General features: G+C 38.2%; 1 protein-coding gene across 1 annotated transcript; it reads left to right on the top strand.

The window, feature by feature from the left end:
- The first annotated feature begins 36,260 nt into the window (after nucleotides 1-36,260).
- NRIP1 (nuclear receptor interacting protein 1) lies at nucleotides 36,261-43,534 on the top strand. Its single transcript, XM_065913520.1, has one exon. The coding sequence runs from the start codon at nucleotides 36,261-36,263 to the stop codon at nucleotides 39,729-39,731; it is 3,471 nt and encodes a 1,156-aa protein (XP_065769592.1). The 3' UTR covers nucleotides 39,732-43,534.
- The last annotated feature ends 28,555 nt before the right edge of the window (nucleotides 43,535-72,089 follow it).

The raw sequence follows: 72,089 nt of genomic DNA, 5'->3' as shown, positions 1-72,089 counted from the left end.
AGCACAAAGCTGATAGAATGTCGGGGACTTTTTATTTTTTAATTCTGTGTCCTAAACATAGTAAGCAGTCAGTAAACGTCTGCTAAGTTAATTTTATTTTCATTAGTGTTGATGAAACTCTGAGCTCCAGCAATGACTTTATGGTTTAAGCCAGGCCTGTCTCCCTTATTGGAGAAGGAAACGGCAACCCCCTCCGGGATTCTTGCCTGGGAAATCCATGGACAGGGGAGGGAGCCTGGCAGGCTATAGTCCATAGGGTCACAAAGAGTCAGACATGGCTGAGTGACTGACCATGCACATCTCTCCCGGTAGCCAAGGGAACTCTGCCATCACACTCTTCTGAAAAAGTACATGTTGCTGCCTTATAAGCAAAATCCTTACATGATACTTAGTGAGGAATGCTATTTGAAATATACAAACTTCAAATCTCCAAGAGAATCTGATTCTGACTCTTTGTTAAATACCTTTAGTTTTCTTGTAAATTCATACATCATATTGCCACGTATTCTACAAACCTCATGATTTGTAGATTATTTTCTTTTTTTTACTTAATGAACTTGTATTAAAAATACCCTATTTTGTAACACCGTTTATGTTAGATATATTGCTATCCAAATATTTAAACCAGGCTTCATTGTTTTTCAGAGTTGTCTTTTTCTTTAACTCTCCTGCTCCAGCCTTATTTTGACTTTCTTCTCCGGACTAATTTGTCTCAGTTTCTTTCCCCTCCAAGCCATCAGCAGCTCTACAACTCTTTGTTTTTGTTTTTGTGTTCTGACATTCGTTTAGTCACACCATTGCCTGTAAACCTCCTACTGCTCACCAGATAAATGCCAACTCCTTGACATGACCTTGATTCAGAGTCCTTGGCCCCAACTGTGTTTTCAGCCTAATCTCTAGTCACATTGGACCACTGCTTCCTGTAGCCCACTAAACAGTTCCCTGCCTTGAGTGCTGGTTTTGAACCTAGAGTGACTGCCATTCTCTTTGCCTCCTCATTTTTTTAACCATCATTGATCACCACCTTGGGCATAGCACCGCCCACTGTGTTCTACTGGACTTCTTACAAACTTCAGCCTTAGCCTTTAGCACATATAACCTGTCTCCTTTTGCATAGTCACTAAAGGAAACTTCACATGTACTGTTCACTCTCGTGTTATATACTTACTAGGTATACTTTACCCTTTTCCTGCCCCATTTGGGAAACTGTATCTCAGTGGTCCCCAAACTCTCTGGCATCAAGGACAGGTTTCATGGAAGACAGTTTTTCCATGAACTGGGGGAAGGGGCGGAGGATGGCTTCTCCGCCATAACATTTATATATGCATTTATCATGCACTTTATTTCTATTATTATTATTATGCACATATCATGTGCATAATATTTATCATGCACATAACGTTTATCATGCACTTTATTTCTATTATTATTACATTGTGATATATATTGAAATAATTATACAACTCACCATAATGCAGAATTAATGGAAGCCCTGAGTTTGTTCTCCAACTAGGTGGTCCCATCTTAGGGTAATGGGAGAGCGACGAGGAGCAGCTGTAAATACAGATGAAGGTTCACTCACTTGTCTGTTGCCGACCTCCTGCAATTAGGCCTGGTTCCTAACAGGCCACTGACTGGTACTGGTCCGTGACCTGGTTGTTGGGGACCCCTGGCATATCTACATTCAAGTGAGTTAGTTTGGTTGCCACTCAGGATAAACTTGAACTCAAGCCTATTTTTTCAGACAGGTATAATTTGCAGTAACGCAGGAGGAGAAGGGGACAACAGAGGATGAGATGGTTGGATGGCATCACCTACTCGATGGACATGGGCTTGGGTGGACTCCAGGAGTTGGTGATGGGCAGGGAATCCTGGCGTGCTGTGGTTCATGGGCTCACAAAGAGTCAGACACGACTGAGCAGCTGAACTGAACTGAACTGATTGGATCTTAATACATTTTATACCTTGTACTAAATACTCTTTACAACTAATTATGGCATATCTTACATATGATGAGAAACTGACATGTCACAGGTTACACTGATTTTAGGTTATTGCATTTTAAGTATTATAGCTCTTTTTTCATGTAGATTATTTCCTGAGAGCTGTAGCTACTAAATTAAATTTTAAGGGTCCTGCAGAGAAGACGCACACCCTCTGCTGGCATTAATACCTTCTTTTTTGGCCTACTTTGGAAATGCTATAACATTACAATAAAAAAAGATGTCTTGCTGATTTATAACAAGGCTAAGACTGCCTTATCTTATGTAAAACACTATTCTGATATCTTCCCCCTCTTACCAGTGTATTCATCGTGTTAGGAATAAGAACTTTAATAAACATATCATGCAATTTTTTTACTTATTTTAATTTTAGTAAGCTGTATGCAACATGCATGAAGTTTATGACTTAACCAGCTAAAACTCATTCTTTAAAAATAAATTGAAATTGAGAGATTAATTTCAATGAAAATACTTCCTTAGTCTTAACGTATCACTTGCAGCAATTCTAAAATATAAACAAATAGAATTTAAGTTTTATATGCTCCACACTACAATATGATCTAGAAAAAAAAAAAATCCCACCCAAAATCTTTGATCGCAATGGGAGGGTTTCGTTTTAAGGACTAATAGCTGCCTCATCCTTTGTGATTGCTTGCTTCCATAATTTGTTATGAAGAAAGGCTTCTAGGTAAACTGTCCCCCGAATGCTTGTGATTTGTTCTGTTCTGCTTGGGAAGGGTTAAGAGGAGACAACATCCTGTCAAAGACCTTGTTTTTAATTTTGCTTTGCACACTGGCACAGATCCTGCTAAGAGCAGCCCAGATTAGTTCGGAAAACCTTTGAAGAGATTTAAGATGTCCTTCAGCCAGTTTGAAGGTTTTTGTCTTGCAAATCCAGTACAAGGACGCCTGCAGGCATCTCGACCCTTGCTGTGCTGCTGATGCGGCTCAAGGTCACACTAACCCGCCCTGTGACATTCAACAACAACAAAAAATTATGCGGTGAAACTGCTTCAGCATTCAACCAACCAACAACTTCCTTTAGTGAGGAACTGAGGAAGAAGTCTATTTTTTCTACCTCTTTTTCTTGTTTTTGGGGGGGCTCTGTGAATTTTTTCTGTAGGAAATAATCCTGGATTTCTGGTGTGTGTGATGACAAGGTCATTTCTTAATTAGAACACATGTAAAGAACAAAGCTAAATGGCTTCAAAACAGCTTTGTAGTTGATGGAGAGGATTTAAATTATTTAAAGAGATAGTCACCCATGTATGATGGAAGCTGAATTCTAAAGGCATTAACTCCTTCATTCCTGTCTCTTTGCCATTACTTTGAATTCCTTTAGAAGATTGCAATGTAAACTTAAGAATGTACAAATGCCTTTTTTTTTTTTTTAAGGAAGAAACATAATTTATAAATAAAATTTTTGGACAAACTTTATAGGAGAAGTTTTCTCCCCATGCCATTCACCTCTTGGAAATTTTGTCAGGTGGCTTGACTGAGGAAGTAGGAATTAGAAACTTTTTCTGCTGTTAACTGATGTTTTTTTAATTGGTTGGGGAGGGTTGGAAAAAGTACTTCTTTATTACCTCACCTTCTCTTCTTCGCTTTTACACATGTGACTCGGAATTTTAGTAAATCAATTTACCTTGAAAGTAAAAGTTGCTCTGTCGTGTCCGACTCTTTGCAACCCCATGGATTGTAGCCCACCAGGCCCCTCTGTCCATGGGATTCTCCTGGCAAGAATACTGGAGTAGGTAGCCATTCTTGAGTCTTTAGAGAATATAGCACCTATCATTCAGTTTCTCAGTTTTCAGAGAATTGGTATAAAAAGACACATGTGTTTTTCCTCAGGAAGGAGAAAAGCAATTTTAGTTTCAAATAGCCTCCAGGAAAGTTGTTTGTCAACATACGGACTTTTTTCAGGCACAATGAAACCGTGTGCATAAACACTTACCAGCCATACTGGCTTCCCTCTCTTCTGTGGGACTGTTCCTCCTCTGTTGCCTGTGAGTGCTAACTACAGGACATCAGTTGGAAAGAGTCCAAATAAACTGGCTTTCTAAGCTTGAGACTTAATGCGTATCACCTCTGTAGGATTAGAGCCAAATAATCTAAGAAATTTTTACAGTTGATACTTTTTTGGGTAGATCAGGTACAGAACTTGAAGTTATGTCTTTATACACAAAATCATGTCTCTAGAGAAACTTCAATTCAACATTATAATATTAACATAAAGCTTTCTTGGCATTTGGTTGTTTCTTTCTTAAAGAAGATGCTGCTTGTAAGTGTAACTAAAGTAGAACCAGGGCACATACTTCTGGAAGGTGGACATAACATACTGGGCCCACAGACAACGAAGCTTCCCGGGATGACGTGGTGAATGGTGTTAGAAGAACAGTTTAGAACTGTCTAGACTTCTTATTCTGGACCATTTTCCTCCTGTCAAGAAGCCGTATCTTTGGGTCCTCCCAGGAAAGTAAAAAGGTATATACACTTTTAGGTTATGGCAGTTTGAGAGGATTTTAGGTTTGCCAAAAGCAAAGCCTGGAGGGGAATCTATCTGCAAGGAAATGGCAGTGTGATTCTGTGCGTCCCTGCCCTTGCCTGGAGTCTGGTGTGCCCTTCTGGCATGTATGACCCACGCTCACCTGCTATTCATTTCTAATTTACTGTCCTAATTCATCGATTTGTTATCACTAATTGTTCTTCATTTACTTCTGTGTAGTTTCCAGTACCTAAAGGGTTGAAAGGTTGCTGTAATTGGCACCCGCAGCTGCTCTTTCTTTTGACAGGGGATAATTTCGCAGCCTATGCTTTGTGTGACAGCTGCCTAATTGGGCATTCTCCCCTTGTAGCAAGCCTGCCTCCTCCAGCCTCCCTGCTGACAAATGGTGGTGGATTATAGATGAGGACACGCTGACCCATTCGACCTTGCTGAGACAGCGGGGAGGGGCCTCCTGCTACTTGAGGGAAGCTTTAGGTCATTTAGAGGACAAGGTCACCAGCCAGGTGGGGAAATGACATGATATCACATGTCAGTGGCTGATGACATGGTCACTGTGTCAAGGACGAAGGCATCAGTATCGGTTAAACATTATTGCAGGACTTCATTGAAGGCCTGGTATTTCTTAATTGTTCTGCTGTTTTGTTTTGTTTTTGTTTTTAAGAAAAAGGAAGAGTGCAAAATAAGACATGTATTTCAGCAGTGTTAAGGCAAGTGTGTACATGAAAACAGAGCTGGTTTAGAAAGCTTCCTCATAAGTTTCTCCAGTCATCTAGAATGTTTTGTTCTTAATTCTTATTTAGTTTGTAACCCCTTGACTATCAGAACTTTTCAAGACTTATTTGAAAATTAAGGCAGACAAATGAAAATGAGGTATTGTATATTGGTAAACATTTAACAACTTCCTTTATCATGCTAACTCAGTGATTGGCACACATTTTCATATTTTGAATAAAAGGAGAATAAACCAAGTGAAAATGCTTAATTGAAAGGAACCTCAAAACTCTAGACTTAGGAGATCAAAAATAGCACCACAGCATAAGTATAAAATTTTAAAGATTTTTTTAAGTAATTTTTGAGACCCGAAAATATTTTTTAATACCTTGGGATTATATTTAATGTAAGAGCAAAAAACTAAATGAATATCTTTTAGATATCTTTTCTTTGTTGGTAATACACAAGCTTTTCTTGGATAAGTAGATTTGAACTATATAATACCCTTTTTAAAGTGTAAAATCTTAAGGATTCCTGCTGTTAACCCTATGTTAATACTTGAGAGAGTAAGTCAATATAAACTGTATTGGATAGTGCAAATCTTGTTTCAAAAAAAAAAGGACAGTTTAATGCAAAAAATACTGATCATGATTCTCATTTTCTGGGAAAAACAAAAAACTAATTATTGTTAGGTACTGTTGAATCTAAACCCTCACTTCAACAGGAGCTAATTTCATACCCCTGAGGTAAAAACTATCAGTGGTAAAAGTGTGATGAATTAGTTCACTGAAGTAGACACATCTGTATTTTTGTGGCTCGTGCGTGGTGTATGAGTGTGTGTGTGTTTAATTTTGACCGTGCTGTGCATGTGTTTCGCTGCTCTCAAACCCTGACTCAAGCTTGGTGGAGGTTTAATCCTGTGCCCTTGTACACGTAGACTTGATTAGTAGTTGTGGTTATCTCAGCAGAAGACATACCGCCCTCCTCCTTGTATTGGTCGGGACCTGGGCATTGGAGAGTCAAGGCAAAGGAGAAAGAAAAGAGATTTTACATTAGTATTCTATGAAAGCCTTACTGTCTGCAGAACAAATTGATTGCTCCGTGTACCTGTGCTTGGCACCACTGCTGTGAAAGAAAGGTAGGGTTGTAATCTGTTTTATTGTATTACATATTGTGACACTCCAGGAATATTTAACATGCTCTCTTTCTGTTGCACGTGCTGAAAGTCTAAGTTTAAAAAAAAAAAGGAAATAAATGAGTGGGAAGTATGGAAGAGGAGGGGGCTATAGCTTTGTTTACTTCAGTCCATGAGAGTTCATTCGAATAAGATAATTCTGCTGAAAGCATCACTGGGAACATAACCTGATTGATAACGAAACCCTATAAAGTGTTCTGAGGCACTAATCTGTTTCACTGCTTGAAATGTGTCAGGCAGAGATGAAATTCGAGCTAATATTATAAGATTATAAGCATAAGATGAATGGGAGAAACCAGGGAGGTGGTTCCGAACCTAATTAGTTTAGGAAATGATTTTTAATTATTTTCCAGTACATTGTATTGTTAAAGGTCCTACATTACCTGATGAAGAGAATAGGAAAGAGATTTTCATTAAAAGAAAAAGTAGCCACTCTACCACCTTAAACTATATTAAGAAAATTAAGAAATGTAATTTTTACTTTACTCTTTTACTAGATTCATTGTATAAACATTATACTGTTGGATTCTGCTGTGGGAAAGGAAATTGAAATGTTTCTCCTAGTTTTTTTTAATTATTATTAATTCTGAGGAATGTTTTTCAGATAGAGACTTATGGTGTAAAATTTGGGATTTCTAAATATGAATTGAACAAATGTTTTAATATTTCACAAAATGATTGAAATCCCTGTGATTGGGATCCAGGCATTCATGAGCTGTTGCCGGAGCCACACGCTTCAGGTTATGTGAAAATCTGTACCATGAGGGGAGCGGTGAAATTCCTCTTGTCCAAGTCTCTTGCCACATGTGAGCTGCAGGTGCCCTTTGCCTCCTCTGTCCCTGTCGTGTTCCTTTGATTATAATCAGAGCCCTTGATTTAGGGGAGAGAGGAAGCAAAAGCAGTTCACAGGTGGATTAAAGTTGTTTTCTGTTGTTTACTTTTATGTTCTTAAGGTCAGTATATAGCTTAATATTTTTTTGATTACACTTTCCCCCCATTTAAATATGTGAATAATTGTTCTGTATGTACTACTTATACATTGTACAAACATTCTGATACTGAAGATTGATGAAATCAGAGACCACAGACATTGGTCTCAACTTATTCCCAAATACTTTTAGAGAAAAATGTGTGAATGGAGAAACATTTTTAAGCATTTGCTTTTTCTGTTTTTATTCAACAAGTTCTTTAATTTTACCAATAATTTTGAGAAATAAGGAATGAATGTAACTATTTTCATAGTAAAGATGAAAACCATGAAATTAATTAAATTTCCAAGTGATTGTCTAGACAACTTGCAAGATTATAAGCATTTGTTAAACAACAAATACAATACCAAATTCTGATATAAATCATTGATTAACATTAATTGTTTGAGGTCATTTTATCTATTAAGGAAAGAAGATATTTTCAAAGAACTTCTTTAATTCAGTGGCAAAATTGACTACTAAATATTTTTTTTCAGTGAAATATCAGCCATCAAAATTATTGGTACTGCATTCATTCTTACACTCTGAGTTTTATAGGAGGTTTTTTTTTTTGTCTTTGAAAAAATGTGAATTGAGAAAATGTAGAGAACCATAGAACGAAGACTCAACATTTTATTTTCCAGAATAAAACATGTTCTAAACTCTTTCTCATTCAAATTTTAGTTTTTAATTAAAAAAATGTTTAGTTTTCAATTTGTAATTACCTTAAAAATTTTGAAGCATTTGTTATCTTTTACCCTTAAAAAAGAAGAGCATGGAATGTGTATATTTAATGTATAACCAGCTCAGAATGGAAAGATAATGAAGGAAGTAGCAAGTAGAATGAATTTATATTTAAACTCTCTTTTCTTGTGGTGGTGGTTGTAGTTCTTTTGATGGAGTAGGAGATTGTTTTTTTTACAGACAAAAGCTGTGTTCTATGTTTACTAAAATAGACACGATGCTTAGCACTCTACTTGGGATCTAGTATCCACTCAATAAATACTTGTTAGTCAAACGAATAAAGAACACTCAACTGGTCTATCCAGCTACCCTACACACTTGGTTTTTATACCTTTTCTGTTTACACTTTCAGCTGTTCTCATTGTAGTAGTTTTCAGCATCTGCTTCTGTTCCGAAAGCATTCTAGGTATTGAAGGAACTAGAATTTGGTGTTTCAGAACCAGGGTAGAAACTGTTTTTGCAGAATTGTTTTTCACTCAGAGTAGTTCAGGTACCGAACTGTGTCTTAAATTGTTTCCTCTCAACACAGACAAGCACGGATAGACGATCATACTTAGGATTTTTCTTCACCTCACATTGCCTCCATCCTTTTCCCTCCTATGCTGGTCTGCTGTGATGTTAAATTTTTCAAGCACTGAAGTCTGTGTCTTCTTAGATGCATTCTATGAGTCTAGGTCTGTTATGCTTACATCAACAAATTATTTTGAACATCCAAGAAAACTGTATTATAACTTTAGTCAGAGAGATTTAAATCTATGGAGAAAACAAACATTTGACTTATCATTATGACTATGACTTGAAGGCATGAGATGAAAGTCATTCATGAGGACAACTTTGAATATGTGGGTGATACTTCCCTCAACTCAGTTAATGAGCGTATTTTTTATTGTTAAGTTTTCAACATTAGCTAGGCTTAGACCAGAGTTTTTGAGTGGTAGAACCTTACAGATCGGTTAATATAAAGGTACATTTAACAGATGATAAAACTAAGCTTTAGACAGGTTGATACATGGTCACTGTTATAAAACTATTTAGTAGCTGAGTCAAAGCAAAAATACAAATTGCTAGCTTTATAAAAAGTGATCACTTTTTCACATGATGTTAACTCTTTACCTGATATTATTCTCCTAAAATAATAATTATGTTGATACTAGCCAACAGTAGTTATACCTGTAGCCACAGTAATTTTAATTCATAACTAAATGAGCTATAAATTTAAGCAAATGGATGTTGTCATTATATATACTTATACATATCATTATACATATTTATAATGATACAGTTTCAGTTTGCTTTAGTTTACAATCTGGTAATGAGTTATACACACACACAGAATTACTGGTTCAGTTCAGTCGCTCAGTCATGTCCGACTCTTTGTGATCCCATGGACTGCAGCATACCAGGCTTCCCTGTCCATCACCAACTCTCAGAGCTTGCTAAAACTCTTGTCCATCGAGTTGGTGATGTCATCCAATCATCTCATCGTCTGTCATCCCCTTCTCCTCCTGCCTTCAACCTTTCCCAGAATCAGGATCTTTTCCAATGAGTCAGTTCTTCACATCTGCTGGCCAACATTGGAGCTTCAGCTTCAGCATCAGTCCTTCCAGTGAATATTCAGGGTTGATTTCCTTTAGGATTGACTGACTTGATCTCCTTGAAGTCCAAGGGACTCTCAAGAGTTTTCAGCATCACAGTTTGAAAACATCAATTCTTTGGCACTCAGCCTTCTTTATGGTCCAACTCTCACATCCATACATGCCTACTGAAAAAACCATAGCTTTGACTAGACAGACCTTTGTGGCAAAGTGATGTCTCTGCTTCAGTTAATATTTAATATTTTATAGCAATATTTTCTTTAATTGTATAATCAAGCTGAGCAGAGAAAGTGGGCAGCAAACTGGGCCTTTGCTAGGTAAAGACCTCCATGGAGGTATACTGACCAGGCATGGCCCCCTTCAAACATAATTAAATGTTGAATTGACAAATTCAAGAAACACTCTAATTCAGATTGTTCATGGAAAGATCGATCATGGAGTCATCCAGGGGCTAAGAGTTTGGGTTTGCAAATAAGTCCCAACTGTACATGTCAGATGGGCATCCACGTTAAAGACTGAGAGGGTCACTCCAAAAATCAGTTCTTGTCAAGACTGGACTTGCCTTCATCCCACTGGGCTGGTTTTATTTCCAATAGAGGAATGAACAAATAACTGGAGATGTCAGAAAATCAAGTTGACCAAGTATAGGGGCAGTGGGGAAACTAGTGGGCAGTGGAGATGTGGTTTAAGAACTAGACTCATGCTCAATATTAAGTTTATATAAAGTATATAAGGTATGGGGATGGGGAGATGGCAGTAAACTGTTCTTAAACCCTTCCCTCCCATTAGTAGATTTAAAAAATATGAATAAATGAAACAAAACTTCACACCCAGCTTTTTGCTTCAGCAACTGGGCAGACCAAGGTTTGCAGGCAGACTATTTCACCTCTCTAAACTTCACTCTGTCCATCTTGAAAGTAGGGATTATTATAACATCAGACTCTGTAGGTTATCATGATGGTTAAATGCAAAGACAGTATATAGTACCTGAACCATTATATATATATCTCTGGTAATTGTTTGTAGGTGTATGTATCTGAGTGTCAGATAGTCATGCCCTCTGCAGATGTATACTTTATACCACTGTTAACAAAAGGATTTGGCTAGGTAACCATAATATGATGTAGTAGAGCTGTTTGGGTATCTCAAAATGAATGATGCAGTCTTTTCATCTTGTATATTCAGTGTTGTGAAGCTAAGTCTAAACTCTTATTTCTATTTTTTTAACCTGTTAATTTCATCACATATTTCAAACCAAAAAAAAAATATCTGTAACTTTAATGATTCACATTCACAAACTACATATCTTTGTCTTGATCAGTTATACGACTTTTATTTGTGTGGACGTTATTAAAATATGTATCAAAAACTGTGTAATTTTCAATAACCACCTTTCCACCTAACGGTATAAACTATTGATAAGTGGATCAGGTACCTCACTTTAGAATGATAGGAAATAATTTGGAAAGTGAGAACCCAGAGCTGATATGGTGAAGTTTAATTTGCTTGAATCTTAGCTTAAAAGTTTCATTGTCTTCAAATGCCTCTCATAGTTTCTAGACTTTTCTTCCTTTAATTATAGAAATTATTTAGCAGTGATACACTTTTGCAGATCCTTAGGACACTGGGGTGATCTGACTTAACAAATGTAAATGCCAAATAAAGAGCAATTAACACACCACTTTTCTCTGGACTGCACAAAATAGAGAAATATTAGAGATTTCTTTGGAGAAGGCAATGGCAACCCACTCCTGTATTCTTGCCTGGAAAATCCCATGGATGGAGGAGCCTGATGGGCTGCAGTCCATGGGGTCACGAAGAGTTGGACACGACTGAGCAACTTCACTTTCACTTTTCACTTTCATGCCTTGGAGAAGGAGTGGCAACCCACTCCAGTGTTCTTGCCTGGAGAATCCCAGGGACGGCAGAGCCTGGTGGGCTGCCGTCTGTGGGGTCTCACAGAGTCAGACACGACTGAAGCAGCAGCAGCAGAGATTTCTTATGATTTGGCCTGTTTAAATAAAATTTTACCTTTCCATTATACAATACAATACTTGTAATTTTAAATGAAGTGATTATTTCTTTTGATCTTTATAAAAAGGGTTTCTTAAAGTTATACCTTGTAATCATCTTTATTTGGCTTACATGTTAAATTTAAGGGAAACCCCAAGTAATTCTGTGTGTGTGTATTTCCTATGCTGCCAGTTGCTTTTTAGTATTATGTATAGAATTAAGCAGTCAGAAAGAAACTACGAATATGTATAGACATCCACTTATTCAGCAACAATTCATTGTCGCAGATATGCCTGTGGCAAACAGAATAAAACTAATTCTTGTCCTCACAAAACAATAAGTACCGTGTAGTGGTAGAAGACAAGCAGTAAATTAAGTATTAAAAATAACAGCAAGGAAAAGCAAGCAAAAAGAGAATGAGAGAAGTCCTAAGACAATTGATCTCCTGATTTCTCTGCTAGAGGAAAATGGAGAGAACCCATTTACAGAAGGCCATTGGAAAAACCTTGCCTTGGGAAGTAACATTTAAGCTGAGTTGTGGAAGGAGGCAAGGCTTCCCAGGTGTCTCTAATTATAAGGAATCCACCAGCCAAACAGCAGACTAAGAGACACAAGTTGGATCGCCAGGTTGCGAAGATCCCCTGGAGGTGGGCATGGCAACCCACTCCAGAATTCTTGCCGGGAGAATCCCATGGATGGAAGAGCCTGGAGGACTATGGCCCATAGGGCCACAGAGTAGGACAAGACTGAAGTGACGCAGCACACACACGTCGGCAGGTGGAAGAAGGCAAAGGTGCAGCTATAGGGAGAGCCTTCCTGGCAGAGGAGGCACCTACAACACGCAGAGGCTAGGGGGCCAGAAAGGACTGTCTCTTCTGGTATCGGAGGAAATCTCTGTATTTAGAGTTATGCTCTCCAGATGCTCTCCAGTATAGTAGCCATGAGCCACATGGGGCTTGTCCAAATGAGATGCACTGTAAGTGTAAAATGCACACCAATTAAGAATTCAGTTCAGTCGCTCAGTTGTATCCGACTCTTTGCGACCTCATGAACTGCAGCACGCTAGGCCTCCCTGTCCATCACCAACTCCCAGAGTCCATTGAGTCAGTGATGCCATCCAACCATCTCATCCTCTGTCATCCCCTTCTCCTCCTGCCCTCAATCTTTCCCAGCATCAGGGTCTTTTCCAATGAGTCAGCTCTTCGCATCAGGTGGCCCAAAGTATTGGAGTTTCAGCTTCAGCATCCGTCCTTCCAGTGAACACCCAGGACTGATCTCCCTTAGGATGGACTGGTTGGATCTCCTTGCAGACCAAGGGACTCTCAAGAGTCTCTCCAACACCACAGTTCAAAAGCATCAATTCTTCTGTGCTCAGCTTTCTTTATAGTCCAACTCTCACATCCATACATGACCACTGGGAAAACCACAGCCTTGACTAGATGGACCTTTGTTGGCAAAGTAATGTTTCTGCTCTTTAATATGCTGTCTAGGTTGGTCATAACTTTCCTTCCAAGGAGTAAGCGTCTTTTAATTTCATGGCTACAATCACCATCTGCAGTGATTTTGGAGCCCCCCAAAAATAAAGTCTGACACTGTTTCCACTGTTTCCCCATCTATTTGCCATGACGTGATGGGACTGGATGCCATGATCTTAGTTTTCTGAATATTGAGCTTTAAGCCAATTTTTTCACTCTCCTCTTTCACTTTTATCAAGAGGCTTTTTAGTTCTTCTTCACTTTCTGCCATAAGGGTGGTGTCATCTGCATATCTGAGGTTATTGATATTTCTCCCAGCAATCTTGATTCCAACTTGTGCTTCCTCCAGCCCAGCATTTCTCATGATGTACTCTGCATATAAGTTAAATAAGCAGGGTGACAATATACAGCCTTGACGTACTCCGTTTCCTATTTGGAACCAGTCTGTTGTTCCATGTCCAGTTCTAACTGTTGCTTCCTGACCTGCATACGGTTTCTCAAGAGGCAGGTCAGGTGGTCATAGTATACAAAAAAGATGTGAAACATCTTAAGGATTATATATTGATTTCATATTGATGCCATAATATTTAAAATATATTGAGTTAAAATATATTCAAATTAATTGTAACTTTCATTTAAACTTAAAGTATGACTACTAGATAATTTAAAATACCACATGTGATTCTCATTACATTTTGTTGGACAGCACCTGACTAGAGTATAATGAACAAGGGACTAAATGACGTAAGGTTGGTTAGAGTCTCTGGAGCCAGATTATGCAGGACCTGGTAGACTTTAAAGAGGAATTCAAACTATCTGAAGTGAGAAGGAAACCATAATGCATTTTTAGTCAAAGGGATTTATTTACCTTATACAAAGAGCATTGGCTACAGTGTAAAGATTGTATTGGAAGGGGCCAGTTAGGAAGCTAATATAGTAGTATACAACACACACACAGCACTGAACCATTTATCACAACAGTTGTCGGATAATGTTACATAAAATAGAGTATCTAATCAATGAGTTTTTCCAGTCATATTTGGTGGAGTTTCTTAAGCTATGGGTGCAGGCGTTGGTTTAGGGTTTACTTACATGTGTAGGAGTTTTCTTTCCTCCCTGTTCATGGAAGATTAAAAATCTTACAAAATTAAATTTCTACTGGCCTCCCAAAATATTATAATTCATGAAAATAGTGATACTTTAAAGTCATTTATAGTTTTAAAGATTTTTAACATTTTTGACAAACCTGCGATATTTTGTGATGGTTTGCTGTTCAGTCACTCAGTTGTGTCCCACTCTTTGCGACCCTACGGACTGCAGCACACCAGTCTTGACTGTCCTTCAGTATCTCCCAGAGTTTGCTCAGACTCATGTCCATCGAGTTGGTGATGCCATCCAGCCATCTCATCCTCTGTCACCCCCTTCTCCTCCTGTCCTCAGTCTCTCCCAGCATCAAGATCTTTTTCAGTGAGTCAGCTCTTTGCATCAGGTGGCCAAAGCATTGCAGCTTCAGCCTCAGTCCTTCCAATGAATATTCAGGGTTGATTTCTTTAGGATTGACTGGTTGGATCTCCTTGCTGTCCAAGGGACTCTCAAGAGTCTTCTTCAGCACCATAGTTCAAAAGCATTGATTCTTCAGCACTCAGCCTTCTTTATGACCCAACTCTCACTTCTGTACATGACTACTGGAAAAACCATGACTTTGACTATATGGACTTTTGTCGGCAAAGTGATGTCTCTGTTTTTTAATATGCTGTCAAGGTTTACAAACCTTTTCTTTAGCTTTTCTTCCAAGGAGCAAGCATCTTTTAATTTCATAGCTGCAGTCATCATCTTCAGTGATTTTGGAGCTTAAGAAAATAAAATCTGTCACTTTTCCCCATCTATTTGCCATGAAGTGATGGGACCAGATCCCATGATCTTAGTTTTTTGAATGTTGAGTTTTAAGTCAACTTTTTCACTCTCCTCTTTCACCTTCATCAAGGGGCAGTTTAGTTTCTCTTTGCTTTCTGCCAATAGGGCAGTGGCATCTGCATATCTGAGGTTATTGGTATTGTGATGATTTGATAGAAGTAGGGAGGCCTGGCGTGCTGCGATTCATGGGGTCGCAAAGAGTCAGACATGACTGAGCGACTGAACTGAACTGAACTGAACTGACTGGCAACACAGATTCTGCAGGCCTGTGTAGCCTTTAACCCTCCCAGCTATTCTCTGTAGTACAGTTTGTTCTCTCTCTTTTGAAGTGAAGAAACTTAGACACTTAAGAGTAATTTAAAAGTTGCCAAGGTTATAGGGTAGTAAGTGACAAGCCCTAGGCTGAAACTTAGTTCTTTCAGGTACATGTTGTGATACCCTTTTATGGATATGCTTCTTTTATTGATATATAGATTGTGTATGTATGTATTTTTGTGCAAGAATGTGAGTTAGATTTGCCATGTTTTATTGCACTAAGAAGCTATAATTGTAGTACCCCCTTTTAATTTGTATAAAACTGGAATAATTCTTAATCTTCGGCTTTTTGCTCTTATTTATACTGCTCTGATAGTACAAGTTTTGGATTGTCTTTCATAGTACTGAAAAAATGCAAGACACAGTATAGTTCAGATGTCTTTTTTTTTTTTTTTTTCTTTCCTGAATTCCTTTTAGTCTTTTGCCTTAGAGGGAAATTTATTTGCTTATAGAATCTGCTTCCACTTATGAGTACTTAGTAGACACCATTTTTAATGTTATGTGCTTTGCAGGTCTTAGTTCATGAAATCTTTTTTTATGGTCTTATTAATTAGGTAACATTATCTCCAAAGTCTTAGAAAAGTTAAGTTAGTTGGTGAACCAAGATTCAAAACCTGAACTCTTAGCTTTAGTATGTTACCCATTTTTAGGTATCTTTGAAGTTAAGTATCTTCACAGTATCCCTGTTATGATCAATTACACTGTGAACAGTATTTTTCATTATAAAAATCAAAGGACTTTTGAAATTCAAGTGAAAATGTTTAAGATTTTTAAAAATGATATTTCTTTCAGTTAAGTTCAGTTCAGTCACTCAGTTGTGTCCAACTCTTTGTGACCCCATGAACCGCAGCATGCCAGGCCTCCCTGTCCATCACCAACTCCGGAGTTCACCCAAACCCATGTCCATTGAGTCGGTGATGCCATCCAACCATCTCATCCTTCTTTAGCAGAATTGAAATTTATTTGTCTCTTATCACTGACAGGACTGATACTTTTTGGCAAACTGTTAGTTTTAGTTCCTCTAGTTAATGAAAATAAAACAAAGATCAGGCAGCACTCAAGGAAACTCTCTGTGCAGCATAAAAGTCTGGCAGTTTGCTTTTAATGGGTGATCTTGTAAACAGTAGGATGGTGGGATCAATAGGCATGTGGTCACTAAGCGGCATCACATTTTTTAAAGTATCAAGTCATAGTAAAATACCTGTGTATGAGTCCACTTTAAATTGCAGAGTCAGCTAGTTAGGAATTAGAAATGCCAGGTTCTGGGTTTGCAGTGTTATCTTATAAAAAGATCCTTTAAAATACCTGAGGATCCAAAGCATTTGCAATGTGGTACTACTTTGGTTCCTATTATACTACTTGATTTTGGAAAGGATAGATTTTTGCCTAATTAGCATAAAATTATATTACAACAGTTATGTAAGTTGTTATCCATAGCAATAAGGAGCATAAAGAGGGGAAAAGTAACATTTCTGGAGGACTTGCTGTGTTGGATTTTTATATGTATTATTTAATATTCACAACTCTCCTACTAGATAAGTTGGTATTGTCCACATTAAACAGAGGCATAAAAAGTTTTACCTAGAGTTACAGAACTGGTGAATGAGCCCTAGTGTTTTTATTTTTAAAGCTTGTGGTATCTTTTAGAAATAAAAACTGGAAGGAATTTTTTATCTTACAGGTTGTTGAAAGGTATAAAAGAACACCTTTCAGAAATGAGCTGTGGAAAATGAAACTCTTAGATTTCCTTCAGCGTAAATTGTTGAGATTGACAGGAGGTAGATTGGAGTGGTGTCTGGTCCTATGAGTAGCCAATACCGGACTGTAAAATAGTTTTTGAAGTCCAGCTTCTCAGTCCTGATATTTTGTTCTTACGATTCTTGATTTTAGTTGGTTACTTCCAGTCTTTTGTTACCAGGCCCACCCCTGATAACAAAAAATGTCTAAATACTTAACACTGCAAAATGTGTAGTTTACCTTCTGTAATCATATAAGTGCTTTTTTTTTAAACTGGCATTCTTTTTAAAGAAGTAAAAACTGATTATTAAACAGAGATTCTTAAGAAGCTTTAACCATTTTTATCTCTTCTCAGACATAATTTTACAAATAAGATTTGAGTCATGTCTGATGACTATTTTCTTGATTATATAGTAGCGATTCAAAGCACGTTCTTGCTTGGTTTTGTTCCAGTATGCAATTTTTAATGTGTAATTTTGTTCTTCCGTTTTGCTGGTTATACAGAAGTCCTCATAGCCCTTTTATTCTGAACATGGGTTCCAACCACTTCTACTTCAGTGTTTATGCTACTGAATAATATATTTCGAACAAAAATATTGCCAAATTTGAGAATGTTTTTAACAGACAAAAGAATTTTTCTTCCCCCTGTATGTCACTCTTTTGAGTATTCCTTACAGTGTGTATACTTTTAAGGGGGTAGGTGGAGGAGATGCCTTACTTGGTAAGTCAACTTAAGTAGTAATTTTGTGACAAACCTGTGTTTACAAGTTAGATATTTTGGGGAGAAATACTAAGTTTTTGATTTGGAAATTTAAATAATATTCTCTTATGTAAATATAATACAGAAACATAAACCATTTCTGTTCCTGTATCAAAATGCACAAAACTTATAAAAGTCTTCTTTCTATGGGTTAAAGGGGGGGGATAGGATGAAAGAAGGCATTTAATTCTATCTGGAATGGGAATACATACTTAGCCCTGAAAGGAGCATCAGCCGTAAATGACAAGAGAAGAAATAGAAAGACAGAGTGATTGTGCTTAGCCATACCAAGAACATTCTCAAGAAGGGCTTCAAGATAAGGCACTAAAGTAGCTAGCTCCAGGGAAATGCAATAGAATCTTAAAGAGGATCTTGTTGAGCCTAATGCGTCTCAACAAGTAAAGTGAGGCACAGAAAAATCATAACACATGGTTACTTTTTGTCTTTCCTCTGTATCTCTCATAACCCTGGAGTTTGGGGAGTTAGTCCAGTGTCTTCTCCCTGTTGACCCCACCCAGCTCTTCTTGAAAAGAAGTGTTTTACCTCATACGCAGGAAGGATTTGAATGAGATATAGTTGGAGAACTGTAGCAGTGGAACCTTCTGCCTCTTTTTCTCGTTTATTCTACCATGGGATATTTGTTATTTCTGATTCCTTCCTTTAGGCAATTGTTGAAACTTTTGGAGCCAAGGCTGTTATCTAGGGCCAGGAGCCACCAAAGTTTATATAAGAAAAATTGGAGACCAGTTGAAACCCAGTAAATGACGTTAAAGAAGCACCTGGAACCTTAGACATAACCTAGCTGTACCTGACCCAGAGTAACCTGGCTTCTCATCACCCAGCTTCACTAATGAACTTCAATTTCAGGCATCATAAGAGTGTGATGCTGCCTGCAGCTAGATGTCTTGCCTATTTAGGGGCATAATTTGCTGGAGATGGTAGAGGTAGCCAAATCAAGATCCCCCTTATGTGATATTTTACTATTTAGCCCTCTGAGCAAGAACCATCTGGTCTTTATTTCCTTGCCAACTTCACTACAACCCATCTACCAGCCTTTGTCCTGGGTTCCACTTTAAGAATTTATTTTCCAGTCTGTTCATACATAGAGTTGGAATACCAGCATCTCCCTTAAGACTTTATTACTGCTTATCTAGTTCCCACCTTAGCTTCCTAGCATGGACACATACCCTCTTCTAACTAATAACCATAGTACTTAGTTTGTATATTAGGCAAAGGCAGTCTCTCTATCGTCCATTCATTCTCAAGGCCTTGAGCCTTGCTCAAGGCTCATCATTCAGGGTTTGGACAATTCTAGTCTGACCCAGAGTTGGGCATTGATACTTGCATGATTCAGTATTAATAACCCACCCCACCCCATCCCATCCACATTTCCCAACATAGAGAATATGAATATGGTCTTGATGTCAGTCTCAGGAGCCTTTGTAGTTTTGAATGTCCTCAGCAGCATGAATAAATCAGGTAGAATTAAAGACTTAGGAGTTAAAAAAGGGAAAGAAGAAAGTAAACCATTTGAGAGGTTGGGAGGGGTAGAGAAAGACAAGAAGAAAGAAGGGATGGAGGGAAAAAATACATATTTAAGAACTGGAACAGCTCTTGATTATGCCCTTGGCTAGTGGCACTACAGTCATGAGTTGAACCCAGTTGATGGATTCTGACTCTGAGGTCTTAGGAAGCAATCTTGAGTCTAATAGTCCAAATGTGTTGTCTTAGCAAAATTACAAAACGGAAGAAGTCAGAAAGATGGACAAGGAAATTGACTCATCTGTATCTTTCATGATTCCTTTTTTCCTTGATTGAAGGAAGATCAATATTTTGTTTTACTTTTCATGCGAAAAAAAATGAGTCTTCATTTCTTTTCTAATGGTCTAATTGTTCTCTTTTTGAATATGAGAAATTGTCTTTAACATCAGAACATTTCAGTCTCCTCTGCCTGCGCACCATATAGAATATATACATTCATGTAGATTCAAGAACTTTAGAGTCAGTTAAACTGCTTGGCTAATATGAGAATAAAGATTTATCTACTTGTAAATTCAATAGAGTAGCAAAATGATAAATTAAACTGTAAAGTTCTTCAACATCAGTAAGTTTCACACCGCTGCACGGATAACTTGACGAAAGGACATGTTCAGCCAGATGGCCTGTGCTGGCCTCCTTCCCATCCCCGCAAAAGATATGTTCTTCACTCCCAGGGTAACTCAGGGAAAGAGCTGCTTGTGGAATTAAAACAACCAATGTCCAATTAACCCCTGTTTTGGTCAGTGTTTCCTACACAGTTTGGATAATTGGCATACTTTAGTTTCATCAAGGGAGGCAGCTGGTTTATCGGTTAGTTCAGGCCCTAGGGAATAAGAAATCTGAAATTCTGTTATTAGCTCTGCCCCTGCAAACTCTCAGTGTGACCTTGAACATCATCTTCACCTCCTTGTATCGCTCTCCCCATTTGAAAATCAGAGATATGCATTGGACGTAGACCTAGTACATGCGGTGGAGGTTCTGTAGGAAAAGTGAGGGAAAAGAGTGTTGATATTTGCAGAAGTCTTTCAACCATGGATCTGAGGGCTTGGTTTGCCTCAGATAGTGTTACTGCAGTAGCTTAGGGATGCTGCCTTTGCATGGAACAGAAAGAATCCTATTTAACAAAGCTCAAGTAGAGGGAGATTCATTAGAGGCAGGCAGTAGGCTCTTCAGGAATCCAGTGATAGGAGAGTATTGCAGTTCCTTGAAACTGGAAGACCAGTCGTCAGTTCCTTGCTGCCCGTTCTTTCTCTCTTCCTTTTTGCCCTCCTCATTCTGCTTCTGTCTCTGCAGCTCCTTCATTCTTTTCTCTCAGCGTACTGACTCCTCTGTATGAGCTGTGAAATGTGGCCTCATTAAAGCAACCTGAAAATGAAGGTCTTCAGTCTCTGAATTACATGTGCCGAGAGACGAAAGGAATTGGTCCTGTTTAGTCACATTCTCAATGTGGTCCATTCCCTGGGGCTAGGGGATCAGGGAATAGGTTCTTTATGGAAAAAGTCCAGGGAAGGAAAAAATGATAGGCATCTTTTGTACATGAAATGAATGACCCTTTGGCTTAAGTAAACATGTCTTACAAAATCACAAAGTTAAAGAATTTATTAGCTATAGATTATTAAAATGCATGTCTAAACTATTTTTTTAGTTTTTCAGGATATATATAGAATATGTTCAAGCATATAACAGACAGTATCAGGCATGGAGATACAAATGCCAAAGACGATGTCTCAGCTCTCAAGGAATTTTATATGGGGTGACTGGAAAGTGAAGAAAATTTGATAAAGTCCCCTAGCCTCGGCTCTGTCAGTAGAATTTTAATGTTAATCTCATGCTTAGAAAATGCCAGGCGATTTCCATTCCATGTCATAGAACAGCTTGAGGAGGTAGATACTATTACGATTTCAATTTTACAGTTAAAGAAACCAAGCCCCAGAATGCACTGGTCACTTGATCAAAGTTCAATTCTGTTCAGTTGCTCAGTCATGTCCAACTGTTTGTGACCCCATGGACTGCAGCATGCCAGGCTTCCGTGTCCATCACCAACTCCCAGAGCTTGCTCAAACTCATGTCCATCGAGTCAGTAATGCCTCCAACCATCTCATCCTCTGTTGTCTCCTTCTTCAATCTTTCCCAGCATCAGGGTCTTGAGCAGAGCTCCCCACTGACAAATGTCAGAGTCAGGAATCCAAAGACTGTTCTCTTAACCACTGTGCTATGTGGTCTTTCTGATAAAAGCAAGAGCAGCAACAAGCACAGATTTTAGAGTTGGAAAAGTAATCCAGAGTTCTGCAGGTGCTATAAAGTCATTTCTTTGCCAAATGTTTTCAAACTCATTGTTATAGTCCATGGCAATGTAAACTCACAGGGAAGGCTGGAACTCAGAAGAACCTCAGTTGGTTTTGGATGAACAACTTACTGGCTAGTCACTCAATTGCTTGTATGTTTAAATGGGAATGAATGTAATACCAGTATAATATTAACCAGCCTCAGGAGAAGAATCAAAGAAAGCATAACTTGGTATTTCATTGGAGAAGGAAATAAGGCCTAAAGCACTTGGGAGAGAACAGGTGTATTTTTGGTTTTTTTCTTTTTTTTAATGTATAGTAAACTCAGTAAGGGTCTTCCGTAGTAGCTCAGTGGTAAAGAATCCACATGTAATCCAGAAGATGCAGGTTCGATCTCTGGGTTGGGAAGATCCCCTGGAGAAGGAAATGGCAACCCGCTCCAGTGTTCCTGCCTGGGAAATCCCATGGAAAGAGGATCCCAGCAGGCTACAGACCATGGGATTGCAAAGAGTCAGACACGACTTAGCAACTAAACAAGAACAACCTCAGTAGGAGCCAGCAGTCTCTGGTGGAGAGCTCCCAGGAGTATTTATGTGCTACTTTGGCCCGTCAGGAATTTATAAAGAATGTCATCCTTGCAGACGGGTGCCCAGGTGCATGTGTGTGTATTCCTTTGTTTGTCCTTTGCTAGACTCCTTCAACAATGGAATTTAACTGTCTTGTCTAGACCTTAACATGGTGATGGATTTAGTCAGTGGAATAATGTTTCTAACGTTTGAAGGATAATTGAAGGATTAGCCTTGTTTTCTGTGGCCCTCAAAGGACTAATGATCAGTGTAAAGGAGACACTATAGTCCAGTGCAAGGACGAATATCATGCTATTGCAGTTGTGCGAATGTGGAATGAGTTCTCTGAATAGTGGGTGATCCTTGCCTAGCACCCACCCTGAGCTCCGGCACTGTGCTGAGCACTACATGAGCATTGTCGGGTTTAGTCCCCACAGAGGCTCTATGAAGTTGGTATTGGTTTTTATTTATTTATGAATAAAACTTCTGAGAGTAGTTAACTTGCCCAAAGTCATGCAGTTGGCTAAGTGAAAGAGCCAGAAATTGAACCCAGAGCCATCTGATTCTAAAAAATACCACCTTAAAATACAATCCATGGTCACTGGAGGTTTTCAGAAGTAACCTAGACAACCAGTGTTAGCATACAGGTTATTAAAGGAGTTTAAGCATTACATGGGATGATTGGTTAGGCAGGTGACCCTTCAACTGTTTCCTAATTGGTCCCATTATATTTGTAATCCATTTGCTGTTAGGAAAATGTTAGCTAGTGGTAGAATCATCACAAGAAGATAGGTTTCTCTATAACAATGAGCTGCTGTCCATTTTTATACAAGTTCCATAAGTTTGTATTCCCAGTGTTATGGAGGCTAGAATATTTGTCAGTTTAGCTTTGAAAAGAAATCAGTAGTCCCAGTGAATAAAGTATCTGCCCCAAAATCCCCACAATATTTTATGATAGGCAAGGAAATTCGATTTGATAATTACTTTAAAACAAACGCTTTAGTAGCTTTTGGAGCATAGTATGATACATTTTGTTTTTAATGCATAAGACTTGCTATACATTTTAGAAAATTGTGTTTTCAGACTTGTCTCCATCTACATCAAAGTTAGCTATTTTCTGAACCCACATGACTTCTTAACCTCCTCAGACCTGAAAGACATCATTTAGATTTGATAACCCTGCATGAGGCAGGTGGGGGAAGTTTACTCCTTCAACACAGGTTAAAGGAGGGAATTCCCTTGATTTGGTATTACTGCTAATAGCAGCGTGCAGATATGGAAGAAGTAGAAAAGGCAGGGCAGTGACATGTTGACTCTGCTTGCATCAGTATTCCAGACCTGCTTGGATAATGTTTGTTTTGTTTAATTGGTTTTCACATTTTCAGGTATAAAGTCTTTTAAAAGTAATTTGATCACTTTTACATATTCTAATTGAATCACTTTCTAGCAGGGTATTGTTTTTATTTAGCCAAACACAGTGCGAGCTCATATTTGAAACACTTCAGTAAATATAGGTTCAGATGAAAAAGATCATCCTAAGGATAGCTCTGACCAGTTTGATTTAGTCTTTATCACAGCCTAATAACTCAGTTGGTAAATAATTCACCTGTAGTGCGGGAGACCCCGGTTGGATTCCTGGGTCAGGAATATCCACTGGAGAAGGGATAGGCTACCCACTCCAATATTCTTGGGCCTCCCTTGTGACTCAGCTGGTAAAGAATCCACCTGCAATGCGGGAGACCTGGGTTTGATCCCTGGATTGGGAAGATCCCCTGGAGAACGGAAAGGCTACCCACTCCTGAATTCTGGCCTGGAGAATTCCATGAATTGTATAGTCCATGGGGTCACAAAGAATTGGACACGACTGATCATCTTTCACTGTCACACAATTTAAAGGGTTCGTTGTGTGGTATATAATTATTATCTACTTCAGTGGTTTATTTGTCAAATGACCAAAGAGAAATAATTTCTCAGTTGTGGTTAATATATGATGCAAAGTTAATTCATAAACACTTTCTTTCTCCATATCACTGTGTCCTTTTTAAGATGAGTTTGGTTTTTCTGAGTTTTTAAGGATTGAATATTTCAATATGATACTTCTTTCTTAAATACAGTCTTCATTGTAAGAAAATTTAACAATGAAATGTTTAATATAAATAGATTTTATTCAACTGCCTATGCAATGAGTAGTTTGGGAGAGGAAAATGATGAAAAGCTTTATGATACCAGAATTTTGAAATGTTTGCTCATTCTTGTTTATAGTCTTTGAGTATAGTAGGTCTTATAAACCTTAGCCAGGAAGACCCTGATTAAAGGAAACTGAATGATCTTTTTTTTATAAACAGACGTTAAAGATTCACTTATAAATATCTAGATCTTGAGATTTTCTAACAGAATGTGCACATGTTTTCCAAAACCACAGAACTTCTTGTGTAGAATAAAATACTTTATTACTCTTTAATTTTGTAAAATTTTTTGTTACATTCAGGGGAGTGGGTGATGTCTTGAATTTGAAACCAAACATTATAATAGCATTATCATACTGCCTTCAGTCTTAAAGTACCTTACAGTTATGACATCCCACCCTTCATTTTATAGTCTGAGGCTTTAGGAGTTTGACTTAATGTTCTGTTGGGAGTGCTGTCTCTGCCCGGTGCTAGGATGTAAGATGACAAAAGTGTAATCCTTGTTCAGAGAAAGTTTACATTCCAGCTGAGGGCCATTCATAAGCAGCATAAAATAGTTTTGTAATGAGATGATTGAAAGATCTATTGAGTTCTGTGAAGTCCCAGAGATGAAAAATGTGCTTCAGCCTGTGTAGTTTAGGGAAAGTTGCCCAAGGAGGAAGAGAGTGTGGCCTCAGCTGAGACTTAGAGAATAGAAAAGATACCTAATTCCTTTAGATTGATTATGAGCCACTGGAACATCATTCTGTGATACATTTTTAATTATGATATATTTTATCAAATGTTGATGATGGTCGGAATTGTGTGAGTGAAAAGAGGAAAGGACACGGAGCAAAAGGTTCGTTTCTTTCTTATTTTTCGCACTGTTGTGTCTTAGTCATCCTCTCATGTGTAATGACAGGTCTTCCCAGCTTGGTGCGGTGGCAAAGAATCAGCCTGCCAGTGCAGGAGGTGCAAGAGATGCGGGTTTGATCCCTGGGTCTGGAATATCCCCTGGAGTAGGAAATGGCAACCCACTCCATTATTCTTGCCTGGAAAATTCTATGGACAGAGGAGCCTGGCAGGCTAATAAGTCCATGGGATCACAAAGAGTTGAACATGACTGAGAACGCGCACACACACACACACACACACACACATGTAATGACAAGAATTTAATTACAGTAAAACAAATCATTCATTTTACATAAGTTGTACAATTGAAAGCACGATAGATATCAGAACAATAAAACAAAATATAAATAGAGGAAATATTGATATAAGAATGTACGTAATTGATATTGGCATTGAACAAACTACTAAACAGAGAAGTGTCAGTATGGGATCTATATGTGCCAGTCCACATGTCACCATTCTGTCTCCACCAAAATGGAAAGAAAGAAAATAAGAAAAATGAGGTATATAATAGAAATTCTCACAAAACTAAAGTATTTCATTTTTCAATGTTAACATGTTTCAATTTTATTAAATGATGCTCACAGTACATAGTATTAAGCGATGCTCATAGTAGCAGCTGTTTCTAATGATCTTAATTACCTTAAAAGGTAATGATCTGAAATATTTTTAGTCCAAGAAATGAAGCCAGGAAGGCACCGACCTAGACCATTCTCCCCGTTTCTTCTCCAACTCGTAGTAGCGTCTTGTAAAGCCTCCTCACTACCTGCACCCCAGGCTCTAGCTGAGTGTCACGTGCCATGGCTGAGGCTAGACCAACTGCCCGGCTCAGGGACTGAGCTTGCCTGAGACCTTGGCACCAGCAAAGCTGGGTCTCAGACTGGCAATTACTGGCAGTCTGACTTCACTCGTGCCTGACTTCAGACATTTGCTTGTGTGTTGTTCAGTGGCTAAGCTCTGTCCTTATGTGAACCGATGAGCCAAAGAGACATTGTGGAAAGGCATGGGTGGCAGTTTCACATTCAAAATGAAGCCATTGATAGTAAATAGCGTACTAACGGCATGCCAGTAGTTTCATCTACTTAGATGAAAAACCATATTTTAATGTTACCTGTTAATATTTAAAGACATGGAGATTCTCCAGGTACATTGTGCATATTCTTGTTGTTTTGCTTATTAATTCCCTGGGGCAGGAACCTGTTAGGTTCATTGATTTTTTCCCTTCCCACACATATCATCGCTGTGCCTCTCTGTTCGTGGATTGTGTCTGTAGTGATGGCTCTCTGCCACAGACCAAAACCCTTAATCTAGAAAACTTTGTGTTCTGGGCCATTATGGGCAAGTGGGATATCGTGATGTTTATACCGTTTCTGGAAAATCAAAGTTCACCCAGCAGGGCAACACTTTCACCCAGGACATATTTATTAATTGATGAGTGATTCCTCTAAATAGACTTTAGTATATTTTACAAGTAATTCTGTTTGTTTTAAAATAGAAAATATGTCAACAGATTTTGTTATCAAAGTTTTTGGTACAAATCAGTGCCCATTACTGGTAATTTTGATAAACTCATGGTCTGCTTCAGCCTGGTAAAGAAAGCTCCATTTGCAGTGTTATATAATTTTATAAATATTTTTGTCCTTTTTTCTTTGTTATCAAGAAAGTAGCAGATCTTCTAGGATGGTGCAATTCTGGTATTTTCATTCAAACCTATTTAATTCTTCAGAAACAATTTTGCAAAATGAAAAACTGATAACTGAGAACATTTATATGTTCATGTATAATAATTTGCAAATTATATAAAGCTACAGCAGATGATACTTAATTTAACAAGGAAAGCATTTCTATTATAAATTTACCCCAACATTAAGAATGCATTTTATGCATTCTTAAAAATAATTTCTTGATCAGAATGGTTCAGTAAGAACATTCATCACATACTCTTGGTTTCATAAATGTAATTTAAGATAAATTAAGTTTTTTGCTTGAACAGCTGAAACAAAAGGCATGTTTTTATTAGATAATCACACTGTTAATTAATATACTCCATTAAGAATCATTTTTGTTGCTGCTGTTGTTAACCAAAGTTTCTTCCTATATGGATAATTTGGAAATTATCATGGAAGACTATGGATACATTGTAAAGTTTTTCTGGTTGAACCAACTTTTATTAGTTAAATCAGTATTTGAGAAGTGACCCAAGATGTTGAGCAATAGACAGTTTCCATTTTAGTGGGTACAGAGGCTTGGAGGTCTGGAGGATCATGGTAGATTCAGGAACCTGTAAGTTAAATTAATTTCAAATTTGTCATGTAGCAGGGATCAGTTATAACATGAATACATAAATATTTAAGCATGAATATACATACATCTAAAAACTCATGATTCTGAAACACACATACACTAGTTTTTTTTTTTTTATTCCCTGATCCAGTACAGCAGTTTTTAACAGAACGTACTTTGTAACAAAAAGTGCATGAAGATCTTGTCTTCAAAGATGGGAACATCTTTAAAACAGGGTGTACCCTGTGAGTAAAGGCAGAGTGTCTCCTCAGTGTACCAAAACCCCAGGAGCTTTGATCAAAGGCCAGCTGTTACATCAGTTCTGTTGGTAATCTTTCTTACTGAGCTATGACCTTGACCTTGTGCTTATGTCTGTATGTCAAATCTATTTTAGGAATGGGGAAAGTATAGTTGAGTTTAATAGGATTCATGCTCCAGTCTCAAAGGATGTGTGTGTGTGTGTGTGTGTGTGTGTGTGTATACACACTATAAACAATTTCAGGAGAAGAAAGCCCCATTTTCTATTATATTTCATATTTGGATAGAGATTAGAAATTATTAGGATTTTCCAATCTGATAGAAAGCACCAGTTACTTTGAAGAGCAGTTGGAAAAGATTAGCAGCAGCAGCAGCAACCCTGTTAGTTTTACATTTAAACCCTTTTTTTCTACACTTATGTGCCACCAAATAATTTCTTAATAATTATTTTATGTTTCTTCAGAGAAACTATTGTTTAACTAAAGACAGTGAACAGACATTATTAATATTAATTCTAAATAAATATCACAGGTACTCCTTATTCATAGAATAATTATCCTCCTGGATTTTTTAAAACCTAGAGTTAGAATTAATTTTCTTTAAAAATATTCTAGTTTCCCTGTTTGCAAGATAATGCAGCACAGCATCCATGAGGGTGTTTCATTTTGGAACAGAAATTGTCTAATTCTCTAGCTCCTTTCTTTGATTCTATGAACTTTTTTAGCTTAAAATCTCTAACTTGATACTCTTAATTTTGATTGTGAATTTAATTTTTCTATAAACTAGGGAGGTAAATAAAATGAATAGTGGATTTATTGAATCCAACTCGTAGCATAAGCCTTCTGAGAATAATTCAGAACAGAGAAGCTCTTTCTTTATTTTGCTGTATAATTTACAGGAAATACTTGTTTCTGTTGCCAGGACAATTATTTTACCTCTCTCATGCACTTATCTATGTCACCAAGGGTCTTAAATCTTCACTGTTGAATTTTATTCAGTATATAGTCTTTAGGAGATAAGCACAGCTCCAGTTTGAATATAAGCTTATGTTTAGCTTTTAAATAAACATGTTTGAAATTCTGTTTCCCAGTAAAGAAAGTAGTGAGGATAAGTAACTGGGGGAGTGAATGGGTATGGTGTATGGCTGTTTCAAAATCATTTCTTTCCCCCAAAATTCACTAAAAAGACTATAAAACATATTGGTCAGAGCTGTTTCCACAACTTTTATGACAGCATATCATCCTTCTGGTTAAAATGCTTGTCATTTTTATCAACTGTAATTTGATAAATTACTTTGAGTCATAGAAATAGAATTTTAGAGTTGAAGAGGTCCTCAGATTCGTGTGTCCTTCTGTTGAACACTTGAGTCAGTCAACCACTAGTGTCTCCTAGTGAGCCTCTTAATAGGGAATGGGAGTGACACTATTTCCCTCCTCTGGAAGCAGCTGACAGCAGGTTAAAGCTGATGGACCTGGAAGGTATGAGCAGATTTGGCCTTGGGCAAAAATATGTAAGTCCCTCAGGTTGAAGTGGCGAGCAGTCTGGGCAGCTGTTTTACTCAGGAGTGTCCGTCGCTTCTGTTACGGATCTCTGAAGAGTATTTACATCTGAAACGAGAACCCCTGGGAAAGGGCAAGAAGCTCTTGTGGTCTAAATTTAAATGTTGAGGCCCTCAGTTGAGCAAAATATGTTTAGGTAAGTTGATTTTCTTGGCACCCATCAAATTGAACAATCACACAGTCATCTTTCAGTAGATACTACTATGAGGAAAATTATTATCTTGCAATTTAAATTATATACACTAGTTTTGATTTATTTTTCAAGAAATTGTATTCTGATAAGTAAAATTCCAGGCTCCACCCTTACTGTGCTCATTATGATTCCCAGCTATAAAATGACAACAATTGAGCATTTCTTTTATTTTTAAAATTTTTTCCCCAAACTTTTCATTTATGATGGAAGATACACTGTAGTTTTCACCTTTCAGTGACATCCCAAGACCGTTATTTGAAATTGTACTTTTTTTTTTCTTGTTCTGTGACACTAAGTGTTGGATTTTATATATTCCACTTTTTTTCGATTTATTTTTATTAGTTAAAGGCTAATTACTTTACAGTATTGTAGTGGTTTTTGCCATGCATTGACATGAATCAGCCATGGATTTACGTGTGTTTCCCATCCCGATCCCCTCTCCCGCCTCCCTCTCCATCCCATCCCTCTGGGTCTTCCCAGTGCACCAGCCCTGAGCACCCGTCTCAGGCATCCAACCTGGGCTGGTGATCTGTTTCACCCTTGATAGTATATACTTGTTTCAATGCTGTTCTTTCTGAACATCCCACCCTCGCCTTCTCCCACAGAGTCCAAAAGTCTGTTCTGTACATCTGTGTCTCTTTTTCTGTTTTGCATATAGGGTTATTGTTACCATCTTTTTAAATTCCGTATATATGTGTTAGTATACTGTATTGGTCTTTATCTTTCTGGCTTACTTCACTCTGTATAATGGGCTCCAGTTTCATCCATCTCATTAGAACTGATTCAAATGAATTCTTATAAATGGCTCAGTAATATTCCATATATATTCTGACTTTTCATTGACCCTTGGTTTAGAAAGCTAATCTCATCTATTTGCATAAAATGTTTGGTGTTACTTCTTGATAAGCTTTTCTTGTTGTTGTTTTTTCCTTGTTTAACTGTTAAAACTTTCTTTCGAAGTCTCACCTTGGAGAAAACCAAGGGTTCTCTGAATCATTTACCTGGATTTTGTATTGCTTAGGTAAAACGTTTCAATAATTAGGACTTTGCAATTGTCTTGGTACTTACATATTTTTCTTCTAATGCTTGCTGAAACATCTTACTCTTTGTCTTTCCTTTTGCATATTGCATCGCCAAAATCATCTACAGTGAAATTTAGGTAATATTGCCTAATAGGAGTAGCCTTTCAATTACTTCTGCATTTCCAGGAACCAGAGCCAGGAATCCAAGTGCTCATTAAAGTGGCATTGCAGAAATACCTTTAAATTCAATACTCAAACAGGTGTCACTTGATAATGCAGAAGAAATTGGAGGAGATTTCATGAAAACAGTTGGAAGTCATGAGATATTCATTAGATATCATTTAAATAAATATGAAGTGACTTCATAGGTGTTAATCATTGAAATGTGTTTTTAATGGGGAATTTGATTGCAAGTGAGTTACTGAATCCCTTCCTTAAAAACAGCTAGAGAAAGACCATTCTTCATTTATAAAAATAAAATATTTTTACTTGGATTTTACCATTTTTAAAAGGGCTTAAAAATTCAGTGAACTTTCCCTTTGCTTAATTTTCAAATGGAAAATGTAAACCCGTGCTTCAGTGGAAATATTTTATCTCAGAGAGTCAGTAGTACACCTAGTTGGGAATTGTTATTATGCACATTATTTGCAACTGTCTTTTATCTATTAAAACTCTAAACCAGAATCTATCTATGCATGGGGCCAAGATTCCATGGAATTCTTCTATGGTTTAGTTTGATTTTATTATTATTTTCTAATAATGTCCTGCCACAACAACAGTTGTTTTTACTGCATGCTAGTGAACCAGTAAAATCTCAATTTTTAAGAGATTTTTTTATGCTTATAAACAATTTTAAATTAATAAGAGAAAGATTTCATTTGTGATTTTAATGTTGTAAATGGTTATACATGAATTTTGTTAAATTATCTTGAAATGCATCAACCTTTGGTATACTATCAGGATTCTTTGGACTCAGTTTTGGTTTGAAGTTGTTTGGTAGGAAGGATTGTATTATATGACTTTTATTCTTTTTTAAAGTTTCAATGAATATGTTTTTTAATAGGGAAAAACATTGTATCTCACTATTACCATGTGTCCATCGGAACTTTTTATAAATCAAACATATACTATGGAATCTTAGTGATTGTATTTTTCCTATATATCTTTCATCATTTTGACCTTTTATGATTTTGGAAATTAATTCATCATTTGTTTCCAACTGTGGGATATAAACACTAAAATAATAAGCCAAAGGAACTTAATGAAAGTGCCTAAAAGGATAATGCAGTAGTGAAATGTCATCATTATTGTCTTATCTTCAACTTTTTAATAGCATAGCCCATTAATACTGTATTATCTTTCAAGAGTGTAAAAAGAAAATGTCTGGAGACTATCTTTGTTGTCTTTTGGTTTTGAATTTTTAGCAAATATATTAGAGAATTCAGTATTTTCTATCTTCCGTCCCTAATGTTAAAGAGAAGAAAGTTGGCATACGAAGATGCTTCAATTAGATGAATTAGTGGATGAATGCAGAAACTGATAGTAGCATTCCAGACACAATTGATGATGGTGACATTGAGTGTATAAGCAACATCTCCAGCTATGTCTTCAGATGACAGTATCCTAGATGAGTTTTCTCAAACTTAAGGGTCAATGAGTGAACAGTATAGTTCTTTCCCTGCCCCCAGCTTAATAGATATGTAATTTATGTATCACACTTTATAAGGTGTATAATGTGGTGATGTGCTAGTACATGATTACCAAAGTAAGGTTAGTTAACATATCCATCACTTCACCTAGTTGCCATAACAGTATAGTTCTAAAGCAAAAAGGAAACACAGTATTTTTCTCCTGCAGTATTAAGTTAGTTGCTTAATAGGCAGGACTTCATCACTCAGTAGTTTGTGACAGGAACCTCACCTGCTCTGACACAGCCACATGTTTTGAAACAGTTCAGAAGTTGGTAAGTACACAAGGCCGGTGTGTAATAAAAGAAACTGGAAGAAAATAAATGACCTGGAAATGATATAAGTGGTATTAATAAATCTAAAAACAAAAAATATTTTGTAATTCTGTAACAAGGAAGATTTCTATCCTCCTGTCCTCAGTATAATTTTGAGTTGTCAAAGTTTCCAAAGTTAGCACATTTTGAATTATATTAATACAAATACAAAAAGAAGTCTAGAACCTTTTAGACATGTTTTTGAAATCTAGAATCGATATTTACAAAGTACTTACAGGTTCATGCATGACAGTAGTTAAGCTATCAGTTCCAAAATGCCTTTGCCCATTTCAAATATGTTGTCCTTCAAAACCAGGAAAATATAGAATTAAGAATTGGGTTTGCTATGTGTAAATTCTCATGAAAAATTCTAGTGAAGTTGTTTTTCATTGTCTCTTTACTGTTCCGTAAATTATTCACAAACTGACTTAAATAGTAATGAAATGTTCATTGGATGCAGATAGTAAACGGTGATGACTACTATTCTTGGTATACTGCGGGTTAAATGAATTTGTTAAAATTATAAAGAGTTGATTTTGATTTAGAGTTATAGTTCCAAAATCAAAATTAAGTCATTTTTTTAGTATAGTGTTACACTAATTTTTTCGTTAAAACCAGAAAATATTTTTCTAAGAATTTAATGAACTCACCCTATACAAATGGCAACTAAGTTGAAACATGTTCTTTATCCAGCTTCTAATTTATCACTGGGTAGGTTTTATATTTTCCCCCATCCACATATGTAAATATGTATGTATTTTCAGTGTTCCTTAAAGAAATCTTTCTTCATTTTGCCTGTCATTGCTACCAACCTAATGCTTCAAGAAGGTATTAATATGTTAGTTTCTAAACTACATTTTTCTTTCTAAAGCTTTCGAGAGTTGCGAAATTTGTGAGTCCTTCATTTGTTTTTTTTTTTTTTTTTTTTTTTTTTTTCTGTTTTTTTTTTTTTTTTTTTTTTTTTGTATTGGTTTCTTTTTTTTTTTTTTTTTTTAATATTATTTTATTAGTTGGAGGCCAATCACTTTACAACATTTCAGTGGGTTTTGTCATACATTGACATGAATCAGCCATATAGTTACATGTATTCCCCATCCCGATCCCCCCTCCCACCTCCCTCCCCACCCGACTCCTCAGGGTCCTCCCAGTGCACCAGGCCCGAGCACCTGACTCATGTATCCCACCTGGGCTGGTGGTCCGTTTCACCATAGATAATATACATGCTGTTCTTTCAAAACATCCCACCCTCACGTTCTCCCCCAGAGTTCAAAAGTCTGTTCTGTATTGTTTTTTCCTATTTTCTTCTGCCCCTCAGTACTTTTACTCCCCCTTTGTTTGGTCCTTCTTACCCTCCATAAACCAGATGTTTTGGTTAATTCTGTTCCCTTCCCACACAAATCACTTAAGTATTTGTCCTACAAGTCAAGTTTCTTCCTTATTTTGTTTATGAAGAGAGTGTTGAATATTTTGAAAACGATGTGTATACAAGCTCTAATAAAATCGCTATGAAAGTTAAAAATAAACCATTAGATTCACTGACAAGGCAGTGAATAACAGCATTTTATGAAATATTCTAGTTGCTAAATATATTGCTTGTAAATCTCCAAAGAAACCTAATTTTTAAATGTGTCTTGACGCTGAATTATTTGTAATTGACTGTGCTCAGGTAGAGTACATCATGTGGCAGCGTTAAGTAACATGTATATAAAAAATCAAGCAGGCCAGCCATATGTTGGAGATTCAGAAATCATATGATTGCCTTTCCACAAAAAGAAAATGTTGGGTTAATACTAGCTTTAAATCAAATTATTTTAACCTTAGAAAGTTGAAAATACAGGTTTCTATGAAAAAAAATGAAAAGCTCTTTATCTTGCTTGCTTCACGTAATCGGTGCTGTTTATAGAATTTTCTTTTCAAAGAAATTAATGAAAAATAACCACTTTAACTTAGAGTTTTCTGGAAGCCATTATTCCTCTTCAATTCTATCCTAAATTTGTTTCCTGTCCAATTTTCTATGGGGTAAAGTGATAGCTTAGTGTATATACATAGTCTTTTCTGTGTCACTAGGCTTTCAAGGTGTCTCAGTGGTGAAGAATCCACTTACCAATGCAGGAGATGTGGATTTGATCCCTGGGTCAGGAAGATCTCCTGGAGTAGGAAATGACAACCCACTCCCGTATTCTGGCCAGGAACGTTACATGGACAGAAGAGCCAGGCAGGCTATACAGTCCATGGGGTTGCAAAGAGTAAGACAGGGCTGAGCACACAATCATATTTTCTAAGCTAAAAATGGTGCAAGTTCCCTAATTCAGTTCAGTTCAGTTGCTCAGTCGTGTCCGACTCCTTGTGACCCCATGAACTGCAACTCGCCAGGCCTCCCTGTCCATCACCAACTGCTGGAGTCCACCCAAACCCATGTCCACCGAGTCAGTGATGCCATCCAGCCATCTCATCCTCTGTCATCCCCTTCTCTTCCCCCATTCAGTCTTTTCCAGCATCAGGATGTTTTCAAATGAGTCAGCTCTTCGCATCAGGTGGCCAAAGGACTGGAGTTTCAGCTTCAACATCAGTCCTTCCAATGAACACCCAAGGACTGATCTCCTTTAGGATGGACTGGTTGGATCTCCTTGCAGTCCAAGGGACTCTCAAGAGTCTTCTCCAACACTACAGTTCGAAAGCATCAATTCTTTTGATGCTCAACCCCACATCTAACTCATTTGATGAGTTCATGTCACAAGGAGCTCTTTTCCTTTTTTCGTACTTCTCTTGTTCCTTCCAAAGCACCTAGTAATGTAAGGAAGCTCATTCCAGCCCCTCATAGAGCTGTGGTGCTGTAGAAGAGACTTACCATTCATACAACTTTGCAGAAAGGTGTTTATGAAAATTCAAAAACTTGGTGGGCTTGTAAGACAGTTACAGAACATTAAAGTATTTTCTCTAACTGATTAGATCTTTTTAACAATATGGATTAATCCATAGGATTTCCAGTAGAGATTTCCAATTTGATAGGAATGACAATAAACTAATAAGGAAGCTCTGCAATGCATACATATGTATATTGTATATATGTGTATATACACACATAGACACTTACAAGTGCTGTATTTTTTGCCTTCAGGTATCATAGCATAATTCTAATTCTTCATCTTCTTAATTATTTTCTCTTTATTTTTTAGAACACTGATATATGCGTTTACTGGGGAACAGAAGATGAAGAAGGAAAAGCAGTGTATTCACTGAGGATTCTGTCTGCTGGCTATGGCAGCTCTGTATCTAGAGGAGTTCTGCTGTTTCTTGTTTGGGAGTTCCCAGCTCTGAGGTCAGACTCCGCCACAGTCTGCCTGCCTTTTGTCTCCTCATTGCCAGCCAGCAGTAATCCTGGTCGGAATGGAACCGCATACCTCTGTCTAATTACTATGGAAGGTGATAAACCAACGCTCACTTATTGAAGTTACTTCTCTCCCTCCTCCGCCCCCCGCAGAAAACCATTCCTCAGAGTGAATAGAAACCAAGCCCTCGTCAGCACTGCTATTGAACATGACTCATGGAGAAGAGCTTGGCTCTGATGTGCACCAGGATTCTGTTGTTCTAACTTACCTAGAAGGATTACTAATGCATCAGGCAGCAGAGGGGTCAGGCACTGCCGTCGACAAAGCGTCTGCCGGGCGTAATGAAGACGATCAGAACTTTAACATTTCTGGTAGCGCGTTTCCCACCTGTCAGCGTGATGGTCCAGTTCTCAGCACGCACACGTATCAGGGATCTGGCATGCTGCACCTCAAAAAAGCCAGACTCTTGCAGTCTTCTGAGGACTGGAACGCAGCAAAGCGGAAGAGGCTGTCTGATTCCATCGTAAATTTAAACGTAAAGAAGGAGGCTCTGCTGGCTGGCATGGCTGACAGTGCGCCTAAAGGCAAGCAGGACAGCAAGGTACTGGCCTCTCTGCTTCAGTCGTTCAGCTCCAGGCTGCAGACTGTTGCCCTGTCACAACAAATTAGGCAGAGCCTCAAGGAGCAAGGATACGCCCTGAGTCATAATTCTTTAAAAGTGGAGAAAGATTTAAGGTGCTATGGGGTTGCATCGAGTCACTTAAAAACTCTGTTGAAGAAAAGCAAAGCTAAAGATCAAAAGCCCGATACCAGTGTCCCTGATGTCACGAAAACCCTCATCAGAGATCGGTTCATAGAGTCACCTCATCACGTGGGGCAGAGCGGAACAAAGGTCATGAGCGAACCCTTGTCTTGTGCTGCAAGATTACAGGCTGTCGCAAGCATGGTGGAGAAAAGGGCTAGTCCTGCCACTTCACCCAAACCCAGTGTTGCCTGTAGCCAACTAGCACTTCTTCTCTCCAGCGAAGCCCATTTACAGCAGTATTCTCGAGAACATGCTTTAAAAACACAAAATGCAAACCAGGCAGCAAGCGAAAGACTTGCTGCCATGGCCAGATTACAAGAAAATGGCCAGAAGGACATGGGCAGTTTCCAGCTCTCCAAAGGCATGTCAGGCCATCTTAATGGTCAGGCAAGAACATCAACAAACAAAGTAATGGCTAGCAAAAGTACAGCGTTTCAGAATCCAATGGGTATTGTCCCTTCTTCCCCCAAAAATGCAGGCTATAAGAACTCCCTGGAAAGAAACAATATAAAACAGGCTGCTAATAACAGTTTGCTTTTACATCTTCTTAAAAGCCAGACCATACCCAAGCCGATGAACGGACACAGTCACAGTGAGAGAGGAAGCATTTTTGAGGAGGGCAGCACCCCTACAACTATTGATGACTACTCAGATCACAATCCCAGCTTTACGGATGAGAGCAGTGGTGATGAAAGTTCTTACTCCAACTGTGTCCCCATAGACTTGTCTTGCAAACACCGGATAGAAAAACCCGAACCCGACCAGCCTGTTTCTCTGGATAACTTAACTCAGTCCTTGCTCAACACATGGGATCCAAAAGTCCCCGAAGCTGACGTCAAAGAAGATCAAGATACCTCAAAGAATTCTAAGCTAAATCCACACCAGAAGGTCACCCTTCTTCAGTTGCTGCTTGGCCACAAGAATGAAGAAAACGTGGAAAGAAACAGCAGCCCTCAGGAAGCACACAGCGATGAGGCAAAGTTCAGCACACAGAATTACACGCGCACATCTGTAATAGAAAGCCCCAGCACCCACAGGACCACTCCCGTGAGCACTCCACCGTTACTTGCATCCACCAAAGCCGACTCTCCCATCAACCTTTCCCAACACTCTGTGGTCATCAAATGGAATTCCCCACCATATACCTGCGGCCCCCAGCCTGAAAAGCCAGCGAATACCGCCTCGAACCACCTGATGGACCTTACAAAAAGCAAAGAATCGCAGGGGGAGAGAGCCATCCAACAGGAAGGTGCACAAAACTCGGCCACTTTCAGTGCCAGTAAGCTGTTACAAAATTTAGCGCAATGTGGAATGCAGTCCTCCATGTCAGGGGAAGAGCAGAGACCCAGTAAACAGCTGCTGGGTGTAAACACAGATAAACCTCCAGGTATGATTGACAGACTGAACAGCCCTCTGCTAGCCAATAAAACCAGTGCAGCTGAAGAGAAGAAAGCATTCGGCAGCCACACAATAGGTCCTGAACCAGGACTCTCTGGGTCTGAAATAGAAAATCTGCTTGAAAGGCGCACCGTCCTCCAGTTACTGCTGGGAAATCCCAACAAAGGGAAGGCCGAAAAGAAAGAGAAGATGCCCTTAAGAGATGAGAGCACTCAGGAACATACAGATAGAGCTTTAAGTGAACAAATACTGATGGTGAAAATAAAATCTGAGCCTTGCGATGACTTACATCCGCATGCCACGGGCATGCACTTGAGCCACGAGGCTCCGGGCGCGCCCTTCTTAGGGATGGCCCCTCCCGTGCAGAGAAGCGCTCCTGCCTTACCAGCATCCGAGGACTTGAAACCAGAGCCCGGCTCACCTCAGGATTTTTCTTTCTCAAAGAACGGTCTGCTGAGTCGATTGCTGAGACAAAATCAAGACAGTCACCTGGCTGATGAGCTGGACAGCAGTCACAGAAACAGTGAACTGACACTTGTAGAATCGAGAAACCTTTGCATGGTCCCTAAGAAAAGGAAGCTTTACACCGAGCCGTTAGAAAACCCCTTTAAAAAGATGAAAAATAGCATAGTCGATGCTGCAAACAGTCACAGTGCTCCGGAGGTGCTGTATGGGTCCTTGCTTAACCAGCAAGAGCTGAAACTTAGCAGAAGTGATCTTGAGTTTAAGCATCCTGCCGGTCATGGTTCGGCCAGCGAAAGTGAACCCAGGAACTGGACCAGAGAGAGCAAAAGCTTCAACGTCCTGAAACAGCTGCTCCTCTCAGAAAACTGCGTGAGAGATTTGTCTCAGCACAGGAGTAACTCTGTGGCTGACAGTAAGAAGAAAGGCCACAGAAACAGTGCGACCAACAGCAAGCCTGAATTCAGCATCGCTTCTCTAAATGGACTGATGTACGGTGGCGCTCAGCCCGGCGGTGGCATGGACAGCAGGACATTTCCATACCCAGGTGTCGGCAAGGCCCCCCTGAGCCCTCCTTTCCCGGAGCACTTGGGCTGCACAGGGTCTAGGCCCGAAGCTGGGCTTGTGAATGGGTGTTCCGTGCCCAGTGAGAAGGGGCCCATTAAGTGGGTTATCACAGATGTGGACAAGAGTGAGTATGAGAAAGACTCCCCGAGACTGACCAAAACCAACCCGATACTCTATTACATGCTCCAGAAAGGAGGCAACTCTGTTACCAGTCGAGAAACACAGGACAGGGACATTTGGAGGGAGCCTTCATCTGCTGAAAGTATCTCACAGGTTACAATCAAAGAAGAGTTACTTCCTGCTGCAGAAACTAAAGCTTCTTTCTTTAATTTAAGGAGCACTTATAATAGCCATATGGGAAATAATGCTTCTCACCCGCACAGCGCAAACGGAGAAGTTTATGGACTTCTGGGAAACATGCTAACAATAAAAAAGGAAGCAGAATAAAATGGACCTGCCATCCACCTTTGGATCTTTTTAAAACTAACGAATATGAACTTGAGATCTGTATAAATAAGCGCATGATTTGAGAAAAGCATGGTATAATTGAAACTTTTTCGTTTTGAAAAGTATTGGTTGATGGTGATGTTTAAATATGCAGACTACTTTTTGCTTCATGTTAAATGTCATGAGGAAGCTGCCGAACTAGCCATTGGTTTGACACCTTCTGTATGCATCAGGCAACAACTGTGGGTAGCCCATGAGCGATAATTCTGTTTTTAATCACAGGTAATAGGCATAAATTAAAATATAAATCTCCATCCAGCAGATTAATGCATTGCTGCCTTTATTAGGGTACTTGATTTTGCTTTTCAGAAGCAACCTACGTAACACATTTTTTAAAGTCCACATTATTAAATAATAACTCTTTAAAGGGTAATTATTGAATTTAAAAAAACCTAGTGCTGTTTCATTTCTCATTCAGTTCCAAAACAAATTAGAAAAATATATGCTTACATTTTTCACTTTTGCTAAAAAAAAAAATTATTTTTGACTCTTGAAAGGGGTTTTGTGATTCCTCAATGTGTCTGCCCTTCCCCAATCCTTTTCAATATTCTGTATCTCTTTAAACCTTGTACTACTTGGTAAAAATTGATTACAATTGGTGGAAGTTTGATAGATCTTAAAAAAAGGCAGATTTCCATTTTTGTATTTTAACTACTTTACTAAATTAATATTCCTCCTTTTACAGAATTAGGAAAGTTAACATTTATCTTCAGGTGGTTTCCTAAATAACTGAAATAAGTTGTTTTTAACAAGCAAAATGGCTTTTCTTTGGACAGTTTTCACCATGTCTTGTAAAAGCCACGTCTCACCATCTCTGTGGTACCTGTGAGTCTGATGACCAGGGTTTCTTAAAGCTGGACTCAGACCACCTGCATTAGCATCATCCAGAGCACTTGCTTTAAAATGCAGATTCCCAGGCAGCATCTCCGATCTACCAAACAAGAATTCTCTGCTGAGTGGACCTGGGGGTCTTCCTTCTGCATCTTAATACACTCACTAGGGGTTTCTTCTGCACACTGAAATTTGGATTTTGAAAATTGAAACCACTGCTTACGACTTTTCTCAGAAAAAAGGATTGTAAACAAACTATTTGATGCCTATATTTTCCCCAATGTAGTCACACGTCAACTCAAAATTTGCAATATTGTACTTCATATTATTACTGTTATATCTTTGGAAATCGGGTTCCGAATACTTTTTATGACAAAAAAAAAAAATCGGGTGGAGGGGACAACTTTCATATCTGGCTCAACATCTCAGGAAAAATATGTGATTACTTGTGTGTTCCAATGAGTAACATCTACTTAATTAGCCTTAGGGATGGAATAACAGGGCCACTTACCAAACTCAGGTAATTCCAGGATGGTTTGGCAACTCCTCCTGAATACATCCTTAACTTCTGTGAAAACCATTGTCCTAAGAACAGTGCTGGCAAAGATGAAAACACATTTCACACCCAAGAAAGGCACTAAACTCAGATTGCTTAAACAAAAACATAAAGGGCATATATACATGGCAGAGTTGTACACAGTCACTCCATCTGATCTGTTATTTTAAAATAGTGATTAAAAGGAAACATTGATGTTTTCTTGGAAGAACTTGATATATTATTGAGCCACATGGGGTTTCTGTCTTGAAACACATCCATGTTTTTCAGTTCGTTTTTTACCATCCACAGTTCATTCACCAGATAAATTTGGTTTTAATTGTGAACCCAGGTAGCAACTGACCTACCAAAAAACTGTTATATAATCAACTATTAATTAGAAGAAAATCTATTTGAAATTGTTCTACTTGAAGTTGTTTCTAAGATTTTTATATTAAAAATGGGCGTTATTTCCTAATATGATCTAAAATCCTAAATGATTATTTTTTCTCAGAATGATTTGTAAATAGTTACTGAATATATTAAAAAATAATAGGAGTGAATATTATGCCATGTCATGAAAATTTCACTGGCCAGTGAAGATATTCAACTGCATCCCATCTTTATTCTCTGACAGTCTTACTGTCTACACTGTATAAGCTTTTAAAACAAGTCATTTTTTTCTGAAAGTTCTGGAGCCTTAGAAGTATGCTAGAAAAACTGCCATTGTTTCCCCTTGGTTAGGGGAAAATGGGCTTTTACAAGGGAGTGAAATTTAGGTCAGGAAAAAGAAGATCAAGGGCCAACATTGTATTTTTTTTTGTTGTTTCCTTCCTTTGGTTGGTTGGTTGTTTTTTGGTGGTGGTTATTGTCAGCAGTCAAAGAAATGAAGATATGTCGTATATAGATAAACCCGACCAAGAAGAAGGCTGTTCTGATATACTAGAGAGTGTCCCCAATTTGAGTTTAGTACGATCTTAAAGAAGAGTGGTGAGAAAGGGCATACATCCCTAAATGCACTTCGTTTATGCATATGTAGATACAAGGATGCACATATACACATTTTCAAGGACTATTTTAGATATCTAGACAATTTCTTCTTAACAAAGTCACTTGTGAAAGGGTACTACAGCTCTCATTGACATCAGTAAGGTAGCATTACCTGTTTGCTCTCTGCTGCATCTTACAGAAGAGTAAACTGGTGAGAGTATATATTTTATATATATATATATATATATAATATGTATATATATATATATTGACTTGTTACATGAAGATGTTAAAATTGGTTTTTAAAGGTGATGTAAATAGTGATTTCCTTAATGAAAAAATACATATTTTGTATTGTTCTAATACAACAGAAAAGCCTTTTAATCTCTTTGGTTTCTGTATATTCCATGTACAAGTGTAAATATAATCGGACAGGTTTAAAAATTGTGCATGTATGTATACAGTTGCAAGTCTGGGCAAATGTATAGAATAAGCCTTTTATTTAAGTTGTGATTACCTGCTGCATGAAAAGTGCATGGGGGACCCTGTGCATCTGTGCATTTGGTAAAATGTCTTAACAAGTCAGATCAGATGTTCATCCCAACATAACAGTATTCCATTTCTGGACACGACTTCTGTGGTTTAAGCTTTGTGGAAGAATGCTTTGAATCCAAGGGTCTTAAAACTTTTTAAATCAAGTCAACCACTTTTCAAACTAAAGAGTTCACACAACTACTTTCATGAATTTTTTAATCCCATTGGAAACATGTGCCAGGAGTTTTCCAGGGTTCTGGAATACAGGCACACTACCGTTCCTGGTATGAATTCTGGGGTTTACACAACCAATTTTGATGCAGTCTGCTCAGTAATATAATTTGTCATTTTTATTAGAAATTTAATTTCTTCATGTGATGTCATGAAATTGTACATACTGCAGTGTGAATTTTTTTGTTTTGTTTTTTAATCTTTTAGTGTTTACTTCCTGCAGTGACTTTGAATAAATGAAGGAAAAAATTCATTGTCTCTGGTTTGAAATGATTGTTATTTTTTGGGCTCTCTGTGATTTTCAGATTTTTCATAAACATAAAAAGTCTCTGGTCAAGAGAATAGCAAGTCTTCAAGAATGCTTTGCCATCCTTGGAAAAATAAAGGAAAAAAAAAAGAAGATGGCCCTGGAGTTAGTGTATCCAGAGACAGGGCAATGGAAGCACAGCCCAGAAAGACCATCAACTTACAGCCTGGCCTACCCCCCCTTGGCTCTGCTGCTGGTGTGTAACTGGATGGTCCTCATGGATTTTTAAAGTGGGAAAAACTTTGTACAGTGTTCAAAAATAAAGTTGATTTGATACAAACTTTTTGTAAGATAAGATGTTATTAGGTTTTTATCCAAGTTTCATTGGGCATTAAATTTTTTTATAAAGTAAAAGTCTTCAAACATTTTGCAAAAACGAATGTGTGTATGCACACATGTATGTATCAAATAACTATGTGCTATTAATATATGTATATAGGTAATGAGCAGTTGAGAATGATAAGCAATGTATGTGCATAGTAAGTAATAGAGATCAGTTTATTTAGAAAAAGGAAAAAAAAATCTCTATACTTGTAAATGGATGACCTTAGGGGAGGGAAGTTATTTTTACAAATACATTAATAATAATTTAAGAGAAAGACATTTTCCCAAAGGTGAATCTGTATTTTCTGATACTAAAATAGGCCTATTAAAATTTCAAATTAAAATGTGAAAATTTTGCAGCTCCTCCATAACTAGTTTATAAACTGTCTAAAATAATATCCAAGTAATGGAAATACATGAAACTGGTCTACATAATTAAAATGTTGAAAAGTTATGCCCTGCTGTCTGTACAGACACTGTCATCAGAACCAGAGATACATAACCATGTTTTGTTTTGTTTATTGATTTATTTTTTTATGCTTATTTTTTTTTTCATTTATTTTTATTAGTTGGAGGCTAATTACTTTACAATATTGTAGTGGTTTTTGTCATACATTGACATGAATCAGCCATGGATTTACATGTATTCCCCATAAAAAGGCATAATAAGCACATCATGTAATAAAAACCACCCCAGTTAGTAATTCTTCTTGACTATAAATTAGTGCCAATGACTTTTAATAATCTAATCAGATTATGATCACCCACGCTATGCCAAGTTCTGTTTCAAGCTTCTTAATGTAGAAACCACCTTTACAAAGAAATAATTTTGAAAAAGTTTTTTATTTCCTACCACTGCTATCACCAAATGACCCATTTGGTTATAGAAAATAGATTTTAAATGTTAAGCATGCCATTTTTCGTTTATTCCATCAAGCTTAAGAAGTATCTGACACTAGCACCTTTTAATGGTTGGTGGAGGAAATCTGTTGACCTCATTTAGCATTAATTCACTACTAGATTTCTCAATTTGGTTGGCATAATAATGTTTACAACATACTAAAAATTCCATCTTCATAGGTAAGTTCAAGACCCCTGCTCTGAAAAACCAGAGTTAATGTACTCTTTAGTTGGTAGCAGAATAATTGGAAATAAAATTCAAATCCCACCAACTGGTCCTGGAGAAATGCTGATGCGCTTATTTGAGTGTCTGAAAGTAAATGCATAAGCCTTTTGAGCAATAGTCAAATTTTAAAATAGTATACTATAGTTAGAAGAGGGTTTTTCAGCCATTCTAAACAGCTTTTTACGTTCTTCTTACTGACAAAGACCTAGAGAACCTTCTGTTTTCCAGTCTTTGCTTTTACTAAGCTTCATGAGGTAAGTGCTTTGAACTTTAAGAAAAATTTATGATCCTTTTGGGCTCTCCATTTTGCTCTTTTTGCTGATATGCATTCACCTCTCAGGTCACATCTGGAAAAGGAAATGGCCTAACATTGCATGGGTTGCATAGCCTGTAGTTTTTGAACACCAGTAGGGCCCTAGAGTAGACCTTCAGAGTCGGTATGTTGTCTGAGATTGTGTTTTCCCCTAGCTAACTGATAATGAAATGGTCATTTAAGCATAAAACAGTGAAATGTTGTTGGGTCGCTAAGTCACGTCCAACTCTTTGTGACCCCATGGACTGTAACCCGCCAGGCTCCTCTGTCCATGGGATTTTCCAGGCAAGAATACTGGAGTGGGTTGCCATTTTCTACTTCAGGGGATCTTCCAGACCCAGGGATCAAACCCGCATCTCTTATGTGTCCTGCATTGCATGCAGATTCTTTACCACTGTGTCATCTGAGGAAGCCTCAGAAGAATGAGATGACCTTTCTTGTAATTAGAAAACTGCAGATTTCTCCAAGGACTAGAAGGGTTGTCTCTGGCTGTCATTGGAACCAATCTTCCCACAACCTGCAAATCCTTCCAACACTCATGGCACCCAGTTGGACGTGCCCTCAAGCCTTGCTGCATCTTGTTGGGTGCCCCTTGACGTCTGACCCTGCCGGCATGTTCACAGTTTCAACTCATTCTCCCACAGTTAAACACTCTCTGCCCATCATCACCAATCATTATAGTGTTCAAACCTTCTCAATAAGAATTCAGCTTCCTGAGCACATCTGCCTACTTGGCATCAGAACTTTAAACCATGTGACATTCTTTGCCTATTACCTCCTCTCTTTGCCCTCTTCTCCCCATCCTTAGCCTTGTAAGCTTGTATTTATCTTTAAAACTTACCTTTTCAAAGAACCCTCCATGATTCCACCAGGCAATGTGTTCCTCAGACCACTACAGTCCCATAATACTTTGTGTAGACCTCTCATTTCTATCATTAGAGTGGTTAACAACATACCTGTATTGCTTCTAAAGGCAAGAAGTGTGAAGTGTGTCCAAATCCTAACATACCAACTGTCACTCAGTAAATGGATGCTCAGTCAATGAGTCAATGAAAAGTGATTTCTCCTCGCACAAAAAATGTAAAGCTGCCTCCCCTGCCCTGGACTGGGGAAAAAAGTAATTTACAAAGTAGTTTGTTGTTCACTTGCTAAGGCGTGGCGTGTCTGACTCTTTGCAACCCTATAGACTGCAGCACGCCAGGCCCCTCTGTCCTCCACTATCTTCCCAAGTTTGCTCAAATTCATGTCGAGTCAGTGATGCCATCCAACCACCTCATCCTCGGCCGCCCCTTCTCCTTTTGCCTTCAGTCTTTCCCAACATCATGGTCTTTTCCAATGAGTTGGCTCTTTGCATTAGGTGGCCAAAGTTTTGGCCAAAGAGCTTCATGTGTTTCCCTGAAGCAATGCCCATTCTTCCAGGCCACCTCTAGCCCTAAGACCCATGATCTTCATAAGCCAAGCCAAGCATTCTTTCTTCAGTCTAATCTGGATTCTATCAGCTGAGAAATTCCTGACGAGAAGAGCTGGTTTTTGAGAATGGGAAGGGAACTTTGGCATTTTTGCCAATGTAGGTCTAATTATCTCTTGTAACATATCTTCTTACAAACATCAGTAAGCTTCTTAGAATTTTTACTTTTAGGAGAAGCTGCCAAACCTTCCAAACATCACACTGACAAAGACCTGAGGCAAGAATCCATGGCCTTTCCTGCCAGTCATGAATATGTTCACGTTGCAGAGGACTAAACTCTCAAGTGGAGAAGGAAGTGGCAACCCACTCCAGTATTCTTGCCTGGAGAATCCCATGGGCAGAGGAGCCTGGTGGGCTACAGTCCATGAGATCTCAAAGAGCTGGACATGACTGAGCAACTTACACACACAGACAAATTCTCCTGAACCTCCAGAATCAAAACTAGGCAGAACATGCTCTCTTGATGAGTATAGTACAACTAACTCCTTGATAAGATCCTCATCAGGGTGGGATCTGATTTAGCAATAGGCTAGTTCATATCCTCAAGGAAATCTGGGTCCCTATGGGTGTAGAAATGCAAGCTGCTGGGGCCATGTGTGAACTAGTCCACTGGCACACATGTTCACATTCATCGGAGGACTAACAGTGGCAATGTACCTAGAAGACCACATTACCAGGTTCTAAGAGTATCAGAAAAGTAATACAAATATTCAGTGATTCAGCAGGTGCTTAGTGAAGGTATGCTGTGTCGCTGTGACAGCAGGTCCTCCCTTTCATATATATGGAAGGGGGCTGAGAGATAATTTCCCTATTATTCTGATAACAAAATGAATCTAATAAACTTTAACTTGTGTTTTATTTGTCCAGAAAAATCACTTTTCGTGTTACCAACCCCCAAGTGAAAGAATAAAGTCTTAGATGAAATTACTCTTACTATATGTGCAAATGTCAGTGGAAAAACCAAATATAGAGCATATTTAGGATGAAGAGATTAGCTTTCATGGAGATGAAATAGTTCCCTTTCCCTAGCCAAGTAGGACTGATGACTCATGATTTCTGTTTGATAAAAGGCCATGGGGAAAAAACAAAGGGGACACTTTTAAGTGAATGTTTTTGTAATTAGAGAAATTGTGGGGAAAGCTAGATGTATTTAGAGGGGGGATAGCAGTTTGAAGCACAGTGTCCCTAGTTTTGCTAAGAAAGAGGGACCCTCCCTAAGCTGTTCTCTATTATGAGCTTCTGTCTATCTTAAGCAAATCAAGAAAGCTTCTAATGTGAACTGTATTAATAGAATATAATCATACTTTTACATTCTCACCAAAGATGAGTTTCTTGTGAGTCTGGATATTTAAAATCAGGTGTGTTTTTTGTTTTTGTTTGTCTCTTCATCCTTGGGTAAGGTTGTAGACTTATGGGACTGAGATATCAGCAGGAAATATAGAGTGATAAGAGGCTTATAAACATTTCCCCTAAAACCAAACCAAACAGCCAACCTAACACCATCAAAACATGCTTATTTACCCAACTGGCCTTAATGAGCAAAACAGTGAGGGTGAGGTGATCATGCTAAAGTTGTATTCTAGGACTTGCTTTTGTTCCAAATTATAACTAATAGTAATGCGATCTTTCATGAATGGCTTTATTCACTTAAGCTTAATGTTTTCAAGGTTTATGCATGGTGTAGCATGTATCAGTACTTTCCTCTCTATTATTGCTGAATAATTTCCCACTGTATGTATATGCCAGAGTTTGTCTGTTGATGGATGTTTGGGTTGTTTTCATTTTTAGCTGTTACGAATAATTGTGCTGTGAACTTTGTTATCGTACTCATTCATCAAAAACAGGGTAGACAACCAATGAATATTTCGTTTGGCTATTGCCACACATGCAGTATGAGGGTATGAAGTCAACTGAATGTAAATGCTGGGATTCATTTCTGGACTTTCAGTTCTCTTCCATTGATTTATATGATTATCCTATGCCAACTGGACTTCCCTTGTGGTTCAGACAGTAAAGAATCTACAGTACCACACAATCTTGATCACTGTAGCTTTGTAGACATTTTTGAAATCGGGGAAAGTGAGTCTTCTAAATTTGTTTTTCTTTTTCAAGATCGTTTTGGATATTGTTGGTTTCTTAAATTTAGGATAAGGCTATCAATTTCTGCAAAAATGATAGAATTTTGATAGGGATTGCATTGAATTTGTATAGATCAATTAGAGAGTATTGTCATTTTAATAAAATTAAATCTTCCAATATGTGAGCACAGAGTGTCTTTCCACATATTTAGATCTTCTTTGACGTCTTCTAACACAGTCACCCTGGGACGACGTTGGTATTAGCAGGGTCCTCTTTGGAGGACTCTGTCCCTGATCTATCTGTTAAGCCGTCTGCCTCTTCTGGTGTTATATCCAGCTATTAGGCTCTACTGTCTTCTGATTACTCTCTCTCTCTCTTTTTTTTTTACAATGCCCTGGGCATAAATATCTCCATTGTCTGACCCAATTTCATTGGGTCCTTTAGCAAGAGTATTTTTTGAGGCAGGTCATTGAGATTTGTTCTGTTCCCCAGAGGACTCTTCATAGTTGTCTCTTTTTCTGATTCTCTCTAGTAAACTAGTTGACCTGTGGTTTAGCTCATTGTTCTCATGGAACTACAACCTTTTCTCAACTGCCTAACACCAAGATCTTTGTTTTCAAGAATATTTCAGGCTTTAAGTTTCTCACACTCTGTTCTAAGTGAGGAGGGAGCTTCAGAACTCTCTGTTCTTATGGTCTGCTGCATCCCCTGGTTAAAATTTCCCTGAGCCACTGTTTCGTTGCTTAGGCAGAGAGAGTGACCTGTTTCTCTCAAGAGTAACATCCTGGTTTTTATGAGCTGAGTGCTGGGTGGGAATGATAGCTTTGGGTCTTCTCAGTTGACTACTTTCAGTGGGGAACCTCTACCCTATGAATGAGCTGGGGCTAAGGCAAACAAAGTTCCATATTCTTCCCTGCCACACTCAGATTGATTGTCTGCCCCTAGAGAAGAATCTCAGTAGAGGAAGAAATTCCTTGACCTTCAATGGCACTCACCTTGAAGGCATTGTGGACAAAAAATATCATCTGCTGCATCAGTAAATAAAGGATGTTAACAGTCACCAAGCCAGCAGCCACTGCAGCTGACTGTACACCCAGAGGGGATTCAGGATGGAGAAAAACAGGATACTGGCCCTAGATAGTCAAGGTGCATATCAGTGGAATGATTTCAAGGAGCCCAGATTCTCACATCTTCCCATATATAGAAAAGTGCTAAATTTACTCAACAGACTCAACATAGGTGTCTGTTTCTATTTAACTTGCTAATCTTTTGATGGTTTGACTTCCTGGGGTTTTTATTTGTTTTGTTTTGCAGAAATTCCTATATATCCTGGCTTCTCCCTTACCCCTTCAGAGCAGTCCCTCAGTGCCTCCTGGGCTTAAGGCCTCTTGTCTGCTGAATAAAACAGAACTTCCAGTGTTTAGTTTGTGTGTTTTGTTTTTTTTTTTTTTCAGTCAACAATAGCCTCTGTTGTATAGAACTTTGCCAAGAATAAGAAATGCTGGTGACCTGGCCCTTCCAAGGAGATAATGATACCCTTAACAGAGCAGGAGAAGTGCATCCTCATCTTCTTGACCACACCCAGCTTGAAGGGACCTCCCATCACACTAAACTGGGGGGTCACAAAGAGTCACATTGAGCCATCAACACTTTCACAAGCTGCAGGAGTGGGGAAGGAGTAGGCCATGGCCCAGATGTTGTTAGCAAGATATAATAGATTTTCTTACATAAGGTTTCTTCATTTGCTGTGTTCCTTTAGGAAGATTTTCAGAGTGTTTTTTAAAATTAATTTGACCAGTTATGTTGTGCTGCTGGAGAATGGGTTTGCAGAGCTCCTCCTGCTGCCATTCCCAAAGTAAATCCCTCCTCCTCATCTTTCTGATCAACAAATAAATGCACTCACAGCCACCTTCCTTCAGGGTAACCTACTTAGCAACTTTGTGCTGCAGCATTATTTTCTAACCAGAGGATGATACATTTCTGGCCCTGAGGACTAAACCACATGCTATTTTGAAAGACTATTTTCTTCTTGCCTATTAAACATAGTTTACCTAAATCTCTTTTTTTCTCCAAGAATTTTGTTTAATTTCTTTTCACATCCTACCCAGGATAATATTCTGATTCATAACTCTTCTTGCATTCAATGCTCCACAATCAAACCCAACAGACCAACCTCAATGCAACAACCTGCCACCACTTTTATATTCGGTTTGTAAGTACTCTGAATGGCTCTTGGGTATTTAATTCAGAAAAATTATTCTCTTTTTTCTTATGCTTCTTTTAAAATTAAATTTTTGAGCAGTTTCAGGTTTATATGAAAATTGAGCAGAAAGAGCAGAGCTCCCCCATGTATCTCCACACTGCTGCCCACTCTGCCCTTCTTATTAACGTCTTATGTTCATGTGGTACATTTGTTACAATTGATGAACCAATATCGATACATTATTTTAACTAGTCTTTTGTTTAGAGCAGGGTTCATTCTTTCTTTATACACACTATGGGTGTTGATGGATGTATAGTAACGTGTACCCACATGAAGAGAATCATAATATTGCGTTGGCAAAAAGGTTTGGTCAGGTTTTCCCATAACATCTTACAGCAGTACCTATTTTATGAAACTCCTTTAGTTATTTATGATCAACTCTTAAAACTAGGTGGTGGTGGTTTAGTCACTAAGTCATGTCTGACTCTTGTGATCTCATGGACTGTAGCCCACTAGGCAGTTCTGTCCATTTGATTCTCCAGGCAAGAATTTCTCCAGGCCAGAATACTGGAGTGGTTTGCCATTTCCTTCTCTGGGGACCTTCCCAGCCCAGGGATTGAACCTGGGTCTCCTGTACAGCAGGCAGATTTTTTACCAGCTGAGCTGCCAGGGAAGCCTCTTAGAAGTAGGTACTCACTCCTTTATTAGTCCATCCTCAGAAACTTCTCTTCTTCCTTACAGAAACTGATGTCCTAGGAAAGTCATCCTGCTTCCATTTTTCTCATCTATCTTGTGTCAGCATCACTGTGTAAAGATCAAGACACAACCAGCTTCTACCTGTGCTGTTTGGGCCTCCAGGCAACAGGATCCAAAGTCACCCCAGTACTCCTGCTTGATGTCTCCCACTGCATGAGAATTCTCCCCAGACTTGTGCATTTCCAATTCTCTCTTTCCATGAACATTTTCAGGAACTTCTCAAGAGTTTCTAATTTGCTACATCTTCCCAACACTTACCTCTAGAGCAAAAGAGATGGCATAAAGAGGGGAGAAGGAATCATCTTTCTGTCACTGTGGGAATGAGGGGCAAAAAGAAAGGAGAGATTCTGCCCTAGAGGTTGTAAGTATAATTGCAATTTCCAGCCCACTTTATTTATTTATATTTTTGTATATAATGTTCTCCTGATTTTTTTTTCATTTATTTTTATTAGTTGGAGGCTAATTACTTCACAACATTGCAGTGGGTTTTGTCATACATTGACATGAATCAGCCATGGAGTTACATGTATTCCCCATCCCGATCCCCCCTCCCACCTCCCTCTCCACCCGATTCCTCTGGGTCTTCCCAGTGCACCAGGCCCAAGCACTTGCCTCATGCATCCCACCTGGGCTGGTGATCTGTTTCACTATAGATGATATACATGCTGTTCTCTCAAAACAGCCAACTTTAAAGGAGAAGTCATGCAAACTAGGGAACAATGGAAAGGAAGACTTTGGAATCAAAAGACTGAAATCTGAAGTTCCAATCCACTACAAATCAGCATGAATTTGTCTTGGCTTCAGATTTTGGGCCTGAAAATTTGTTCAGTACCTCTTGCCCACTAGATTATTGCTTGGATCGCATGTTGTATTATGTATGAAAATACTGTATAAAGTGTTTAAGTGTATAAGTGTATAAATACTTATATAAATATATTTATAAGTATATATATACTGTATAAGTATATACAGTATAAATAAATACTGTATAAGTATATAAAGAAAGTCTCATTTCTAAAAAGGATATTGACGGTTTCATTCATAATAATTATATTTAGTCATAAAATTTAGGGGAATTCAGGAAATTACATGAAGGAGAAAACAAAAATCACCTATAATTCTACCACCAAGACATAAATACTGTTAGTTATCTCTATTAACATGAAAACCTATTACTACTTTCTACTGATCTACTAGTAATCATGTATTTGTATTTACAATTGTCAGGACTATGCTCTGTATATAGCTTATGTCCTTGTGTGGCAGATTGTATTTTCCAAAAGCGGCTACCACATATCTTCTGGTGCCAAAGCCTTGCCTCTCCATCAACACACTGAGTCTTATTTTCCCTCCATGTTTAATTGTCTGGGTCTTGCAACTGCCTTGATCAATAGAAAGTGGTGAAAGGATGTTGCATGACTTCTAGGGCTACGTCATAAAAGATGAGACAGCTTCTGCCCGGCTCTTATTTTTAGGACCTTGGCCCTTGGAAACCCAGAGGTGTTCTGACCAACGACATCAATTGCTGAATGTGTAAGTGACCTGGAGTAGGAAATGGCAACCCACTCCAGTATTCTTGCCTGGAAAACCGTAGACAGAGGAACCTGGTGGGCGATAGTCCAAGGGCCCATGAGGTTGCAAAGAGTCCAACACACCAAGTGACTGAGCAAGTACATAAATTAACCTTCAGATGATTGCAGCCTTTGAGCTGCTATAACTGATGCCAAATGGAGTAGAGAAAAGATGTCCCCAGTGAGCCCTGCCCAAATTACAGATTCACATGCAAAATACATATTGTCATGATTTACTTCACTTAAATTTCACAGGTACATTTTCCCATGTCTAGTAATTTTTACATCAACTTAATATGGCTAAATGACATTCCATTCTGTTGATATTCTATAATTTAGTAAAATCTTTCTATATTGTTGCTTTGGAGAAGGGCGTGGCAACCCACTCCAGTATTCTTGCCTGGAGAATCCCATGGAAAGAGGGGTCAACCAGGGATTGAACCCGTGCCCCCTGCAATGGACGCACAGTGCTCTAACCACTGGACTGCCAAGGAATTCCCTTCTCATTTACTTCTGAATCACACAGTGAGGGATATTTTTATTTTTTTGGAGACTGATTCTTGCTGTGACAGGTTGTTGTTTTCATCTTTGATTGCCCCTGAATGGTTTGTGCCCAAGGAGAAATTTGTTTTTAGTAAGGTGATGCATTCACCACCTATGGTAGGCTGAATGTGGCCCCCATGTGGATGTCCATATCTTAATCCCTGGAACCTCTGAACATTTCCTAGTGTGATAAAATAGTATTTGAAGGTATAATTCAGTTGAGGCTTTTGACATGGGAAGATATTGTGATTATCCAGAGGGATATGAAATGCAATCACAAGAGTTCTTACATGTGAGAAGCCAAGGGGTTATTTAACATAGACAGAAGAATGGGAGGCAGTGTGACCATGAAGGCAAAAACTGGGGTGATGTAGCCACAAGCCAAGGGATGCTAGTAGCCACCAGGAGCTGGAGGGAGCAAGGGATGGTAGCCTCTGGAGGGACAGTAGCTCTGCTAACACCACAGTCCTGGCCCAATGAAACTGTCTTTGGACTTCTGGTCTCCAGCACAGCGAGAGAGTAAATAACTATTGCTTTAAGTCACCGAATAGATACTCCATTTGCCTGCTGCATAGCAAATAAATGAAACATCATACAAAGGAGTTCATTTTAATGCTCTGAGTGCTCTTCCTCCAATATCTTCCTAGGGTAGGTGCAGTAAACAGGCACAAAATACATTAGAGATCTTTGGAGTTTTTGTTTTATTTACCTGTGTGTGGGAAAATTTAAGTATTAAGCATTCCCTGTCCTGTGGAGAGTAAGAAAGCAAAGATTCTCACACTTGAGTTATTTATATCTTAAGCTAGACACACACATACACACAAACAGATTCCTGTACTTTCTCAAAGTCTACTTTAAGGTACACACTTTGAAATACGCCAGAATTCAGAGCACATAAACATGAAAGTGTAGTTTGAATCCTCTCCCTTTGGAGATATAATTGCGGTGCTGGAACAGAAAATAACAAGGAGCCACAGATAATAGGGCCCCAAAGATCTCAAAGAAATAGGTTAATCTTATGTGGATCCTAGCATGTCATAAAACATCAGTGTACACTAGCTTCTCTTTCCCTTCCTTGGTTAAAAATGTCCCTTTATTGTCAAGGTCTAAAAAAAGGCAAGACATAACGAATGAATCTGCAGTGATGTTTGAAAAATAGGCCTTGACACATTTGGAACATACCCACTGTTAAAAATCTGCTGGCTGGGAGAAGCTGATTAGAACCCCCGATGACCCGTGGGGAGTCCCGTCCAGGTGCCTCTTACCTGCTGCTTATCAGCCCTGCCTGGGGCATCACGGAGCTGAGCATCCATCCAGTTGCCTCTCATCTCCATGTAAATACCAGACCAGAAGGCACCGCTGCTGTTGACACAAACATGAAGAGAAGGTCAGGCTGGCTAGAAAATATGACTCGGCCTCTTTTTCTCTTCCTAAGCATTGGACTTTAGTTGGGCATCCCCAGTGATGAATGCTTCATCCTTTTCTTCAAATGCCTCGATTTTGGTGATTTTTCGATTTTGGTGATTTTTGTGTATCTCTTCATCTGGAATCAGGGATGATCCCCTCTACATACTCTCCCCTGAACCTCAGAACCAAGAGACACTTAAAATGACCACCTCTGTTCATACACAGATTTAAAATGGAAAGGACAAGTATCTTTTGATACTGATTTCTAACATAATTCCAGAGTGATAAGAGAATCTACACAATGATTTCAATATCTTTAGATCATGAAAGTTTTGCACCTTCTTTTATGCCCCTGGATTTGTTTCAGTGTCTCCTGGTTTATAGTTTATAGGAACTTGATTAGAATTTGTACCCTGCTGCGGGGTGGAAATTGTATAAATCTTAATCATGCTGAATTGGTTCTCAGTGCTTTTCAAATCTACTATATCCTTGTACTTTTCTGTCCATTCTATTAATTTTTGAGAGCTTGATAGTGAAACTTCAACTTAAAAATCATAATTTATCTGCTTAAAAATAATTATAATATATAGTGGAACTATAAATATAAAAAATAAATAAAATTGAAAGGACAATTCTAACGTTCACCATTGACCAAAGATTCTGCATTCCATTCCCACATGGTGGACTTTAAATATATTTACCATTCACATTTTCTTCCTGAGGGTAAGGGAAAAAAACTTGCCAGATTTCATTTAGCATGTCACATTTTTTATACTACAATGTATTCTGAAATAAATCATTAATGTATTTATAAATAATAAAGCACAGGAAAAGTTTTCTAGGAATGAAATAATTCAAAGTGGAGCAATGGACGCTGTAAGCCATAGACAAAGCAGCCATGATCCATGAAGTAGAGAGAGAAATTCTCATGAGGGGAAAAGTGATTCATACATATATTCATTCATTTAACAAAATAGTTGTTAGTTCTCATACTATGACAGCATTGTGTAATATCCTAGAAATTCAGAAAGACAGATTTATATCTGCTCTTAAGGAATTTGAAGTCAAATTATTAAAGACTGGTAGGAGAGATAGACTTGGTGCTGTGATAAGGTCCAGCAGGAAAGTATCTAATCCAAGCTTGAGGGGCAGCCAGGTTTTACAGAGGAAATCGTATCTTCTTTGGAATTTAGAGGCTGGAACTAGCAAAAGCAGTACTTTGGAGGTAGAAGAGAACTTAAAGCATTAAAATACCTGAAATTGAATCACAGTGGCTGAGACATGGGGCTCTGAAGGTAAAAAGAGGCCTCTTTATATGCATCTTGTAGGACACAAAATGTATTAAATGATGTTCAGCTGTTTAGTGATGTGGTCTGATTTACACTTTAGGGAAAGGTCTCTGTCTACAATGCATGAGACAGCTGTTTGGAGCAATTGTGGCAAGAGGTCTTGGTAGCATAGGGAATGGTAATGATGGTGAGGAAAGAGACAAGTGGATGATACAAGAGATATTTATGAGATAGATTTGTTGGCCTTGCAATTGAGTAGGCATGGGTGAAAAAGGAGAAGGGTAAATTAAGGTTTTCTATACTTTACCAAATGATTGGTGAAGTTAACAAAACTGTTTCAGACAAGTTAATTGGAGATGGTAAAGAATCTGCCTGCAGTGCAGGAGATCTGGATTAAATCCCTGGGTTGGGAAGAGTCAGGAAGATCCCCTGGAGAGGGAAATGGCTACCCACTCCAGTATTCTGGCCTGGAGAATTCTAGGGACAGAGAAGCCTGGCAGGCTACAGTCCATGAGGTGGCAAAGAGCTGGACAGGACTGAGTGACCTTCACTTCGCCTCAAGGTATGTTCAAAGGAAGATATTCAGTCCAGAGTTGGATAAACTAGCTATTTCAGGAGAGACATTTTATAGATTCAGAGGTTGGTTAGCATGCAGTTGATAGCTAAAGCCTTTGAAGTCAAAAAGATTGCCCAGGGAAGCTTGTATGTTTATGAAGAGATGACCTCCTGGAGCAAAACTCTGAGAACTATGTTATTTTAAGAAATGAGGAGAAGAAAATCCTGCAAAGGAGACTGGACACTGGGAGGAAAAACTGGGAGATTGTGTATTGTGGAAACGAAAAGAAAAGACTATTTACAGAAATACAGTGTGGTCATAAGTGTTGAATATTGCCTTGTTCAGTATTGAGTGCATTTAATACCCAGGGTTGAGTCTTTCTTCTATATGGTGAAATTATTTTCAGTCATCATCATGTAAGAATCAATAACTATCTTCATTTTCTTGATCTGTAATTTTAAAAAGAGTACCATTTTAAAAAAATGAACTTGTCTTGAAGATACTATGCAAACTCAGTCCACTGTTTCATGTATGATTTAAAATTTGTACTTACAAAGAAAGTAAATAATATGTCAGAGTATATAGTCTGCTTTGCCATTTTCAATTTTAAACACAAATAACAACTCTTAACCTGTAGAACATAACGATGACAGAATTAACTCAATTTCTATTTCTTTGTCATTGCAGTCTCTGTGCTGTCATCATTTATTTTGAATCTACAAATTCAAAACATGGGGATACGTGTACTATAGGGTTGGAGACACAATGAACAAAGCAAGCCTGAATGATTCTGAATCGTTATGGATTCACTCTTGAGTCCACATGTGTCTGGGGTGAATGGTTTAATTGTGGATGCTGAAATTCACATTCAGATAGAATAAGATACTTGGTAAAGATAAGTAAGAAAAATGTGCTTATTTTAATTGTGCCTACAAATAAACATAAAATATACTATAACAGATATATATGATAATATGTATAGTATTAAAATGTGAGCATAGATCTTAGATCAATAAAAGAGCTTTGGGGGAGTGTTTCTTTATTCTTTTTTTAAAAACTAAAAAAATTTTTTTAATGTAAATTGAAGTATAGTTGATTCACAATGCTGTGCTAATTTTAGGTATACAAAGCTATACATGTATATACGTATGGGTTTCCCTAGTGGTTCAGCTGTAAAGAATTTGCCTGCAATCCAGGAGTCACAGGAAACATGAGTTCAGCCCCTGGGTCAGGAAGATGCCCTGGAGGAGGACACAGACACCTACTCCAGTATTCTTGCCTGGAGAATCCCTTGGACAGAGGAGCATGATAGGGCTAGAGTCCAAGGGGTCACAAAGAGTTGGACACATCTGAAGTGACTTAGCATGCACATATATATACACATATCTATTCTTTTTCAGATTATTTTCCATTGGAATATTACAAGATACTGGATATCATAAGATGCTGAATATAATTTCGTGTGCTATAAAATAGTGGGAGAAGTTTTGTTGATCAATTGCTGGTGTATTGCAATAATAAAAAATGACCAGATTTGGCATTTTGGGGCTTCCCTGGTGGCTCAGAGGGTAAAGAATCTGCCTGTAATGAGGGAGACCCAGGTTCAGTCCCTGGGTCAGGAAGATACCCTGAAGAAGGAAATGGCTACCCATGCCAGTATCCTTGCCTGAAGAACCCCATGGACAGAGGAACCTGGCAGGCTACAGTCCACAGGGTTGCAAAGAGTCGGACACGACTAAAGTGACTTAGCACACAAACTGGTTAGTTCTTATTATTGCTTCTGAATTGCTTACAGAAAATACCCCTACTTATTGCCTGTACTCAATCAACTTTCATTTTCCAGCCTTTGGTACGCTACTGAAGACAGTGAGTAAAGTGAGACCTAAGAGTGACTTATGTATTCAGCCATAAGGAGGTCCTGAGCAACTATGACATCTGTACTTTCAGAGGAGGGGTGGGGGTGAGACCATATCACACTGGTTTGAGAAACCAGTAGGTAGAAAAACGGTTTGGACAGTGACCTGTCTTTATAGTCTCATTTCCTCAAACTCCCTGTTGGTCTTTATCTCTTCCCTATCCTCCTTGCCTTTATATAGCTCTCTTTCCAAACATATTGATCTTTTCCACTCTTCCCTGAACACACCAAGACCATCCATGCTTATTTGCCTTTATACCTACCACTCCTTCTGCCTGGCATGCCCTTTCTTCCCGGTTAATTCTTATCTCCACCTCCCTCCAACCCCTCCTCCACCACCAACACCACCGCTTCTCAAAGCCAGTGATCTAATATTAGAAGCCTCCTCAATGCTCCCAGGCAAAACTTCAGTGAATCTTGTCTGCCTCAACTTCTCCATTTCCATACCTGGAAGGGCACGTATTACCTGGTCATTTCTTGCCTTTCACATCCCCATCAGTTTGCATCATGCCTGCTCATTTTATGCAAAAAAAAGTTAGTTGGGTAGCTAGCTGGGAGAACAAAGAGTAAGAAATCAAGCCAGTGAATAAAGAAATAAGTGAACACAATTGAAGGAAACCTGAGACCTTTAGTTCTCTAATAAGATGATGAGTGAGTGACAGGTAACAACACGATGATGAGGCAGCGACACTGGTGATGATGCTCTGGCAGATTGATTAACTCATTCTGAAATTATCATAATACTGTAAATAAAACCAGTCAATATGCAGTCCTAACTCAGACCTTTCAGCTCTGGATTCCTCCCTCCAGCCCCCACTAGGATTTCTCAGGCTTTTCTGCTGCGGTTCCCCAGCATTGTAACCAAGAGGGACATTTCAATTCTGTAGGAGAAAGGAAGCAAGGCCAGATTTCTGCAAGAACAGTTTTGTGAGCTCAATCTAGGAAATCAGTTGAGCAAAGCAGGAGTTATTGTTGCTTTAATCTGTCCTACTTGCCCCAGAAAGGCTCTGTTGAACTTTCGAAATGAATGATTCAGGTGCATCTAAGTGCTTACATTTGTTTGGCAAAGATGGAGATTTCAAGATGTAATTGGATATGTACTTTCCCCCATTACTTCAGCCTCTCTTTTCCTGTTCTTTGTTACCTGTTCAGTGACATGAACCCAGGTGGCACTTGACACTCTGAATAGCTCTAAGCCTGCCATTGTCAGTTCCAAAGTCAATCATTTGCCTGAGGTCAAGGAGGAAAACGGGCTGGTGACTTCATTTCCTAGTCCTTCAGACTTCAGGTTTTCCTCCGCTCTCCCTACACTGGTTTCTTAGTACATTTTGTTGCTGTTGTGAAGTTTAAAATGGAAATTTAAATATCTCGAGCACAAATGATGAATTTGGAAAGACTTGCTGCTGATGAAACTGCTTGAGACTGGTGTCCTGGATGTGAAATTGGGCTCTTTATCCAGAGTATTTGTTTTCAGCCTTGTGCCAACGGAGCTCCCCGCCTACTTAAGCTGATTCACTGTCTGCAACAGGAACCCGTTTCAATATTTGCAGTACAGTTCTCCTCAGTGAGTTCAACTGAATGAACAGTTGAATAAATAGTAAAAGAATCAATTTCCGTGAAAGAACAGTAACGTTCAATATCTTTTTAAGCGTGGTAACCTTTATGCCTATTTTAGAAAATTCTAACCATGTGCAGCTAGTGAATGAATGAATGCCTTTTTGATAATTGAGTATTTTTCTGGGATACAAAGCTCTGGATGTAACAGCTCTCCTGTCAATAGTCAAAGCTGTTTTCAATTCTATAAACACTGACCTTTTCTTATCTAATTTTCCCCCAGATATTGTTGATACATGTCTCTGCTTTCTCCTTTACTATGGACTATCCAAATCTTGAACGCATTTTTGTTACTTAACTAGCAACAGATCTAGAGCTGGACTCAGGAAGACCAGGATGAGAAAAATAAGGATCTTGATATTTGGTAACAAACTGCTGTTTGGTGATTTTTTTTTCAAGGGAGGATATTCATGCTATAATGAAATATGGGAAATATAGTGATGGAATGTAAAGATTTCAGCACCTGTCCTTTCTTGGCCATTAAAGTAACCATGTATCTTAGAAAAATCAATTTACATATCTGGGCCTCAGTTCTTAATGATTGTAATAAAAATATTAGATTAGGTCACTGAGGTTCAATCCTGTCCTTAAAAGCTCCAACTCCTTCCAGGAGATGTTAGGTTCCATGCATGCACACTCAGTTGCTTCAGGCGTGTCCGACTGTTTACGATCCCATGAACTGTAACCCACCAGGCTCTCCTGTCCATGGGATTCTCCCAGCAAGAGTATTGGAGTGCGTTGCCACGCCCTCCTCCAGGGGATCTTCCTGACCCAGGGGTCCAACCCTCCTCTCCTAAGTCTCCTGCACTGCAGGCAGGATTCTTTACTGCTGGGCCACTGGGGAAACCTGTTAACATGTTACATATGGCTTATTTACTCTGTGTCTCTTCTGCTATTAAATATATGTTTCCTTAAGGGCTTGGAGCAGGAAATGGCAACCCACTCCAGTATTCTTGCCTGGAGAATCCCATGGACAGAGGAGACTAGTAGGCTACAGCCCACAGGGTCACAGAGTCGGATATGACTGAGTGACTTCACTTTCCCTTTCCTTAAGGGACAATATAAAACTTTGCCATAATTTAACTTTGCTATATCACTGATAGGTTACATTTATTATAGAGTTGATATTCTGTTACCTACTCTCAGTTTTCTCTCTTCCTGATTTTGTCTTCTCCTACCGAAGAACAAACTCAAGAACCCTTTTCTATGTTATCATTTTTTAATTCACCAACTCTTATAATTTTGTTTCTTTTCTCTGAACTTCAATGAAATAAACACTTCCCATCTTCTTTTATATTATTTTTTTTCTGTGTTACTCTAGGCTCAGAAGGTCAAGTGCAAATTTCATGAGAGCATGACTGGCAGCTTCTTCATTGCCTCCTCATATCCTTTCCCCTTGGGCACAACTTAAGGGATCCACTGGCTATGTTCTCATCTAAAGCTGATGATTCATGATTGATCTAAATCTACTGTGGAAATCCTATACCCCTTTTTCAGGTTCCCTATGGCTGAACTTGACATTATGACCCAATTCTGTTCAGCTAGATTTAAGCCAGTGGAAGTCTATAGGTGATATCACGGAAAAGAAATCTTTTAATTTCTTAGGGAGAGCTGTCCTTTTTCCTTAGGCTTTCTTTCTGCCTCACGTGCATGCATGCTAAGTTGCTTCAGTCGTGTCCAACTCTTTGCAACTCTACAGACTATAGCCTGCCAGTCTACTCTGTCCATGGAATTCTCCAGGCAAGAATACTGGAGTGGGTTGCCATGACTTCCTCAAGGGGATCTTCCCGACCCAGGGATCGAACCCACATCTCCTATGGCTCCTGCACTGCAGGCTGATTCCACAGAGCCACGGGTGAAACCCTTCTTTCTGCCTGGACCACAGATAAAATGCCTGGAATAGAAGCAGTCATAGTGACGCTATACGGCAATCAAGATGAGGAAAAGATTAAGGAAATTTCAGAGAATTAGGACCCTGACCTTGTTAAATGGCAAAACTAATGGCATCAACTTACCTCTAGAGTTTTGTCTTTTAAGAAAATTTTAATTAATGGTTAAAATTTCAAATTCCTTTACTCATTCAACAAATATTTATGATGTACCTATAATATCCCATAGTATATGAAATACATTAGCAAACAAAAACAAAAATTCCCTATCTTTACAAAGTTTACATTATAGTAGGGGGAAAGAAAAAATAAGTAATATCCACAGTATTTAAGGGAATTATATACAGTATTAGAAAATGCTATTGTTATGGAGGAAAGAAAGAGCAGTATGTGTGAACTTGAAAGTCCCTAGGGGGCATTTGTGGGACAAACCCCTCCCCCACTGTGGTTGTTGTTTTGTCACTAACTCATGTCTGACTCTGAGACCCCATGGACTGCAGCACACCAGGCTTCCCTGTCCTTCACTGTCTCCCAGAGTTTGCTCAAACTCATGTCCATTCAGTTGATGCCAGCCCACCATTTCATCCTTTGTCTCCCACTTCTCCTCCTGCCCTGGATCTTACCTAGCATCACTGACTTTTCCCATGATTCAGCTCTTTGTATCAGCTATCAAAGTATTGATGCTTCAGCATCAGTCCTTCCAATGAATATTCAGGGTTGATTTCCTTTAGAATTGACTGGTTTGGTCTCCTTTTAGTTCAAGGGTCTCTCAAGCATCTTCTCCAACACCACAGTTCAAAAACATCAATTCTTCGGCTCTCAGCCTTTTTTATGGTGCAACTGTCACATCCATACATGACTACTTGAAAAATCATAGCTTTGACTATACAGAACTTTGTCAGCAAAGTTATGCCTCTGCTTTTTAATCCACTGCCTAGGTTTTTCATAATTTTTCTTCCAAGGAGTAAGCATCTTTTAATTCCATGGCTGCAGTCACCATCTGCAGTGATTTTGGAGCCCAAGAAAATAAAATCTGCCACTAATTCCACTTTTTCACCATCTATTTGCCATGAAGTGATGGGACCACATGCCGTGATCTTAGTTTTTTGAACACTGTTTTAAGCCAACTTTTTCACTCTCCTCTTTCACCCTCATCAAGGGGCTCTTTAGATTCTCTTCATTTGTGGCCATTAGAGTGTGATCATATGTGTATCTGAGGCTGATATTTCTCCCAGCAATCTTGATTCCAGCTCATGATTCATGCCGCCCAGCATTTCACATGATGTACTCTGCATATAAATTAAACAAGCAAGGTGACAATATACAGCCTTAATGTACTCCTTTCCCAGTTTTGAACCAGTCCATTTTTCCACGTCCGATTCTAACTCTTGCTCCTTGAACTGCATACAGGTTTCTCAGGAGACAGGAAAGGCGGTTTGATATTCCCATCTCTTAAACAATTTTTCACAGTTTCTTGTGATCCACACAAAGGCTTTACATAGTCGATGAAGCAGAAGTAGATGTTTTTCTGGAGTTCCCTTGCATTCTCTATGATCCAAGGGATGTTGGCAATTTGATCTCTGTTTCCTTTGCCTTTCCCAAACCCAGCTTTAGCTCCTCTCTGAAATATCCAGATAATAGTAACTGATGCACATTTCCTGAATAGTTTTAGAGATGGAAGATGATAGCTACAGGATGGCCATGAGCACATAGCCCCCAGGCCTGCTGGAGCCTAAGGATTGATAATGATAACCCCTGTGACAGCACCTTGTTATCTCACCATCAACCAATCAGAGATTGTGCATGACCTGGGACTCTCAACCCTTCCCTGACCTTTCAAAATGCTTTCTTGAAACCCTTCTTGGAGTTTGAGGCTTTTTTCAGCACTACTACTTGCATGGCAGTGTTTTACAATAAACACTGTACTTTAACTTCACCAAAACCCAGTGTCAATAGATGGCTTTATTGCACTTGGGCAAGTGGACTCAAGTTTGGTTCAGTAATAGAAGTACAGATTTAGGGTCGGATGTGGTTGCAAACAGAACAGTAGGAGTTTGAGAAAGTGACATTTGAACAGAGACTTGAAGGATGGAGATATTTAGTCTTGTGGTTAACTTGGGGAAGAGCAGTTCAGACACTGGGTCTGACCAGGGTAACAATTCTAAAGCAAGAGCAAGCCCAGTCAACCCCCAAGAACCACAGGGAGACCATGTGTGGCTTGAGTGAAGTGACAGTGTGTGTGCATGTGACTGGTAGGTCATGCAGAACCTTGTGGTCACTGTAAGGACTTCGTTTTTTGTTTTGTTTTCTTCCGGGTGAAAAAAGTAAGCATTTGAAGATTTTGTGAAGAATTATAATATGGCCTGATCTTCATTTTAACAAGATTCCCTGACCTGCTTTGTTAAAAGTAGATGTAGAGGAAAGTAAGGATGGAAACAGGGAGAAGGATTAGGAGGCCCTTATGGCGCCTAACAATGCAGGAGATGCAAGAGACTTGGGTTCAATCCCTGGGTCAGGAAGACCCCCTGGAGAGGGAAACTGCAACCCATTCCAATATTCTTGCCTGGAAAATTCTATGGACAGAGGAACCTGGTGGGCTATATAGTTCATAGGGTCAGAAAGAGTCGGACATGACTGAGTGCGCATGTGCGCGCGCGCACACACACACACACACGGTAATCCAGTGGAAAAATGATTTTTGCATTCCTGTCTATATTAGGATGGTAGCAACAGAAGTGCAATTTGGAGCTTTCTTCTTCTGAATATATTTTAAAGCCAGAGACAAGATTTTCTAATGGACTTAAGATATCAAACCCTATCAATTTAGGATAATAAATATTCTTTAACAGCAAAATAAATGTAGCTAAATATAAAATTCTAGTTTCCAATCTAAGTCAATTACATGCAAATTTAAATTTAAATACTTTGCAGTTACTGAAAAGTATTTCATCTAACATGGAAGGAAACAAAGCAGGCAATTCAAACAAATGTTTATTTTTTTAAAGTTATCCTATTATTTCTTTTTAACCCTATAGGTTACCTTGAAAGTAAGTGGGAGAATTTTCCATGCATAAGAGTTCATTTATTTAGGAGCAATTCATAAATCCTCAGAACCATATAAAATTAACATATGGTTCCTTCTTGCTATGTTTCTAAAACTAATTTGACCTGAACCTAAATGAAACTTTTAGTGATAATAGCATTTTAGGGGACAAAATATGTAGAAAAGGAGAATTCAAATAATACTTTCAGGTTCAATATATCTACCAAAAAGTCGGTAATAGTTGTTTAGGTCTGACCTAGAGACTTTACAGAACAACTTAGAAGATTTCACAACATTCTGTCATTGGTCATTTGGGGTTCCCAAGATAATTATTATGTTAAGTATATGTGTGTAGTGTGTGCGCCCAAGTTTAACCTTAGCAAATCAAGCTAGGTGAGGTGCTAAAAAGTGCAGGAGCTTGTGAGCCAAGGTGGATTATTGAAAAAACAATGCATAGTCTAAACAGCATTTTAGTTTTCCATTATATTTTATGAACTTGGGCTATAAGAGTAAAGATAGTGATGTAATAGCACTGTTCTTTTGTGTATGAGATGTATTTATTGGCAACCCCCAGGCTATAAAAAATTAAATAAACATTACAGGGAAAGCAAAGTTATTTTCAAGTTTTTGAAAGTTAAGTCTCTGAGAAAAAAATCACTTGTTATTAGATCTGTAGGGGGGGAAAATTTTTCCTTAACCCACTTTTGGTCTCTGGCTAGGTCTGAAAACTAAACTGTCTAAAAATGAAGGACAGATTAAGAGAAGAAAGCATACACATTTTATTGAATTTTTACATAAGAGTCCACAAGACAGTGAAGACCCAAAGAAGTAACCAGAGCAAGAACTTTTATATAGTTTAGACCCAGAAATAACAAGTTTGTGAAGAACTGACAAGTCAGAGGAGTTTGGGCTAAGAGTTGTAAATGATAAAGAAGTAACTAGGAAGATAAGAGTTAGTTCAACAAGGTTGGTTTGCATAGATTTCTCTGCCCTCAGTTCCCTGTTTCTGGTTATACGACGAATGTCTTCCTTCCTCTTGGTTCAGGGAGGTTACTTTCCACCTGGGAATTTTATGACCTATTTCAGGAAAGAAGAGTAAGGGAGGAGCAGGCCAGAGTTAACTTCTCTGCTTCTGCCATTTTCTTAACCTCCTTCAGCTAAAAATATTCAATATGCCAAGGTACCATATGCTGGAATAACATGTCCTCAATCTCATCAGAGCTTTCTCAGAAGATGTGTCAAATTGTATATTAAATACTTCTGGCCATTCCCCATTTACTGGACCAAATGTAGAGCTTCTTTATGAATTACTTAGTTTTTACCTTCGTTTTTACTTATTACATATATGGAATATTTTTACACTTCCAAATAATATTCAACAAGAATTAAAGACCATCTACTAAGTACTAAGTTCTGCATGCACATTAATGATTAAGGTGAACATAATCTGTCTTCTCATGTTTTTTTTTTAATTCAAATATTCATGGAATTTATGAAAATGTCCACACAGGATGCAGTGAGCTGGAATATCAGAGTTTTAAATCTGAAAGATTTCCTTACAATTTACAGATGATGAAACCAAGGCAATTAAATGACTTGACCTAGGTTATGCAGTAGCAGAGTCAGGGGGAGAATCCAGGTTTTTCAAACATCTGTATTCCACACTTAACCATACAGTTGCAGTTGATTGGGAGCAGAAGATAAGGGAACAGCATGGGAGACTTCTTAAGTTAATTAGGTAAATTTCTAGCAGGACAGATACAGTTTTCAAGATTAAAGCAAATGAATATATAAGAACACAAATGTATCTTGGAACAGACCCGTTTTATCTTGAGAACCTGTTTTAGTGATGCAATCTAGCGTAAATAATGTGAATCTTGTCCAGACATGTCCTGGTCTTGCCGAGCTGATGTTCTATGCCCTCTCTAAGGAGAAAGGTAAAAGTCTCCATTAAGGCTGCTATTGTGGCGTGGAAATGGTTCCCATTATGGGAAAAGCCCAGTCTACATTACTGTCCACCACTCAGAGGACACAATGACAGAATGCATATTTTGTCCTTTCCCAATCTTGCTGAAAAGTAATTTAGCAAGTGATAGATATTACGGGTCATGCTTACTTGCTCAGTCCTGTCCAACTCTGTGTGATTCCGTAGACTATAGCCTGCCAGGCTCCTCTGTCCATGGAATTTCTCAGGCAAGAATACTGGAGTGGGTTGCCATTTTCTTCTGCTGGGGATCTTTCTGACCCAGGGATCTAACTAGCGTCTCCTGTGTCTCCTGCATGCAGTGGAAAAATTGTGGAAACTGAAAGTTGCTCTCTGAATTTAAGGCTTGATTTTTCAACTATGTAGTTGTGTGAAACTTGAATGAATGATTTAACCACTCTGTGCCTTCATTTGAGTATGTAAAAATAGGGATCATAATATAGCTGTTTTGATGATTAATGTACACAAATCACTTAGAATGGTATCTGTAACACAGTAAGATCAAAAGAATAGATATTTTAAAAATAAACACTGGCATTTGTGTAGTCTGGATTTGGGCTAAAAATAGATACCTTCTAGGCAATATTGTGTTGTGTGTGTGTGAATGTGTGTGTGTCTGTGCATGCATGACAGACCCAGGGTTTCAGATTGAAAAGTCCTCCAAAGTAGTGACTCCCAAAGTAATCTTTTTTGTTTTCTCTCAATTTAAACTTTTCACCTTTCTGTCAGAGAGCTCTTAAGAAGCACATGTCTACTGGTCTAGTTCACAAGTTGGTTGACCTTACATAATTTTTCTGCTTTATATATGTATATATAAGTATATATACGTACATAAAATCAAAACCAAAAACAAGCACATATATTCTAAAAATCAAAGTACCAAGGTCTTTCAAACATTTTATGTGGTTCTATTAGATCTAGAGCTTCTGTTGTCTTTCTCAGCTTGAGGTCTCAAAGTTTGATGCTATATAAGATATTAATGCTAGATTGTCCAGTCCTCACAGCGCTCACAGAACCCATGTCACCCCATTCAGTTAGGCATTGATGCTATACATTCTTGTTTTCTGATGAAATCATTTGCTATTGTAGGTAGAATAAATCTCTGTGCATACGGTTGGGGAGGATCTTGCTGGGTATATCAATAATTCTATTTCTAATGTCCCTCTTCTCCAAGGTCTGTATTCAGTATATAAAGAATCTGCTACTGACACTTCCTATGTGCTGTTTGAAAAAGTTGAGTATTTTCTCCTTCTTGCCAACTCTGTGTTCTCCATTTTATTTAAATAATCCCGAGCCTTTATATGAGAAGAATAGCTAGAACTCAATGTTAGGTAGATTTTATCAATGCATTACCAAGTCACGATTGATTTAACAGATGTATTAGATTAAATCCACTGAGGAGTTGTTGTTTTTTATTCCACACGAATGTCATAAAAAATAATACAGGCTACAGAGAAAATGAAACAAATAGTTTTGCTTTTCACTTTGCCCATATGAATGACATCTGTGCATATTCAGCTAACTAAGTTAAATTAACTAGCATATCATTGTCTGATTAACTATAAAAGCACACATCTGTAAAAGAGCAACTATCTCTCAAAACAAAAAAATTAATGTTTTGTGTCATAGTCAAAAAGACTCCATCTACAATGTATTTAAATGAATAATACATCTGGTTACCCCAGGCATCTAGTTTTTCTTACAAGTCCACCCCTGCCCCACCTTCCACAGGAGCCTTCATTGGACCAACTACAGAGAGAAAAGTTAGTTTTATAAATGGCTACATTTTATCAATATGATAGGATGCTAATAAAATTACCCATGATTGTCCTTTTCTGAATTTGTTTTTATGTGTCTAAATGGATTTAAGGAAAGGCAAATTTCTATATATCAGGTATATTCCTCATCTGAAAAAGCAAGGACTGCTTTTTTCAGATTGGAGTTTATACCAGAATGCATGAATCAGGCATCTACAAAATCCAGATGACTCTGCTAGAACCCAATACTCCAGTAATAGCTGGCCTGGGAGTTCTTTCTCAGAGGTTTTTTAAGTGCATTTCAGTGGAGCCCCTGATTAAACCTAGTCAGCCTGAAGAAAGTTGACTACACATGGCCTCCTGTACTGCATACACCTAATAATCTCCTTTAGCTTCAGAGAGTTCTAAATTGTCAAAAAATTCTTGGCACTGTGACATGATATAGCATATATTGTAAAATAATTTACTAATAGACAAATAGCTAGAAAACATTTCAGCAAAGGTAGTGCATCGTTGGCAGAAAATGATTGCATTTGGCATCAGCCTCAAAGGTACAAGATGAAGACTGATAGTATGGTGATTTCAAATTGGTATTTCTTCTAAGATCCATTTATTTTTACATTGTGATTGAGAAGCTGTGTATACCATTCTTCTAAAATGTACTTTTAAAATTTAAACACACTTTAAAAAATGTATGTTTCTATTGACTGTTTTTGTTGTTCAGTTGCTGAGTCATGTCCGACTCTTTGCGACCCCATGGACTGCAGCATGCCAGGCTTCCCTGTCCTTCACTATCTTGCAGAGTTTGCTCAGATTCATGTCCATTGAGTCACTGATGCTATCTAACCATCACATCATCTGCTGCCCTTTTCTCCTTTTGCCTTCAATGTTTCCCACCATCAGGGTCTCTTCTGATCAGTATTTCTATTGCTATTTAGGATTAAGAATATCTGTATCCACTCTACCTAAAGGGCAAAATCTTATCTAAGTTTAATTTTCTTCTTCTGCATTAATATTACCACCTTTCATGTTGAGTTTAACTGAAGTTTATTATGCTTTTGGTTTTCCTCTGCCCATCAACAATTATTTAGACATAACTGTAAATCTGCTACTACTCTTTGTATATTTGGAACTACATCATGCCCTTCTTGGGGGGATTCACTGCTTATTTGTTGATGTGTGTTACCAACTAATCCTTTCAGGTATGGCTTTGATTTTCTAAGTATTTGTTTATATTATCTTTTACTTTAATAAAATAATAAAAATATTGATCCATTTAGTTGAGTGAATTATAGGTTTGAAATAATTGCATGCTAAGTCACTACAGTCATGTTCAACTATATAGCCCACCAGGCTCCTGTCCATGAGATTCTCCAGGCAAGAATACTGGAGTGGGTTGCCATGCCCTCCTCCAGGGGATCGTCCGGACCCAGGGATCGAACTTGCATCTCTTACATCTACTGCATTGGCAGGAGGGTTCTTTATCCTAGCACCAGCTGGGAAGCCCATGAAATAATTCTCTTTCTTTAATTTAGAAAATAGTAACATCTATCTTCTAGTATTGAACTATGCTCCTGAGAAGTTATGCTGATGGCAGGTTGATTTTTCAGAGGGTTTGAGCTCATTTAAAGTCTAGCTTAGCACTTTTAATTGAAGAATCATGCTTTCTTCAGGCCTGAGAAACTTTTGGTTGATATTTATTTGATGATATATTTCTTTGCATTTTCTTTTCTCTCATTCTATCTTTTCTATAATCTAGACTTTGGAATTTCTGGATATACTCTTTATATCTTTATACTCTTTAACTCTACTCTTATATATTTCCTCCTTTGGTACATATGTTCTCCTTCATGTGAGAATATCTCAGCTCAATTTTTCAACCCATTAATTCACTATATAGTATGTTTTACTGTAATTATTGCCTCCTGATTGAATTTTTCATATCTGTTTCATTTTTATTCTAAGAGCTCTAGGAAATATGTTTTCATATAGATGGCAATATTCTTTCAAATCTAACTATACACTTATTCTATATATTTTTGTTAATTAATTTTTTTCTTGGGGGGGTCATTCTTTTTGTTATTGTTTGACTTCTATGTTACTGACTTTCTTAAAATGAGTAATGCTTCTTGGCTGTCTTTAGCTTTATTTTGAGAGTCACTATTCCTGTGCCTTTTGTATTTTTATGATCTGCCTCTAATGTATGGAGGAGATCTTTGGAATGGATGTTTTTCTTCCAAATGTGAGAGTGCCCATCATACCCAGAAATCAGTTAGCTGTCTGACAACTACAAGACCTCTCCAGCCCTAGACTCTTCTTGAACCAGTTGTTCAAGCCCACATAGCATAAAAGACTGAGAAAGAAAGAAATAGACTAGCCCACTGAATTTTGACTAGACCAAATTCAGATCTCCAATTAAGATTCTTTCTAAATGCTCCAGAGTTTTCTCCAAATTCTTGGCGTTACTGACACAAGACTTAGAGATTCTCAAACCTGTTACCTCCACGGCATGTTGTAACCTTACCTCCCACATGTGTTTTAACCAATAGTTTACACCACTTTTGTTTTGCTAAAGATCTGATTGTATACGATCCCATACCTCAGAAATTTCAAAAGTCTGTGATTCATTAATTTGATTTTTTTATACTTTCAAAAGTACTTTCTATACTTTATAAATATACTTCTTTTTTGGGTTGTTATTATTTTGTGTGGTTGGGAATGAGAAGGAGAATATAAATGTGTGCTCAATCTGTCCTATGTCGGAAATCATCTTTACAAGAAGAGTTTACAGAAGTGAATTTATTTCCTCCAAGTTCAGTGGAAACACTTCAAGAGTTTATTTGGCCTTCAGCACAGGGCTTTACAAATATGAGCATGGTAAATTGTATATCATAAGCTATCTTGCACTGCAAATATTTTCTTAGGTCTTATCATGAGATAATAAGGTGAAGAGAAGGTTCTTTCAATTCTTTTTTTGACCTTATACCCTGCTATTTGGGGATAGTTTTCCTAGCAATGTTCTCATTATAATAG

This window comes from Muntiacus reevesi, chromosome 21, assembly GCF_963930625.1.
Source record: "Muntiacus reevesi chromosome 21, mMunRee1.1, whole genome shotgun sequence".
NCBI lineage: Eukaryota > Metazoa > Chordata > Mammalia > Artiodactyla > Cervidae > Muntiacus > Muntiacus reevesi.
This window is presented reverse-complemented; position numbering and strand designations above follow the sequence as displayed.

What these genes read in the sequence shown, in the direction of transcription:
- NRIP1 (XM_065913520.1), top strand. Translation starts at nt 36,261, where the DNA reads ATGACTCATGGAGAAGAGCTTGGCTCTGATGTGCACCAGGATTCTGTT.